A 72,089-nucleotide genomic window follows, 5' to 3' on the forward strand; every position below is an offset into this window, starting at 1 on the left:
GGGACTAGGGCGAACCTTTGGCTTGTAGCATCAGGGATGTCGGACGTGGGTTGAGTTGTTCTTCTGAAGGACCAGGGGATGAACGGATGAGCGAGAAGAAGCTTCCAGGATGACTCAAACCAACCAGTCCAGTCAACTACTTTGGAGATTTGGAGATTTTTCTAATATCATGCAGCCCTAATGAACACTTTTGCTATGGTAAAACAAGGTGTACACTGACATCCAGGTAAGGTCTTTTCAAGCTGCCACCCAGGTCCTTCTGAACTGGAGAGCGGACAAATCGGACCTGTCCACCACGATCAATGACTGTTTTTGGTTGTTGCCAGTAATTGTTGCGTTACGGTGCATTTGTAAAAGCTCTTCCCGTTTGCTGAGATTGGTCCAGAGGAAATGTAACATGAGACATTCACTAACTAAACATTCTTCAATGGTCTTTTCCAGAGGTGGTCTGTAACTAAGTAAGTAGTGCTTTGCAAGAGTAGCATTGGTGTTGAGAACTTAGACTCCACAACAATTCAAAAGATAAATATAATACTTTCTACTCCACTACATTTATATAAAGGCCCCAAAGTAAAAAGTAAAAGTTGGCCACATGTCCTGTCCCATTTTAAGCTTTACAATCAGAACAGTAGGTGGCAGAGTGCAGATTTATTGTCAATGCCAGTGACTCAAAAACAAGAAAGAATTTGTTTCTGCTGTTTTGCCGTACAGGAGATTAACTTTTGTTTGATCTTAAAAATACTATACTTTAAATCAAAGGAACTTTTTAACTCATATATGTATCTACTGTATATTGTCTATAACATTTGACTTGTAGTATCTTTACGTTTACACAAGTAACACTATCGAGTAGTAGTCTTTCCTCATGAAAGAACCCGGTGACAAAGCCACAGAGGCGGGTGTCGGCCCAGCTCTCCTCGGTCGTGGTCTTCATGGTTGATTCGTGCCAAACAGCCACAGGTTCGATCATGATTCACTCCAACGTGCTCTAGAATTCTTCTTTCATTTGACTTTCATTTCACGCTGCTATCTTTCAGTTCGTCCAAAAACAGTCTCTGAGTCTCCAACTCGTCTCCTCGTTGTCTCCTCTGCACGGATGTCCTCACTCTACTCCGTTGCCGTCCGGGCCTCCTCCCTCTTGGCCCCTTCGCTGGTCACTTCGGTGTAGGTGACCCCCGCCTCAGCCTGGGCCTCCGGTTCCGCCTCGGCCCCCTCCTGCCCCTCGGCCACAGCCCGCTCCTTCTTCAGCTTGATCCGGAAGGTCTCCTTGGTGGGGGCCTTCTTGGCAATGTTCTCCTTGAGCCTCTCCCCGGACTGCTTCAGGCGCTCGCCGGCCTGGTGCATCTTCTCCCTGCGCTCCGGAGGCATCACCTTCTCGCCCAGGTTGTGGAACTTGGTGCCCAGGTTGTCCTTGGTCTTGGACATGTTCTCCTTGGAGAAGGCAGCCTTCAGGGTCTCAGTGCTCTTGGCCACGGACTTTTTGATGCGCGTAGCACGGGTTGACTCGGCCTCCTCCACGCTCAGGTAGTCCTCGTCAGAGGAGAGGTCCGCAGGGGCGTCGTAAGTGTCCGGCTCAATGTCCACAGACTCCAGACCACCACCTTTGGGTCCTTTGGTCACAGCCACCGATGGGACCTCGGTCTCACCCTGAATAAGAAGAAAAAACATTTAGGGAAGAGGGAAAGGGCAAGCTTCATTCATCTGATTGTGCCACAACATCTAGGTTTAGTTCACTGTAACCCACGTGATCTAATCAGCCACACTCGGTGAGTTGGTGGACATTCATCCAATCAGAAATGTATACATACTTTATGGCTCCACTCCGAATCTACTTCTGACTTAGTAACTGCGCTCACAGTCGGTCTTCATTGTCTATAAGCGTTACATCTGCACTGAACCTCATACTTGAAAAGTTTACTTTCAGAATCGGCTCTTGGGTATTTGATTGAAATGATACATTTGTGCCACATTATTTTTTGAAAAACCTATTGTTTAACATTTAGATCAAGTAAAATCCTGGATAGCACACTTCAGAGTTCAGAGAGCAACATTAGCATTGCATAGAAAACACAGAGACTCAACTGCTGCACGCTTCTGGCTAATCTGAAGTTATCTTATAGATCAAGGGTGGCTCTCGGCCAATCAGAGTGCAGCTCTTTGCATGACTGGAGATGTTTAATACAATGCGGTTCTTTGCAAAAGAATTGGTACATACTGTATTTCCCATAAACTGTAACAGTCTTTAAGAATCTTGATCAAAATTCCAACCATAGTCCTACAGACCCTGTTTTCATCTCTACACGCATGAATGAGAGTCCGTATCTCCCTCCTTTTCGAGGCGGCGTGTAAAAGGTGCCCGTGCAGCCTCACTCACAGCAGGATGTAGGTTAAACAACAGGCAGGCAGATCGTGGCTCTGGGATCAGCTCCCGTGTGTTTCAGGTTTCTGATTTATTTGATGAAAGTTGGCCTCATATTCGCAGAAAAAGATAAAAAATTCGGAAATAGAAAAAAACGCTCTAATGCTCTAATGAAGAATATGAGGCAAAACGCGACATCGTAACGCGGAAATACACAAAGTCGTTGCCTTTTCTTTCACATGTGACTGAAACTGTAACAAATGCAACTTAAAACCGACTCTCAGATCCTCCAGAGGCTCCTGGTTAAACTTTATGAACTTTGTGCAGCCTAGAGTGCGTTCTCTGCACAGTCCAGTCAGGACCAAACTGCAGGCACTGAGCGCACAGGCCAGGGCCAATCAGAGGGCCCCACACACAAATGCACTCCAGCATAAAAAAAAAAAGTTTATATAATAATAATAATTACATTTATTTCAATCTTGGTTATACAATTATTAAAAGAAAAGAAAAAGGCCAGGCATAAAGTTGTAGTTTATTGTGATTAAATATAATGGTCACATTATATTTAATAAACTACAGCCCCTGGATCTCGTGAATGATCGGTGCCTTTGTGGCTCATCACAAGATCAATTTGGAAAATTTCGGCTCTGACTAGTTGGGCACCCCTGTCATAGATGATTATCCTCTGTCATATCTTTAAACTTGTGATGTCTTAATTTATCAAAGTCTATTGACATCTTTAGTGAGATTTTTCCATGACATGGCGCCTGTTGTGTTCCCTGCTGCCGGCTGGCGGCGCTGCAAGTATAAATGACTGATCAGATTAGCTTCCTGTTCCCTGACCTCAAGCACCTCCTGCTTTGTGCACACCACGGCTCTGGTTCCAGGTACAGTCCATTTATGAAGTTATTATCATACAACTTTATAGATTCATATCAGGCTCTCCTCTATGTTCGCGTGTCCTCAGGGCCGTAGGTGAAGGTATGTTGATGCAGCTACTGTTTTAGTCTTACTGTTAGCCTCGGTATAACTCGGTGTATTATGTGTAGCCTGTGGTGTGGTTGGCTTCTCCCGGCCAACCTAAAAGCTTTCCGCTCTGGCCTACCAAGTCAGGAAACGCTATGTTTTGGCCACTAAGCTTCATGCAGCTAACCTGGCTAGCCTGTTGCTGTTTCTAACAAATCACTTAGCCTTATTCCTAGGTACTTGTGGCATGGAGCCCAGGGACACTGTGTACCAACTGCTGCTCTGAATCATTCTGTGATTATGCTTTGTTCACTTTCTGTTTGACCTCTGATAGAACTTTATGTTCAGTACATAAATCAGTACAAATCAGTGCTGGACTGAAGCCGATCTACATGCATGTATAGACTCTACTCTGCACACCTTTCTTTTTCCACCACACACACACAAGCATTTGTTGTGGGAGGCGCCCCCACAGAGGAGCACACTGTACAGATCGTTATTAAACGATTTTAGAGCCGCGATGAGAACAAATGTGTATAAATGCTGCCACTGTTAGGTAATCTGCTGTTTAAATTATGTTTTGGAGCTGTTTGACTGCCGTTGTGTGTAAAGCTAGTTTACACACAAGCTTTACACGCCGTTGTGTGTAAAGCTAGTTTACACACAACAGAACAGAATCACATATTTGCTGATATGTGATTCTGTTTCATGGATATGTGCTTCTGTTTCATGGATATGTGATTCTGTTTCATGGTCATTTTCCGGGCTGAGTTTTTTTTCTAGCTCCACCCGCCCGCCACACTTGCATTTCACTGCTTTTGGAAAATGTTAGTGCTAGATTGTCTGCAGGAGAGACGGTCAGCTCTGATTTTTGATAGATCTATGTTTAAAACAAAAATAACCTAACCTTTATCCATATCCCTGTTCCTAACCCTAACCTGACCTAAATGCCATGAAATCACATCCCATGTTTCTACAGTAGACCGTCCCTTCCAAGCCGACGACCTAACAATAGCCTTTAGAAAAAAACTGCAAAACTCCAGACCCCCATGAGAGTGACCAACAGGTGGCACTGTGGGTCTAGGATCAAGCTGTACTTCTACTAGTTTAAGCTAGCATTGACCTGTGGAGGTGAGGAGCCAGACCCTTTTCTCTTTTACCATTTGACCTTTGCTCCACTGCACTTCATTTTATTTGAGCCTTTCCTTTTCCTAGTGCTTAATGGATTCAACTAAACCGTTAACAAACAAGAAAGGCATTGTTTATTCTCATGAAGCAATTCCACAACCAGAGACGGCTGTTGCTAATAAGCTAGCTTTGTTTTAACTTTACCTGAGCTGTTAAATACGAGGCGAAGTGCTCGGTTTCCTTGATCCACTCTTATTGAAAGGGTTTTTGTGGAAGCCATCTTGAACAGACTGGACAGGAGCAGCAGGAGTCCGTCTGAACAGGAGGTGTAGCAGGAGGACACAGTGTGAAGCTAATGCTCTCCGCCGTGTGCTCAACACTCGTGTGATCGCACCGGGACAGGGATGATACTGACGGCAGGAGCTGCAGGGAAAGCTCCACAATATTCTACATTTTGGGCCAGTTTGCTCTCTTGGCTGGAGACAGTAAAACGATATACCGGTATATAAAAAAAGGAAAGGTTTAGGTACTACTGGTAGCCTATTGAAAACATAACAGTATCAAAAACAGGTAGCCTACAGAAGAAAATCTGATTTGTTTAGAGATTAAGTTTTCATACAGCATTAAAGGAAGTGACTTGTCAGCTCAGAGGATTGATACAGATTTAAAACAGAATGTCTTTTGTGGGATAAATGAACGTTATTGTTCTTTTTTCTGGTTCTAGACAACACATATTTTAGTGTAGGTACCAAAGGTAACCCAGTCCTAATAACTGTTATTTTTCTTTTCGTAAAGTACTTCGGTAGGCCTAACATTTAAAGTGATAGTCTGTAAGTTTGCAAAGTGAGGAGAGAGGAGAGTGAAATTTGAAAGAAAAAAATCTAACTCCTCCCACTTTAATCAGAAAGCACTTCTTTGTTTGGAAAATGAGGAGAGCAGAAACAAGCTCCTGGTTCACAGGAAAAGCTCGTCTCATTGGTCGATGCAGGAGGAGACTAGACTCTAGAAGATGGGACTTTACAAAAAATAATAAGGAGTAAGGAGTTGCATAATTATCATTTTATTTCAGCAACAATGATTTTGTTGTTTGTTTGTTATTTTTATTTGAATTTTTAAGCTATTGACAGGAAGTGACATAGATCAAGTTAAATTCAATAGCAGTTTGACTCACTCATTTCCCATTGACTTAACATGCTCGGCACAGCAACTGTTTAAAATTGTTTGCCTTTATCTATGTCACTTCCTGTCAGTCCAATAAGGAAGTGAAACTATAAACATCACAAAAATGGTCAAACTAAAGAAATCTGAGTAAAATCTTTAGCAAAACATACATAATATTTGTATAAATGTGTCTATTGTGTCACTTTAATAACGACTAAACAGACAGCTTAACTCATAATGAATTCACACACTTAAAGGGACTATAAAGAGTTTAAAAATGTTAAAATTAAGTATTTTCCTCCCCCTACATGTTCCAGCCATGTCCTAGTGTGTAGAATGAGCTCAGACCTGTTCGCCACAACTGCCTCTAAAATCCTGTACGGTCACTCAAAAATGTGTCACTTCGGCCCGAATTGCCGTCATGCACGAGCTTAATATAGAAGGTGCAGTTACACATATGGCCTGAGGTGGCAGTAGTGAGTATAAAATGGCGAACTTGCTTCCAGCCCCTTTAACTAAAGGATTGTTCATCATGAATTAAGTGTTAACTCATCAATTATTGAGGATAAGTAAGTAAGTAAGTAATATAATGTTTCCAGTTCATTTATTTTGTCACCAAAGGCTTTTGTAAAGTAAAGGCAGGATTTCGTGGAAAACCAGATGCCGTGTGCTGCTGCTTTTAGTGTCTCAGCATCGCACATTTGTATCCACCTCTGAGGCAGAAGTGTCTCCAAAGTGTGGTTCATTTTTATGACTGTCACTCTCTAACGATGAACCTGTCTGTTCCAAGGCGATAAAGCTACTGCGCGCTGTGCCATCTGACGTACAGGGATCAGAGCTAGAAACGAGTTGGAGCAGGGGCCACATGTCTATGCTCAAACACCTCCTCCTCTGGCAGATACCTCAACTCTAAGCAACTCTTGTGCTGTTTGTAGTGCCCTCTTCTGGCAAGAGGAGCAAGTAACCATAATGACCATTTTTAACAACAGCATGCTAACAAATCATTGGTGATGGACGCGGTTTGAGTCCAGACCCAGTGTTAATTTTGTGTCATAAATAGAGTTCAAACTCAAGTAAAAGTTGTTCACGAGACTAAAACTGTGACTAAAAGGCCCAGATATCGACTCAAATCTGACTAAATAAAAATGAAAAGAAGAGACTAAAATCATCCAAACTTCCAATGACAGTTTGAGAGAGCCTCAGATCATTTACATTCACAGCTCTGAGCTTTGTTCATGTGGAGAACAAACATAAAGCAGAGGTCCTTGATTAAATATGATAAATATTATAAAAGCAAAGCTGACTAAATTCATCTTTGATTCAGTCGAATAAATTTAAGGGCAATTTTAGTCGACTAAAACTAAAATTGAAGAGAGTTATTTGACTGAATCTGGACTAAGTGACATTTTTTTTCTAAGGACTAAGACTGTATGTCAAAATTAACATTGTGCAGAACATCACAGAAATGGGTTCATGAGTTTATGGACTTTGAAAAATCTAAATTCTGGATTGCTACCCGCCAAAATCTGGACATTACAGATCAGAGCACTTTCTTTGGGAGAAGAAGAAACCATCCAAGTGAATGGGATCATTCAAACCTTCGAAAGATATAACATTACAGAAAGTTCAAAAAAGATGTCATTGTACAAAGATTTAAAGACCCTAAACCTTATTATTTTTTCCTAACAGTGGAATCAAAGTTTTTGTAAAGACTCTTTTTTTTTTTTAGAAATGTGTTGTGTGAGTTTGAACCAAATAACAACGGTACACAAAAACAAAAAACACTTCCGCATTTTGGCGCTGCCCGCTCATGCCGCTCCTTCTCACCTGGTAGATGACCACTCTGAACTTGTTCCTGGTCAGCAGCTCGTCCTGCGTGGTCTCCACCTTCTTGACCCGGGCGTTCTGCTTCTCCACGCGGCTGCGCACCTCCTTGACGTTGGCGCTGACCTTGCGCGTCTTCTGCAGCAGCTTGTCCACGGTGCCGCTGGTGTCTCCGTGGTCCTTGGCCAGCTTCAGCACGTCCCCCTGGATGCTCTTGATGCTGCCCTCCAGCTCCTGCTGCCGCTCCTCCATGCGCTGCTGACAGGCCTGCACGTTGTCGATGATGCCGGCCACGCGCTCCAGCAGCGACAGGATGGTCAGGGCGCTGATGGGGTTCCCCGCCTCATCCTCCACGCCCACGATCTCCAGCTTCTTCTGGGCTTCCATGGTCTGCACTCTGCGTTCAGGTGAGGAAAGGTGCTGAGGTTCCTCTCCTGTAGAGACCATAGAACAACAGTAATGACACCGCAAGGCTTTGATGCAGTCGTATGAGAAAGGCCTGACAATTCATGGTACAGCAACTCCTAAACAAGGCATTAAATGTCCTTCCGAACTATTCAATTGGATTCAAACTGGCTTTGAATCTAGATCTCTTGGAAAATAATGACAATATTGGTCTATTTTTACAGCATTAGTCTGTCAGTACAGAATGTTTGGTACAAAACACATTCAGCTGCAGTTTCCTATTGTGTCTGGTTTGCTTTTGAGTATTGACTTTCCTTCTCTTTCTTTTGTCTGATGGAATGTTTGCAGATCTCCTTAAACGGAATATGCACGGCTTGATCCAGGCCTCGGAGGAGCTGTGGGACATCATCATGTGGAAGCCTACAACACCAATATGCAGCTGTGATTGATCAGCCGATAGGTCCACATGGATGATCTTGGGGTCTTAATGTAGCTGAGACTTGGGGGCCTGAGCACCCCCTGGAATCGCCAAAGCCCAAAGATTTTAGCCACTATATCAAATGACAACTATAGTCGTCTCTGCAAACATTCCTCAGACATCACAGACGGAGCCAGCCCAGGCCTCCATGACTTGGGGCCCCTCATATAACCAGTGCTGATCAGGCTCAATATTGATGATTGTGCTCTTATGAAGAGTCCTTTGAGAATAGTTTGAAAAAAATCCTCCAGCAGTGAGACAAAGTTTGGACAAGGACATTACACTCAAGGTCATTTAACTGATGAACTTGTTGCAGGTTTTTGAGTGGTGGTCATCAGCTTTAAAGGAACAGGCCACCGGTTTTCCACACTGAGATATGTTCTTACCTGAGCTTAGCGTTTGTGTCAATAAGACGCGGGGTTTGAGCCAGCCCTGCTTTTATCTGTTCATCAACACACAGTTCCTTATATCGATATGGGCTTAAAGTGCGGACTCTCGTCTTCAGTTTGAGGCAATTCACGTCGAAACCAGAGCGAGGCCTCAGGAACAACGGCTCCACTGAATGAAACTGTCTTTTCCAGAAGCTGAAACATAGCAGCCACCACAGATGTTTCCTCTTTCATTCAACACTAGCTACGCTACAGCATTCTGGCTCATCCTTTGGTCGGCTGGAGTGGTTTTAAAGTTTGTGTCAGAACATCTCAGTGAAACATTTGAACTGACATGTCATTTCATTTCATTGTCAGCGTAAAAAGAGATTTGTTTCTGTTTGTCTTTATCTAACAAAGTTATCGGGTGACCTGATACGGTCTCATTCATCACCAGCTCGGTGCCGATCAAAATCCCTCTGCATGCCGACAGTTTTATCCTGCCCTAACCCTGAGCTCACTGGTTTGTGGTGAAACGTCTTCACATTTTGCATGGTTGGATGGCAACGTGTAAACAAGCAGAAACCTCCCATAATGGTCCTGGAGAAAGCAGCTTTTTAAAGTGAACAGCTAGCTTATCAGCTAAACCCAATTGAGACCTACACATTTCTTCTTCTGAGACACTGAAGAGGCACCAAGAGCCCCTAGACCTGCAGCACAGTGGAGGCGTCACAAGAGGAGCTACTGGAAACAAGGACGGGACAAACGAGGAGGTATACGGGTGAGACTCACAGCTAAGCCACACATGCCTTCTGTCGGCCTGTTGTTCTGACTAATGGAGAATAAAACAGATGAACTGCTAAACTCTTCCCAGAAGATGGCGAAAGACTGTTGTGGAGTGGAGGGAGCTGCGCAGGAGGAAGAGGAAGGAGGAGGTGCTGACCAGTGCAGGACACCACGCTCTAAAACAGTGACAAACCCAGGAGGCGCTGCACCGTTACAGAGGATCTGAGGAGACAGAAGGCAGCCAGGTGGAGCCACAGTGCTCAGTTGCAGCGGCTCAGGACTAACACCTGAACACTCTTCCATTATACGCTTGTACAATGACAGATAAAGCACTCACTTACTTAACAAGGTTCCACGTAGAACTTTACAACGCAAAAAGAAGAAATGGGAGGGAGACAAGCTCTAACCCTCTGAGTAAATCTTTAATTGAAAAATGACAATTCAAATTCATAACAAATAAACTGAAATAGTCTGTTTTTGCAGCTGATCAAAAGTTTAGGATCACATGCCTTTAAAAGGCCAAATCTGTGCAAAAAATGTGGATTCAGTGCCATTTTCCTTCAGGTTTTCACAGAGTCATGACTTTGTCCTGATGCAAAGGTTGTGATGGTGGTCGGGTTATTGAGCCTCTCACCGCTGAGGTGAGGACGCAGGAACAGTCACTTTGAATTTCTTATGGAACAAAAAAGTCAAATGGAAGATCCTGAACAATGTCAAAAATAATTAAAAACAAGATTGTTTTTTGCCTTTGCCTTCAGGACGTCATGACAGAGTGAAAACCTGATCAAATTGACTTTGAAAGCACGTTTTTACACAGATTTAGCCTTTTAAAGGCATGTGGTCCTAAACATTTGATCAGCTGCAAAAACCAGACTACTTCAGTTTATTTGTGTTTTCAATAAAAGCTTTACTATTTTTTTTTTTTATCTCACTCCCATTGCTTCTTGTTGCATATTAAACTTGAACCATGCAAAATGTGAATTTTTACCATTTTTTAGCTGGTCTAAAACCTTTGATGGAGAGTGCTATTCCTGTGCTGCAAAGAGCCCCCGAGGAGAACAGGCCTGTATATATTACAGGGTTACAGGGTTTCAACAGCATTACATTACATTTTAGCAGGCGATAAATCCAATTTCTTTGCCTGTAATGAGATTGCTCAAGTTGTTTTACTCCAGTTAATAACACTTCTACTTCATCAAAAACAGCCCTGGGAAAACATTTCAGACACTCCTTTGTGCTCGTTATGTCCAGTTGAAATGTAATAATCCAGTTTATCCTTCATTCTTTTGTTTATTACGATGTTTGAATCTCTTTGGTTTGTGACATATAAAGTATAGTATTATGGCTTTTAAAAACATAGAATTTGAGCCGTGCACCTGTGTAACCCTGTCCCAGCCACTCTGCCAACTCCAAAGTCAACTTACTGTGAGCGATGTTCAAAGGAAGAAAGTCCCTGTGGTTTTCTTCAGTGTTAGGATCCCAGTATGTTCCACCAGTAAAACCTTCCACTGGTTTTGAACTGAAAATGAAGAAAAGCGTGTCTTTTTCTCACAGATGGTTCTGTCAGACCCGGGTCCAGGTCTGGGGTGTGCCGAGGCCGAGGAGGGAAGGGCCGGCTCAGAGAGTTTAAAAAAGACTGCAGCCGGCTTCAGTCCTGATTTGGGGCCGAGGAGTGGCCCCGGAGAGGCTAAAGTTAGCTCTGAAAGGTGATCATCTGACATTTGAGGGAGAGGGCACGGCGGAAACCCCCCTCTCATCTGGGCGAGGGTTCAGAGCTGTGCGTGACAACTCATTAAACACTGACAGCCATTTATTTAGCTTATCTTACCTCGCCCACTGCAGGTGGCAATGGGAATATTTTAAAGATCAGTCATGCTTTGCAAACGGACTGCTAACAAATTGATGGCATTGCTAAGTCGAACTGGGGAAAATGTGCTTGATTCAGGAGGTTAAAGGAACATACTATATTACTGAGATATGTTTTTACCTGAGCTGAAGCGAGTTCATACCTGTCTGGTCTTTGTGCCGCTGGAAAAGCACAGTAGCTTCCACCTTCACCCTCGTTTGGAGCTATAGGAATATACTGGGAGAGGCATCTTTGGTTGTTTTACGTGGCTGAGTGCACGCACAAAGACCAGACAGGTACGCATCAACTCGTCTAAGCTCTGGTAAGAACATATCTCAGTATGGAAAAACGGTGGCCTGTTCCTTTAAGTTATGTCATAAAATGCAACACAATTGTAATAAGGTCAGATGTTATTTCAATATATATACAGTATAGTCCTGAAATACAGCGTTAAATAGTATGAAACAAATGTAAATATATGGTAAGTATAATGGCAAAAAGTCTGTGCTGATGTAAATCCAGAAACTCATTGAGCTCTGTCAGTATTTATGTTTTATTTTTATTTATTTATTTATTTATTTTTTTTTTATTTTTTTGACAATAACAGACATAAAAGACAAACTTATACATTCCACAAACAAAAATGACACAATGACAATGGACAACATAGGGAGGGAAAGGAGGGGTAGGTTGGCAGACAGAGTACAACTTACAAATGCCCTATAAAGACAAAACACACCTTCCCACATATTGATGCCATACCTGTCAACAAGACAAGACAAGACAGACACATCATCATGCAAACATTCATAATTTGTTTAACTCAGACAGTTATTTTCACATTTTCCATAAAGGCCATTGATTCTATATATTAGTTTGTTTTAGTGCAGACCATACTAAGTTAAATATGTTAGGGTGCTCTTCACTCAAGTCTCCGAGTGCTAGAGCTGCTTGTTCCATGGAGAGAAGATCCAAGTATTCTCCCAGCCATTTATCAAGCTGAAAACAATTTTGTTTCCGCACCTTCCAATTAATAAGGATAGTGCGCTTTGCTGAGAGAAACGCTGAAGAAATTATCTTTTGTGTTATTCTGGAGTCCACACCCTCCACATTTTTCCCCAAAATGGCTACTACAGGGCATAACTGGAAATTTACTTTGAGTTTTTGACATAAAACATCTTTAATTTTTCCCCAAAAGTTTTTCACTTCAGGGCATTCCCAAAGTAGATGGATAAGAGTCCCAGTCATGCCACAGCCGTGCCAACATAAACCTGAGGCACTACTATTCATTTTATGTATTTTCTGTGGCGTGATGTATGATCTGAATAGAATCTTGAGTTGTATCAGTTTGTATCTCACGCATTTTGAGCTGTAATTTAACTGTCTTAGTTTGGTCTCCCACTCTTCTTTGGTTATATTTGTCTCTAGATCCTTCTCCCATTGTTCCATAGTAGCCCCGCAACATTCAAAAAAGTCATGACTTAATAACTTATACAGTCAGTATTTATGTTTTAAAAGGGATAATCACAATAAAGCCGCTAGAATTGCCTTTTGTTCCAGTGTGTTGCTATGGCGATGTCCTATAGAGAATCTTTAATTGAGCTCTTCTACCTGACAGAGACTTAGTTTGGCCTAAAACAAGAACACATGGTGACTTAAAAATGAGCCAGGTTTTAGTCTTGACTTCATTCTTTCTTTCTTTTTATTTGATCAGAATCACATTGCTTAAATAGAATAGAACATGTCAAAGAGTCTCGATAGGACATGTTTAGAGTAATACGCTGGAACAAATGGCAGTTCTGGCGGCCATCTTATGACTGGCCCTTCTAACCCAGTGCAATGTCATCACATGGGGAAAAAACACATTTCCTTGATACTGCTTGTTATCTAGCTTTAGTTATTTCACGACTCTTTGATTATTGTGACTGACCTTATGTCAGACCTGGCAAGATATTGACGTTTTTGCCGTTTTCATTTGCACAGACTTTGTTTGTTCATGGATTTTCCTCTTTCAAACACTTCAAATCATTCAACAATTGTTTTCTACTTTAAAACACTATTCCTGTATTTATTGAACATGGGATATAATGAATGCTGCCTTCAATTTCAATGCACTCAACCCTGGGAATGAATGAAGAAAACCATGCTAATATGACTAAACAACACGAGGGAGATACGAGACTTAGAAGTGATAAACCATCACTAACAATGAGTGTGTCTCACATTCTGCTGTTGGATCAATGAAAATGTTGCTCCTGGTTTTAATAATAATAATAATAATAATAATGCATTGGTTTTATATAGCGCTTTTCTGGACACTCAAAGACACTTTACATTGCATTATTCATTCACTCCATACTCGGTGATGGGAAGCTACAATTGTAGCCACAGCTGCCCTGGGGTAGACTGACGGAAGTGAGACAACCAGTCTGCGCCATTGGCCCCTCCCACCATCACCACCACTCACTCACTCACAACATTCGCTAGGTTTCCAAACGGTCTCCCATCCAAGTACTGACCAGGCCCTCCCCTGCTTAGCTTCCAAGGTCTGACGGGGGCAGGGGGGGGTTAGCCTCACCGGCCAGTCACAAGATGGCCGCTACGTTTGCCACATCAACGAGTATCACGTCCAATCTAGTGTCATTAAATATCTTTGAGAACATGTACTGTGTTGACGTGGTTAATGGTCTCAGCTTACGGTATAGCGCTTTTCCACCTACATTACAGCATGAACCACTCACCCATTCACTCTCTCATTCATACACCAGTGTGCACTGACACTGGAGGCAAGGAGGGTGAACCTGTCCAACCCCCGACTATCAGACCACCGGCTCGACCATCTGCGCCGCCGTCGCCCACAACAGAAATGGTTCAGTAAAATCACAATGTCGTGATCAGTTCAATCAAATATTCCACTTTGTTGTGGTCTAGTGCTGCCTCAGTCATGTGCTCGTGATGGTTTCCTTCAAACACGAGATGCAGACTTTGTGACAGTAGTGTTTAAGTGACGCTGGATAATGAGGGTGGGGTTGGTGATGGAGGGGGCTCACAGCTGACTGCAGACACAGGGGACATGATCTCATCCACTCCACACGCCGCAAATATAAACTTACTGTAGAAATGCAGCCAAGGCTGGCCTGCACCGGCAGAGCCAACTGTGGAACTCTCCAGGGCTCATCAAGGACATTAACAGCGCTATTCTTGAGGCTCGTAGTGCTTCTTTTAACTGTCCATATCATAACAAATACTGTATATGTGGTGGAAAAGATCACAGTAAGTAAGGGATAATGTATAGAACTATGGTCATTATTGGGAAACAGGGCAAACCCAGCCTGGTTTTACCATACAGTATATCGTACTCATTGCGTTTTGTAAAAGGGTCTGGACCTTCACAATTGAGCTCCGTTATCAGGTGGGAGGTGAACTCCTTTGAAACCATTGGATCTGATTTTTGCTAGCGTTTGTGACGTAAGTAGTGATGCAACCGAGTGAGTAAAGCAGCGATCATAACTCCATCAAAACTCCATCATAACTCTATCATAACTCTAGCATAACTATCATAACTCTTGGAGGCATTCCTTGCACATTCCAAGGCTTCTGTTTCAAATTTGGGATATTTGGGAGCTGAGCCAGAACGGATTGAAGAGCTCCCATTACTTTCGTATCCGCCGCCATTGCCAAACTACAACCCGCAAATGCTCGACGTCACCTACAAGCCCCGCCTCCCCTGCTCTCTAAATGGTAGGTTGAAATTCAACCGATGTAACGCGGCCACTGAGATCAGACCCAGACGGACATGCAGGGAAATGATAATTGACCGGAGTTTACTATGGCCAGGCTAGGGCTAACCGGACCCTGATGCTGTTTATAGCGGAACCTTTTCCACGGCAAATAGTTCCCAAAGGTTTGCGCATTGCTTGGCAACGTTTGTTGTGACTCTAGGCAGTGTGGCTAGGCTAATAGCAGCAAGGCTAGCTACTTATTGCTAGCCTAGCTACTTAGTTATAATTGACGGTGCAGTTGGAGGAATGGTGGTTGAAATTCGGACTCCCACTATCTTCACGAGTGATTCCCCCAACTTCTCTGTCAGGGACGAGGACAGAGACAGTGTCCTCTACCTCTACATGCGGAGTGATATGAAAGACCTGTATTTAAAAGCACCAACTCCCTTACCATTGGCAGCGGTCATTTTTTTCAGAGGTTCTTTATCAGAAAATAATGACCGGTAGAACATTGGAAAATCCCATTCAAGTCAATGGAGCGTTCTACTTGCATGGCGAAGAGCCGTATAATTAAAAGGTCTAAGTACTGCCTTTATTTTAAAAACTCTCTGGGAAAAAAAAACAGTATCTGGCAGGTCATTTGGAGCATGTCGCCAGTTTATGGTCCAGTGTTTATAACTATTTAGTTGCTTTTCTGACGTAGCGAAATCTAACCTGTAATGTATGTAATATTTTCTATTCATTAACATGGAATAGGTCTGTGTCAATACTACACCCTGCATTTATTTACACTTTTAACTCGGAGTTAAAATCAAAATGTTAAAATTCAACATTTGAACAAGGCCTAATATCTAGGGGGAAATGGAGTTTCCCAGCATCAGCTCCTGAGCCAAAACCAAACAGTAACTACAATGCTAGCATGGAATTTGTTTTTCCTGTCCACAGAAGTCTTCTTATCCCATAAAATAAAGCTTGAAAGCTTCCATAAAACATGAGGTCCAAGAGTGAAATAAAGCAGCTGATGCTAAAAACATGAGCAGGAGCATCAGGAGGAAAAGGATGTATTTAACGTGGATAATATCTGTAAAAGAGGCGGTTGGTGAGGATAATCGTGTAAATGAGGTACAGTCAGATTCTTTATTGAGAGCATACAAATATAACAATATATAACTGCTGTGGGATTTGTCTTTCATCAACTCAACATGTGATTGGTATATGAATACAATTGTGTCTAAGCACTGTATATGAAAATCGCTATAACATAAAGTATTTTATTTTTCCTGCTCAGTGTACAAGTACATATGTGAATAGTATTCTTTCTGCGGTGGAATGCCAGCTCACCAGTGGGGACTCAATAGTGTGAACTAAGTGTATGTCCGTGGGACTTAGAGAGCGAGGGCCTTTGAGGATGTCTCTGTGGGTTTAACACATGTTGGACATTCAGCTGTGAGCTATAGCAGGAGTGAAGCCAGCAGCTGTCCCGTCCCACCCAGTGAGTCCATCAGCTATAAATACTCCACCCTGCAGTATCACTCCTGCTAACAGTCCCTTCTGTTGCCTCTGCTAACTATCCTTCTTACAGCACCCGCTAACTTCCTACTAACCGCCTCACATCGACCAGCGTGCCCACATGATCATCTAGACCAGGGGGAGGCAAGTTCGCATTGTGTCGCGTTGAGGGCCGATTTTAATCATTGTCAAAACACCAAGGGCCAAACCTCACCACTGTAACTTTATTTTTTACATCAGTGGTTCTCAATCTCAAGTGGTGCGGCTTCAGGACCCAAAACCACCCTAAGGTGACAAGCAGCGAACCAAATAAAACACACTTGTTATATATCGTCTTAAATAAAACTAAAACAAAAAACAGCCCAATAACATTCATTTTACCTGACTCCGTGTTTCCATGCCGTTTCAGATGGAAAATTTTGATTTGGTATTTGATCTCTTATTTGCACAATAACATTTCTCAAAATCATCTTGGGGCCCAGAGTTCTGTGCTGGCGTGTTACTGTAGCCTTTACTTGATACGGAAACCTTTGCCTGTTAAAGCAACTTTTACCTGTTACTGTAACCCTTACCTGCTGCTGTAACCCTTACCTGTTACTGTAACCCTTACCTGTTACTGTAACCCCTACCTGTTACTGTAACCCTTACCTTCTACTGTAACCCTTACCTGTTACTGTAACCCCTACCTTTTACTGTAACCCTTACCTGCTGCTGTAACCCTTACCTGTTACTGTAACCCTTACCTTTTACTGTAACCCTTACCTGTTGCTGTAACCCCTACCTTTTACTGTAACCCTTACCTGTTACTGTAACCCCTACCTTTTACTGTAACCCTTACCTGTTACTGTAACCCCTACCTGTTACTGTAACCCTTACCTTTTACTGTAACCCTTACCTGTTACTGTAACCCTTACCTTTTACTGTAACCCTTACCTGTTACAGTAACCCTTACCTGTTACTGTAACCACTACCTGTTACTGTAACCCTTACCTGTTACTGTAACCCCTACCTGTTACTGTAACCCTTATCTGTTACTGTAACCCTTACCTGTTGCTGTAACCCGTACCTGTTACTGTAACCACTACCTGTTACTGTAACCCTTACCTGTTACTGTAACCCCTACCTGTTACTGTAACCCTTACCTGTTGCTGTAACCCTTATCTGTTACTGTAACCACTACCTGTTACTGTAACCCTTACCTGTTACTGTAACCCCTACCTGTTACTGTAACCCTTACCTGTTGCTGTAACCCTTATCTGTTACTGTAACCACTACCTGTTACTGTAACCCTTACCTGTTACTGTAACCCTTACTGTTACTGTAACCCTCACCTGCTGCTGTAACCCTTACCTGTTACTGTAACCCCTACCTTTTACTGTAACCCTTACCTGTTACTGTAACCCTTACCTGTTACTGTAACCCTTACCTGTTGCTGTAACCCTTACCTGTTACTGTAACCCTTACCTGCTGCTGTAACCCTTACTGTTACTGTAACCCTTACCTGTTACTGTAACCCTTACCTGTTACTGTAACCCTTACCTGTTACTGTAACCCTTACCTGTTACTGTAACCCTTACCTGTTACTGTAACCCTTACATGTTACTGTAACCCTTACCTGTTACTGTAACCCTTACCTGTTACTGTAACCCTTGCCTGTTACTGTAACCCTTACCTGTTACTGTAACCCTTACCTGTTACTGTAACCCCTACCTTTTACTGTAACCCTTACCTGTTACTGTAACCCTTACCTGTTACTGTAACCCTTACCTGTTGCTGTAACCCTTACCTGTTACTGTAACCCTTACCTGTTACTGTAACCCTTACCTGTTGCTGTAACCCTTACCTGTTGCTGTAACCCTTACCTGTTGCTGTAACCCTTACCTGTTGCTGTAACCTTTACCTGTTGCTGTAACCCTTACCTGTTGCTGTAACCCTTACCTGTTGCTGTAACCCTTACCTGTTGCTGTAACCCTTACCTGTTGCTGTAACCCTTACCTGTTGCTGTAACCCTTACCTGTTGCTGTAACCTTTACCTGTTGCTGTAACCTTTACCTGTTGCTGTAACCTTTACCTGTTGCTGTAACCCTTACCTGTTGCTGTAACCTTTACCTGTTGCTGTAACCCTTACCTGTTACTGTAACCCTTACCTGTTGCTGTAACCTTTACCTGTTGCTGTAACCTTTACCTGTTGCTGTAACCCTTACCTGTTGCTGTAACCCTTACCTGTTGCTGTAACCTTTACCTGTTGCTGTAACCCTTACCTGTTGCTGTAACCCTTACCTGTTGCTGTAACCCTTACCTGTTGCTGTAACCTTTACCTGTTGCTGTAACCCTTACCTGTTGCTGTAACCCTTACCTGTTGCTGTAACCCTTACCTGTTGCTGTAACCTTTACCTGTTGCTGTAACCCTTACCTGTTGCTGTAACCCTTACCTGTTGCTGTAACCCTTACCTGTTGCTGTAACCCTTACCTGTTGCTGTAACCTTTACCTGTTGCTGTAACCCTTACCTGTTACTGTAACCCTTACCTGTTACTGTAACCCTTACCTGTTACTGTAACCCTTTCCTGTTACAAAGGAATGGGGCAGCTGGTATCTCTGCTGCTGGATACATGATGAACTTGTGGAATCAGTGGAAGGTCTTGTGTTTAGCCACACTATCTGTGGAAGATGTTTGTCTTTTGGGCTTATGATAACAGGAACCTGCTTACAGGACAAGGTGTTGCCCTGGTTTATCGCAAAGTTGGCAAACCAGCAGATCGAAAGGAGACCCCACTGCTGTCGGTTGAAATCAAAGACCACTTTGGAGCATTGAGTGACAGAATGATGGAATTACAACGTGAAGTAGCAAAAAGAGTAGCCTGGTTTTACCAGACCCTCGTACTTACTTCGCTTTTCATACAAGGGTCTGGATCTTCACATTTGAGCTCCGTTATCAGGTGGGAGGTGAACTCCTTTGAAACCATTGGATCTGATTTTCGCTAGTGTTTGGTTGTGACGTATGTAATGCGCCCGAGTGAGTTAAGCGAGCCATCATAACTCTATCATAACTCTATCATAACTCTATCATGACTCTATCATGACTCTATCACAACTCTATCATGACTCTATCATAACTCTATCATGACTCTATCATGACTCTATCACAACTCTATCATGACTCTATCATAACTCTATCATAACTCTATCATAACTCTATCATAACTCTATCATGACTCTATCATGACTCTATCACAACTCTATCATGACTCTATCATAACTCTATCATGACTCTATCATGACTCTATCATGACTCTATCATGACTCTATCATGACTCTATCATGACTCTATCATGACTCTATCATAACTCTATCATGACTCTATCATGACTCTATCATGACTCTATCATGACTCTATCATGACTCTATCATGACTCTATCATGACTCTATCATAGCTCTATCATGACTCTATCATGACTCTATCATGACTCTATCATGACTCTATCATGACTCTATCATGACTCTATCATAGCTCTATCATGACTCTATCATGACTCTATCATGACTCTATCATGACTCTATCATGACTCTATCATGACTCTATCATAACTCTATCATAACTCTATCATGACTCTATCATGACTCTATCATGACTCTATCATGACTCTATCATAACTCTATCATGACTCTATCATAACTCTATCATGACTATCATAACTCTATCATGACTCTATCATATCTCTATCATGACTCTATCATGACTCTATCATGACTCTATCATAGCTCTATCATAACTCTATCATAACTCTATCATGACTCTATCATAACTCTATCATGACTCTATCATAACTATCATAACTCTATCATGACTCTATCATGACTCTATCATAACTCTATCATGACTCTATCATAACTCTATCATGACTCTATCATATCTCTATCATGACTCTATCATGACTCTATCATGACTCTATCATAGCTCTATCATAACTCTATCATAACTCTATCATGACTCTATCATGACTCTATCATGACTCTATCATAACTCTATCATGACTCTATCATGACTCTATCATAACTCTATCATGACTCTATCATGACTCTATCATAACTCTATCATGACTCTATCATGACTCTATCATAACTATCATAACTCTATCATGACTCTATCATGACTCTATCATAACTCTATCATGACTCTATCATGACTCTATCATGACCCTATCATGACTCTATCATGACCCTATCATGACTCTATCATAGCTCTATCATAACTCTATCATAACTCTATCATGACTCTATCATAACTCTATCATGACTCTATCATAACTATCATAACTCTATCATGACTCTATCATGACTCTATCATAACTCTATCATGACTCTATCATAACTCTATCATGACTCTATCATATCTCTATCATGACTCTATCATGACTCTATCATGACTCTATCATAGCTCTATCATAACTCTATCATAACTCTATCATGACTCTATCATGACTCTATCATGACTCTATCATAACTCTATCATGACTCTATCATGACTCTATCATAACTCTATCATGACTCTATCATGACTCTATCATAACTCTATCATGACTCTATCATGACTCTATCATAACTATCATAACTCTATCATGACTCTATCATAACTCTATCATAACTCTATCATGACTCTATCATAACTATCATAACTCTATCATAACTCTATCATGACTCTATCATGACTCTATCATGACTCTATCATGACTCTATCATAACTCTATCATAACTCTATCATGACTCTATCATAACTCTATCATAACTCTATCATAACTCTATCATGACTCTATCATGACTCTATCATAACTCTATCATGACTCTATCATGACTCTATCATAACTCTATCATAACTCTATCATGACTCTATCATGACTCTATCATGACTCTATCATGATTCTATCATGACCCTATCATAACTCTATCATAACTCTATCATAACTCTATCATGACTCTATCATAACTCTATCATAACTCTATCATAACTCTATCATGACTCTATCATAACTCTATCATGACTCTATCATGACTGTATCATAACTCTATCATAACTCTATCATAACTCTATCATGACTCTATCATAACTCTATCATAACTCTATCATAACTCTATCATGACTCTATCATAACTCTATCATGACTCTATCATGACTCTATCATGACCCTATCATGACCCTATCATGACTCTATCATGACTCTATCATGACCCTATCATGACTCTATCATGACTCTATCATAACTCTATCATAACTCTATCATAACTCTATCATGACTCTATCATGACTCTATCATAACTCTATCATAACTCTATCATAACTCTATCATAACTCTATCATGACTCTATCATAACTCTATCATGACTCTATCATGACCCTATCATGACCCTATCATGACTCTATCATAACTCTATCATGACCCTATCATGACTCTATCATGACTCTATCATAACTCTATCATAACTCTATCATAACTCTATCATAACTCTATCATGACTCTATCATAACTCTTAGGATCATTCCTTGCACATTCCAAGGCTTCAATTTTAATTTCTGGATATTTGCGACCTGAGCCAGGACGGATTGAAGATGTAACGCAGCCACTGAGATCAAGCCCAGGCGTACATGTAGGGAAATCATAATTGACGAGTTTATTGGAGTTTATTGATCGCTAAGGCTAGGCCACGAAAAGAGAGGCACTGTTGAAAGACCTTTCTGATGGATTACACATTGGCACGGCCGGGAGAGATGTCTAGAAGTCTCGGGGCGGATCTCGGGGCTGTGCAGAACTATGGATGGACTGAGATGGGTACAGCCTGCTCTGTGTCTGAACTAATATTGAAGTCTAGGGGAAAATCACATTGATCTGGTAATGAAAAAGCTGAAATAACAATCATCTCCTCCGTGGCGCACAGGAGAAAGCAGCTGTGCCGTTATCTTACCTGCGCAATGTCAACATTTCCCCCCCAAGGCCAAGCCACGGGACTGAAAGAGCTGATATGGTCTGACAAGAACATACTAGACAAGACATAACAAAAACATCACCAAGGTCTCTGCGAAGAGCCTCTACATAGCACGACATGACCCACCCCTAACCTCCCCCCTCCCTCTGAGTCTGCTGCCTCGTCCTGCCTTTACCTGTAACAGTGACCAACCCACAGTACCTATGTGGAGGAGAGATAACCCACCTAGTCCTGGAGAGAACATGCAAGATGCGGATAGTCCTGGAAACAGCCTGAGACCTTCTTGCTGCAAATATTGTGACTCTACCAAGTGTCCAGTCATGTGTTTGTTTAAAAAAAACTTTTATTTGTCGGGGCCTAAAATGGCTCCTGAGTCCAATAGGCAACATGCAGAAATGTCATAATAACACAGTTCCAGTTTACAGAGTACGACAAATACAGGACATCAGAAATCATTCCGAGTTCAGTCCGTCAAGGCGGATCGGACTCTCCAAACACAAACATTTCCCAAAATAAATGAATAAATTAAAAATGGGTCAAAGCTGGGTGCGTTGGAGCTAACAGAAACACACACACAAAACAATACGAGACTGTGCTTCTGGAGATGTGATCATTCTGCATGATCCACGCAAACAAACGACGAAAACAGGAAAATAATACTCTAAAATAAACTCTAATATAAAATCTTCATAACAAATAGATCCATAAATTAATGTATATACCTGATCTGTGGGCGTCAGAGGGAACGCTCTGAGAAATTACACAAAATAAAGAAAACCTTTTGGGTTTTTTTTGTTATAATTTTGTTATTTTATTTGCACACAAAAATGCATTGGAATCTATCATTCATCTATCATCATCTCATCGAGTTGCCTTGTGTGCGAAATGTGCCGTATAAATAAAGTTGCCTTGCTTTGCCTTGCTACTGTTGTGAAGTTGGTCAGCTATCAAACCTCCCACACATTCACACTGGGAACTGCTGAGTGTGAGGCATGGGCTTAGCACCGAGCTACTGTGGCTCCTGCAGTCTGAGCGCAGCCAGACACACACATGTTTCCAAGCCCATCTATCAGGTTTGGGACCTGTTTTTTTTTTTTTTTGTGATGTCATATTGTGAGGGACTTTGTGACACTGTTTGGAAACTAATATTGTAATACGTTCATGTCATCAAACATATGATGGAGCTACAGTTCTTCATTGCTTTCACTGTCAATAGATTGAGTTCACGTGACATCTCAACATTCGAAAGAGCCGATAGTTTAACACTGAGGGGGTGGGCAGGTAGGATGGTCACCGTCAAAATGCTGATATTTTTGTCAAAGTTTCTTGCTAATATCTCATTCAGTCAGTCAGTCATTACCGGGACAATCCACATGAAAGGTTACAATGTTCAGTGTCTTTTCTGTCAACGCGTATAAACTAAGGACCAATCATTTTCTCAAAAGAGTGTCCAAAAGTGGTGATAATATTCAAAAACATTTGCATGATGTTGGTCCTGTCTTCCAGCCATAAGAATAATGTGATAAATTTGTCAATTTTCTTTTTGGAACTTTCTTTCAAAAATAGCTGTGGCCCTGCTCTCCATCTGAGCTTATGTCATCATTAAAGTCTAGAACATGAACACAACCTACAGAGATGGAAGCTTCATGTCTCTGGTGCAAAGCAACATTGTCCACAGACTGACTTAAAGCCACACCGCGTAGAATTTTACCCAATAAATGTAATTGAAATACAGGCATTTATTTTATGACAGATATTTTCATCATAGAAAAATGTCTCATAAATGTACAAACAAACACTTATGAGGCTCACCCCTGCTAAGACATGACTGTAAACTTTACTGGGAGTGGGTACGTCTCCAGCTCGTCTCCATGGAGATGTGACGAAAGGCAGTAGAATTTGAGATTTAAACTGGTTAGTTTCTCATCCAAATCCTTTCTTTTATTACACACTGCAGTAACAGCATTTGTGTCATTAGGAGCATGTTTTGTTTTGCCTCAATAGTATAGTTCTAAATGTTACGCAGTGTGCCTTTAAGTTAAAAGTTAGAGAAAAGAGCAGAGTGGAACAACTCCATTAGCCGCTGAGTCACTACTATGGTCACTACCGGTAAATTCATCAAACACAGTGTAGTGAACAATTGACTAAACTAAAATGAAAAATACTGGAGATATTGTTCCCTTCAGGGCATTTGGACTCTTCAGTATGTTAGACGGATTTACCAGTCGTGACTTGGCAGTTAAGGGAGTTCTGTTATTTCTTAGTTTTTAGATCGCGTTAGTCTACCCAGAAACATGGCAGACATCCATGGCAACAGCCAATTCATCAGATTCCATCCCGAACTCGAATCACTTTTGAAAATACTCGTCAGATTGATGCTTTACTTGAAATTGAAATCCAAATCCAGTCAGCCCCAAAAGCTTATCGAGCAAACGATAACTGAACCATCTCATTAGCTGCGCCTCGTCAGTCAAAGCTCATTCAAATTTCCATTTAGAGTCGTTTTTGTATCCATTTAAGTGTGCAAATAAATGACGTTGAACTTTGTAAGAGCTGTCCTCCCTGTTAGTCAACACGACATGGGAGAGATGGCAACGCAACAGAAAACACTCATTTGGTGATCAGCTTTTACAATCTAAGTAATCCATAAAACATTCATCCGTCGATGTCCAAACGCACAAAACAATGTCTGGACGCTTCAACAGTTTGCACTGAAAATGTATAAAAAAGCTGCATTTAAATTACAATCAACCACAATGACACGACCTTCGAAGAAACGGTAAATGTGTTCGGAATATGGCGCATATACAATGGCGGGTGGGGGACGAGAATGGCCAAATGAACACTGGACTGATGGAGCCAGAAACCTCCTCCGCAAAAAAACAAAACAAGACTTTGACACAGAGAGTCAAGGCCATTGTTCCTTCGAGCCAGGCACGGGACGCGCTGTAGGACTGTCTCCAGTAAAGAGAGAACGGTCCACTGGAAAGGCCCGAGAACGAACCCCGCCCTCTTCTGTGGTGTCCAGGAGTCAACGAGCCATCCCAAAACGGCGAGAAAAGGCGTCTCCAGAGCGCGGTGGGAGCTATACCATACGGGAGTTGGACTCTGACGGGAAGTGTCCCAGGTTCTGCTTGTGCCGGCGTCCGCGCTGGTTCTTCGGACATTTCCTGGAAACGAGTAAAACAATTCCGGTTTGGGGGAGAATATTGTGCAGTGGAATTTGAGAATAAAGTGATCAGATGACAATGAAACATCAGAGTTCATTTGGTCTTGTGTTAAACGTGTTAAACTTTTCTTTTCTGTCTGACCAGGCTGGTGTTTCCATGCCTGACCGTTTCATCTGCTCACTTTCTGCAGTTGGTCACATGTTGTTGTCTTGTTGGCTGATTTACACGGGTTTTGGTGCTGTGTTTGTGGGGACAGCAGGCGGCACGGTTGTCCTACCTCCACTGGTAAGGAAACAGAGCTGAAACCTGAGTAAATCAGCCGACAACATTTGCAAGATGACAGTGAATCTGAGCCGGGGCCCATGAGGTTGGCTGTCAGACTGAGAAGGAACGCACTGCTAAAAACAATCGTTTTGCGGAGAAAAGAGAATGATCTGATCACCATCTGTGTTCTTTCAGGCTGACACAGACAACGTTTGAAAAGGAGGCTTTGGGCCAAATTCAGTTGAGTAAATTGTTTCTAAGTATTAAACAATATTTATTTCACAGATCAGTGGTTCCCAAAGTGGGGTGCGAGGCCCCTTGGGTGGCCTTAGAGCAGGGTTTTCAGGCCAGTCCCAAATTCAAGGCTTTTGTCCCAGATCCCAAATGTAGCCAAAACTCTCTAAAAAATGTATATTCTAGTCCCGCATCAGTGCCTCAATTAAAGGTCATATATCATGCAAAATCGACTTTTTTTTAACCATGTTGTTTTGCTATTTCCTTCTCAAAAACACCCCCAGAGTGGTTTGGTCCCTGCGGAGAAAACAAACGCACCCCCTGAGCGTCTGAACAGATGTCATGTTTGCACTGAAGGATGTGAAGAAGGAGCTCTTTCTAACCTACTCTGGACACGCCTGTTCTTTTTTCTTACCTAACGACAATGTCATGGTGAAAAAAAACACGTTTGGCTGAGAGAGTTACACCCCGCCATTCCGACACCCCCCCACTCCGACACCCCCCCATTCCGACATTGAGGTCCAATTGTCGGAGTGGGGGTGTTTCCAGTTGTTATCAAACGTCCCAGCCCTCCCACATTTTTTCCCCCCTTTGTCGGAGTGGTGACACTTTTATCTTTTGTGCAACGTCCCACCATTCCGACATACGTTAGTTGTTAGTTAACGAACCCTAGCCTTACCTTAGCCCTGACCTTAAGGACCAACTGTCGGAACAGCGGTGTCAAAATTGGTGGATTGTCGGAATGGAGGGTTGTCGGGTGAGAGGTACAGAACTTTATTCAACCTTCGTAAAGAAGAGGCCACTCGCTAGAAGTTGACCAACCTTCACCTGAATCAAAGTGGAGTCACTTTTACAACCAACACAAGTCCCATAATGTGATGGAGCGGTGAGTCAATCAAAACACATGTTGTGTGTTAGCATGTGTGTTAGCGTGAGTGTTAGCTTGTGTGTTAGCGTGTGCATTAGCCATTTATGAAGCTGTGTTGCAGATGTCAACTCCTTATAACTGCATCGTGAAGTAACTTCACTTATTGCTGTGATATTTATATTTATTTTACTGCAAATTTTTCATGGGCGGATTAGCTCGGAGAGAGGGGGCGGAGTTAACTGAATCGAAGCGTTGTGTCTTCCAGGTTTGCAAAATACCTCCAGAAAATACTTATATTTCTCACAAAAAATAGTACTCCATTGTGGTAGAGGTAAAATATATCATATAAATGCCTATACTTTACGTTAGGATGGCTAAAATAGCAGGATACAGATCCTTTAAAGGAATAGGCCACCGTTTTTATATACTGAGATATGCTCTTACCTCACTTTAGTCGAGTTAATATATCCCCGTCTGGTCTTTGTCCGTGCGCTCTGTCAGGCAAACGGAGCACATACGCAGCCTCTCCCACATGTCACATAGCTCCAAAAAAGCTCACGATAGAAGCTACCAAGCTCTTCCACGTGTTCCCTATTTAAATAAAGTTACGTGAAGTGTTTTCATGCGAAGTATATTTACACAGAAATGTAGCATGTCGATTTTATAAGCAAATAAAAAGGGGGACTATATTGTGAGGCGTAATGATACGAGGAGTAAAACGTCCGCGCAGTAACTCCTAAAGACTTACCCCGCTCACTTCCGTCAATAACCTTTAGGAGTTACTGCGCGGACGTTTTGCTCCTCGTATCATTACGCCTCACAATATAGTCCCCCTTTTTATTTGCTTATAAAATCGACACGTTACATTTCTGTGTAAATATACTTCGCATGAAAACACTTCACGTAACTTTGTTTAAATAGGGAACACATGGAAGAGCTTGGCAGCTTCTATCGTGAGCTTTTTTGGAGCTATATGACATGTGGGAGAGGCTGCGTATGTGCTCCGTTTGCCTGGCAGAGCGCACGGACAAAGACCAGACGGGGATATATTAACCCGGCTAAAGTGAGGTAAGAGCATATCTCAGTATGTAAAAACGGTGGCCTATTCCTTTAAAGACCAATACGCACCAAACGTCTCTGTTGAGGCTGGTTATTATTGTCTGAGCGAGCGCTAGAACACACGTGTGCACGGTGATGCTCCGCCCTGCAGATAATACAGGGGTCTGAGACAGTGACTGACACAGGGATGACTGTAAACTTTGAGGACAGAGACGAGAGCTGCAGTACAGTAAATGATCAGCTGAAACGACACTTAAAGCACTGGCTAAAGCCGCGTGGGGCGGCGTGGGGCAGTACCTGGTGATGCACAGGACCACGGCGGTGATGATGGCGATCTGCACGGCTCCGATGATGGCGGCGATCAGGACGTAGTGCAGCTTCTGTCCACTAGGGACGACGTAGAGCACGTTAAAGTCCTGTGGCTCGGTGCACTGAGGGCCCTTGTATCCGCTGTCGCACCTGGAGACCACAGACACATTTTTAGACTTCTCTCCATTCTATCAAAGTCAAAGTGCACACAGTCATTCATCTTATAGCGTTAATGCTGTCACTATACTTCCCCCCAAAAGGCATTTAGAACAAATCCAAAACACAGGAGAATGACTGGCATTTTTGATTTGTGAGGTTTATCTCTCTGTCTCGAACTGGCGGACGTGCGCTGGAATCAGTGCAATAAACGGAGAGAATGACTGTTCGAGCCGTAATTCAGTTTCCCACTTTTGTTTTAAATAATGAAACAGAGAGAGTCCATTGCAAATCGGTTTCCGCCTTAGGACATGGCAAACAAACTGTGGAGCTCGTTCTGTTTTCAGGAAGCATTAGGCGGGAAGCATCCTGCGACTGATTGAAGGTTTTTTTTTAAGTGAAATGACTTAAAAGCAATGGTACTTTTAACTGAGTACATATTTGGGCGACTCTCTGCACCTGTTGTGACATTACAATGTTATGGCAGCTTTCACAACTATCCCAGCTCCAATGTGCCACAAGTCATTCGACAATTTACAATTACACAAGATGATGTACATGATTTTTCATTCTCCTAATTAGCCAATTTGGGATTCTTTTTTGGGAGGTGACTCTGTACGGCTGGTCTGTCTATTAAGGAAAGTAGGAAACGATTTTAACATAATTAAAATATAGAGGTGGATGGGCGTGGTCTGAGCTCACAGGGACAATACATTTTCTACTATGTGTGATTGTTTTTGTTCTCTATCAGATCTCTATCAGATGGACTCCATTTAGCTCCATTTGCATCTGTTTTGGTCCTGATTTAATACCTTGCTTGGACATATTTTGACGAGAAACATTTGCTTACGTTTTTTGTTTGAATTCAGTGGAACAATATCCTTATTTATTGTATGTATGGCAGTGGTAAGGGTTATCATCCATGTCATATGTGTCGTGCAGGCTCAGGGGATGACTGGACTCTCTGCAGAAGGCCCAGGCGTTGTGTATTGTGCATATGGAGGGCGGGGTGTGTGTTTAACATTTTATTGTGTATAGTGTCTTTTGTGACGCCTTGATTGTTTTTTGACCTTACAGTCACAGTTATATAAAAAGAAAATGAAACTTCTCTGACAGGCCCCAACCAAATTCTAATTGTGATTTTCTTTAACTTTGCCTTACTGTACGCTCCACATTATTCTACATAGTTCTTCCTCTGTTTTTGTCCCGTTTGATGGTTGTAATGTTTGCTTTGTTCTTGTGTGTGTGGGAAAGTGAGCATTCCATCTTTAGCTTCTCCCACAGCGCGTCGCGTGGAAACCAAGCATGTCAGTATTCGTGAAAGGATATGAAGCGTGGCCATGTTGGAACGATTTCAGACAAAATCTCCACACGTCTCCAAACAAACCTTATAAAAGGAGAGTTTGGAATTGTTTGTACTTGGACATTAAAACTAAGGAAATCTGCCAAAAACCTCTACATTGACAGCTGTGTGTCTAAAACAGGGGTGCCCAAAGTGGAGCCTGCGGGAACAATTCCGTTGGCCCGCCAGAGAGTGACCTACTTTTGCACCGCATAATATGGTAAACACCAACTCTCTCCCATTCATTCTCAGTGGTAAATATGGATGCAGTACAATTTCTGGCCACCAGCGTCAAATTGGGGGCGCTGTTTCAATCCTTTCGAAAAGTTAAGAAAACACTGTTGTGGTGTCTAGGTTTTTATCAGAGCGTTGTAGCATCAACTTGCCCAGTTTTCCGACTTTTATTTCAAAGGTTGTTGACGTCAACAAAGGTGGGTGTTAAAAATTGACTTATAAAATAATTTATGCTGAACTGACACTTTCAAAATGATCTGATAGGGCATTTTCTCTGAGTTACTAAATGAATGAGGCAAAGTCACTGTAGGTGCTGCAGATACAGGTGTTGTTGTTGTTTACATTTTGCACTATATTTCTACAGTTGTTGATTTTGTTTGACGAAAACTAGGCTTTTGCCTTAGTTAACATTGTATTAATGTAACATGTTATTTGCATAGATGAATCAAATGCACATGTAAACCGAAAGTGAAATAATATTATAATACAATAATAATATTATTATTTGCAGTTATATGTGTTTCACGCTTGACATCGCCGTGTTTGGCCCGCCACCCACAGGAACTTTTTCATTTTGGCCCTCGGAGACAAAACGTTTGGACACCCTGCCCTGGTCTAAAAGGACTCTGTAAATGAAAACATGCTGCGTGGACGCGGCTGACCTGCAGGTGGCGGTGTTGTACTGCATCTCGCAGGTGCCGTGGACGCAGTAGCCGGCGTAGCCTCCAGAGCAGGGCACAGGGGCCCCAGAGCGAGGGCCCTCCCCCGGCTCCACTGCTGCATCTGTGGACAGGAGAACAGGTCAGCGCTACAGGCACTCCACAAACTACAAATACAAAAAAAAGTGCATCTTTCTCTTCAAGCAGAAACAGCTTATTATTGATGTGGCAGCCTCATGTGATCAGAAAAATATGATGAACTCGGGCCGTCTGTTTGTTAAACCACAAACTGATGGTGCAGATTCACAACCTAAAACTTCTGGGCTGGAATAAAAGAGCAGTGTTCTCCGTACCCAGGACCTTGAAGGGACTGTTGTCGTCTTTCTTGCCCATCTTGTCCTTGTCAGCTGTGGACAGAAGGAGGCCGTTTTTAGACAAAAGAGGACATTTATCGCTGTATCATTCATCTTACAGTCAGCATCTCTGAACAGCCACAGAATCTCATTGTCCTGCTCCTCGTGAGAGAGAATGTGTCTGAATGGGCCCGGCCGATAATGTCAGAAATGAATATCTCAATGTTTTGGGAACTTTCTGGAGAATGACGATGAAGTGATTGTTTTTTGCAAACCATCAGAAATATGCAAAAATGTACAAACGTCTTAAAGGAACAGGCCACCGTTTTTAAACACTGAGATATGTTCTCACTGTAGCTTAGACGAGTTGATATGTAGCTGTCTGGTCTTTACGACAGGCGGCGTTAGCATATAGCCTCTCCCAGCATAGCTATAGCTCCAAACTGAGATCTTTCCCTATTTAAAGTGGTTACGTTATTGTTCACACCAGGGGTGGCAAACACGCGGCTCTCGGCCAATCAGAGTGCGGCTCTTTGTATGACTGAATATGTTTAATACAATGTGGTTCTTTGCAAAAGAATTGGTACATATTTCCCATAAACTTTAACAGTCTTAAAGAATCTTGACCATAAATCCAACCATAGTCCTACAGACCCTGTTTTCATCTCTACACGCATGAATGAGAGTCTGTGTCTCCCTCCTTTTGGAGGCGGCGTGTAAAAGGTGCCTGTGCAGGCAAGATCGTGGCTCTGGGATCAGCTTCTGTGTGTTTCAGGTTTCTGATCAGCTACTCTTTATTTGATGAAAGTTGGCATCTTGGCCTCATATTTACAGAAAAGATCAAAATTAGGAAAGAGAAAAAAGTGGAGCTCTAATGAATGAAGCGCGACATCGTAGCGTGGAAATACATGTGGTAACTGTAACAAATGCAACATAAAACCGACTCTCAGACGTCCTCCACAGGCTCCTGATGAACGTTTAGGAACTTTGTGCAGCCGAGAGTGCGTTCTCTGCACAGTCCAGTCAGGACCGAGCTGCAGGCACTGAGCCAATCAGAGGGGGGGCTCAGTGGACTCACAGGATCAAGGTTGAACATTTCGGCTCTTGGTCTCTGACTAGTTAACCACCCCTGCCCTAGACCATTTGACGAGACCCCCCCCTCCCCCAAGGCATTTTTCATATCTAATATCGTTAGATATTAGATATGAATGATTTCGTCTTTGTGGATGTGAAAGGCCAGTGTGCCCAGTATGTGGTGAGGGGCTGGCAGTGATCATCTAATCGAGAGGGACATTTTGACACCGTGAAACAAATGCGTTTGGCTCAAACGAATGCTCTTCGTCTGCATTTGGGACGCCTCAACAAAGAGAAACACTTCCATCACATTATGTGAGTCTGACATAGAAATGATGATCCTCTATCAGACCATCAGTCCTAACTCAGAGTTGTATGAACTGTTTGGAGTCCTTTATACAAATGTATGTGGCCCTTGATGTGAAAAAGGCCCCCCACCCCTGCTATAGCTGCATGTCAGTTTAGCAGGACAAACGGTTTCCTTTTCTGAAGTAACATTAGCGAGGCCGTGCGGTCCTGACTGGAGGATGGTGAGGCGCTCCGGCTCTGACCTGCGCAGACGCCCAGGTGGCGGACGTCGATCTGCTCCTGTTTCATGCAGGACGCCTCTCGGACCAGGCAGGGGTTGGAGTACGAGTGTCCGTCTGTGGCACACACCGGGTTCTCATTGTGGCCGCTGCAGTCGATGTTACAGATGCACCTGGACACACACGCACAGTCTTGTACTTGTACCTTAGTGAGGACACTCATAGACATAATGTATTACCCAGACCCCTTACCCTAACCCTAATCCTAACCCTAACCCTAATCTAAACCCGATTCTAACCCTAACCCTGAAACCACATCTTGACCCTCAAACAGTCCTTCAAAGAAGTGAGGACCACCCAAAATGTCCTCACTTTACAAAAATGACCTCATTCTGTTGGATCAAAACTCAAACTGGTCCTCACAATGTTGTAAGTACAAGAACACACACACACAGGCCTGGCCTGGCTCAAGCCCCAGTTTAGTCCAACTCTATCCTCTGGGATGTAGGTAGCGCTGCATACTGTTCAATTTCTTTTGATTCCAGTACTTTAACGGTACTTGGTTTTTGATACCGATACCTGAGCGATACTTTCTTCTGATACCTATGCAAAACTATGTGTCGTCTTGAACCAGGAAATAGAACAATAATGTGTAGAAGAACTACAAATGCACAATATCGGGTTCATCTCCAATGTGTGAAAAGTGTGGAGTAATATGGGGGAAAATTGGGAGAAATAGTGGCAAAAAATAAGGATTCTTTTGGGGGGAAATGGGTCAAGAAAAGGGACAAAAAAGCGGGGAAATAGGGAAGATATCAGTAGTACAAAATGAGCAAATATTAGTGGGTAAAAATTGGGAAAATGAGAAAAAATTGTGGTAAAAATCAGAAAAAAGTGTAAAAAAATGTAGGAAAATAGGGCTGAAAAAAAAAAAAAAATAGGGACAAAAATCTGCATAAAGTTTTGATCAAAACTTGGATCCAAAGATACAATGTGTATTTTTTTGTACCTGCTTTTGATATTTATATATTTTTTTCCCAATACCCCACACTGGTATGGTTTAACGGTAGCCAGCCCCAGATGTAGGTGCAGAATCCTCCTCACCAGACGTCCTCCGAGTCCTCGTCACACTCCGCTCCGTACTTGCAGGTGCTACATTTGGTGAACTTTCGGCTCTGGTCGGACGTGGAGCCCTCGGCGTCTGCGCACAGAGACAGGGACCCTCAAACAAAGTCCTTCAAATCCAGAGCAAAAGCACCATCTACTCACCATCTCCGTCTCCTGAGCCAGAGCCGGGATCTGACGAGGGACAGAAGAGAGGACAGGTCAGGTATTATTTTATTATTAGTATTATCTTTTTTTATTAATATGGCTCCAGAGATCAACGCTTCAAAAGTAAGACTCAAACTTTCTTCCTCAAAGCCCAAACTCCAAACAGTGACCAGTTTCTGCCACAGGAGGCGCTGGTGTCCATTAAAGGAGGGCATTATGAAAAGTCCTTGTTCCAAATGTTCTCTCATTAAAAACAGACCTGCAGTTGTGTTTTTTCATGTCAGTCTTCGCTCACTGCATGCTCTATTTTCATCATTTCTTCTCAAAGGGGGACGAGAGGAGGGGAGTGGGAGGGGTGTGGGAGGGGTGTGGGAGGGGCTTTGGGCGCATTCGCTTAAAGAACCAGGAGGTAAAAGTGCCGGATATTTAGTTTGAGCTGTAGTGTTTTCTAACCTAACAAAGTGTAAGAAAAATGACACAGACCCAGGGCCTCGGACTCACTCACAGGGACCCGGGGCATGAAGGTTTCACAGAGGCCCCCCCATATTAACTATTTGCACATTAAAAAATGCAAATGTGTTTTTCATAAAGTACATGAAAACGTCTGGTTCCCGCTGTAAGTGATATTGAATCATTGATTTTTTTTCTACAGTCCCTCTCTTTGCTGATTTTGGCAACCAATCAGAATCCCCGGTGCCATCACTTTGACCAATGAGAGAGACCAGATTTCTTGTGCGACCCGGCCTGTCAGGTCCAATCAGGAGGGGAGGGGGCCGGACTTGGTTGTTTTACTTTTCAGATCTATCCCTCTCTGAGTATCACTTTAAACTTCGAACAGTTTTTATCACAGGTTACGTTTTTACTTCTATTTGAGTAAATCTGTAAAAGTTTCATGGCGACATATGAAAATTATACTGGTACAAATTTTGATTTTAAAACTTCAATAACTTTCTCTTGTGTTTTTTTTGGGGTGTGTTTTGGATGAATGTGATTTTATGTTGTTTTTTCAGTCGATCAGACTTTAACACTCCAGTAACCGAATACTTACCCCTTGCTTGAGTAAATATTTTGAGACTAAATTGTTATAAACAGTTATATAATTGCAGTGCTCGTCAGAGGGACTGCACGAGGCGGACCAGCCCTCTCTCTCCGATCTTTACTGCTGGCTCCACCGCTCGCTTTAATCCAGTGTTAATTACGAGCTCCAAATTAGTATTGATCGTCAGCTCAATCGGAGGAAAAATCAGTGCAATCTGGAGTAGCGTCAAACTCTCCAGGACCTCGGCCGAGTGTGGGGAGGAGGACCTCGGCCACGTCCAGGGAAGAGGACCACGGCCGAGTGTGGGGAGGAGGACCTCAGCCGAGTGTGGGGAGGAGGACCTCGGCCACGTCCAGGGAGGAGGACCACGGCCGAGTGCGGAGAAGAGGACCACGGCCGAGTGTGGGGAGGAGGACCTCGGCCGAGTGTGGGGAGGAGAACCACGGCCGAGTGTGGGGAGGAGGACCACGGCCGAGTGTGGGGAGGAGGACCTATGCCGAGTGTGGGGAGGAGGACCTAGGCCGAGTGTGGAGAGGAGAACCTAGGCCGAGTGTGGAGAGGAGGACCTAGGCCGAGTGTGGGGAGGAGGACCTCGGCCGAGTGTGGGGAGGAGGACCTCGGCCGAGTGCGGGGAGGAGGACCTCGGCCGAGTGCGGGGAGGAGGACCTCGGCCGAGTGTGGGGAGGAGGACCTCGGCCGAGTGTGGAGAGGAGGACCTAGGCCACGTGTGGGGAGGAGAACCACGGCCGAGTGTGGGGAGGAGGACCTCGGCCGAGTGAGGGGAGGAGGACCTCGGCCGAGTGAGGGGAGGAGGACCTCGGCCACGTGTGGGGAGGAGAACCTCGGCCGAGTGCGGGGAGGAGGACCTAGGCCGAGTGCGGAGAAGAGGACCACGGCCGAGTGTGGGGAGGAGGACCTAGGCCGAGTGCGGAGAAGAGGACCACGGCCGAGTGTGGGGAGGAGGACCTCGGCCGAGTGAGGGGAGGAGGACCTCGGCCGAGTGAGGGGAGGAGGACCTCGGCCGAGTGTGGGAGAGGAGGACCTAGGCCGAGTGTGGGGAGTGAGGGGAGGAGGACCTCGGCCGAGTGTGGAGAGGAGGACCTAGGCCGAGTGTGGGAGAGGAGGACCTCGGCCGAGTGTGGAGAGGAGGACCTAGGCCGAGTGTGGAGAGGAGGACCTAGGCCGAGTGTGGGAGAGGAGGACCTAGGCCGAGTGTGGAGAGGAGGACCTAGGCCGAGTGTGGAGAGGAGAACCTAGGCCGAGTGTGGAGAGGAGGACCTAGGCCGAGTGTGGAGAGGAGGACCTAGGCCGAGTGTGGGGAGGAGGACCTAGGCCGAGTGTGGGGAGGAGAACCTAGGCCGAGTGTGGAGAGGAGGACCTCGGCCGAGTGAGGGGAGGAGGACCTCGGCCGAGTGTGGGAGAGGAGGACCTAGGCCGAGTGTGGGAGAGGAGGACCTCGGCCGAGTGTGGAGAGGAGGACCTAGGCCGAGTGTGGGGAGTGAGGGGAGGAGGACCTCGGCCGAGTGTGGAGAGGAGGACCTAGGCCGAGTGTGGGAGAGGAGGACCTCGGCCGAGTGTGGAGAGGAGGACCTAGGCCGAGTGTGGGAGAGGAGGACCTCGGCCGAGTGTGGAGAGGAGGACCTCGGCCGAGTGTGGAGAGGAGGACCTAGGCCGAGTGTGGGAGAGGAGGACCTCGGCCGAGTGTGGAGAGGAGGACCTAGGCCGAGTGTGGAGAGGAGGACCTAGGCCGAGTGTGGAGAGGAGGACCTAGGCCGAGTGTGGAGAGGAGGACCTAGGCCGAGTGTGGGGAGGAGGACCTAGGCCGAGTGTGGGGAGGAGAACCTAGGCCGAGTGTGGAGAGGAGGACCTAGGCCGAGTGTGGAGAGGAGAACCTAGGCCGAGTGTGGAGAGGAGGACCTAGGCCGAGTGTGGAGAGGAGGACCTAGGCCGAGTGTGGAGAGGAGGACCTAGGCCGAGTGTGGAGAGGAGGACCTAGGCCGAGTGTGGGGAGGAGGACCTAGGCCGAGTGTGGGGAGGAGAACCTAGGCCGAGTGTGGAGAGGAGGACCTAGGCCGAGTGTGGGGAGGAGGACCTAGGCCGAGTGTGGGGAGGAGGACCTAGGCCGAGTGAGGGGAGGAGAACCTAGGCCGAGTGAGGGGAGGAGGACCACGGCCGAGTGCGGAGAGGAGGACCACGGCCGAGTGCGGGGAGGAGGACCACCCGAGCGTGAGGAGGCACAGAGGGGGAGGGTTCCTTCTTCTACAATTTTTCGTCAACACTTTAAACTGATAGTCAGTGAGATTGCCCAATGAGGAGAGTGAGAGAGACAGAAAGTAAACGGTTAAACCCCCTTCTCCTTCTCTCCTGATTGGATGTGACAGTCTGATTCTCCGTCTGAAGCTTGTGATGGCATCGGGGAACTTTAGAAAAAATATTATTATTTAATAGTTGTCACATTACATCAAATTGCAGGCCCAAGCGGTCAATCATACACAATCTCTTACATTTGTAAAACATCTAAACTTGCAGACTATCACTTACGTATTCTTGTGAAACATTTGTGGCGTTCCACTTGTCCTCAGAGGTGGAATCATGAGGTCAGACTTGTAAATTAAAAGAGAATTCACCTTGGTAACGGGGGTAGCAATGTCAACACCGCGTGAGGAAACCTGGTCCGCATGATGATGCTGATTCCTGTCATAATGTGTGTTATTGATACTGAAGTGTGGCTGTGGCCTCACCGTGAGTGCAGGGCCCGTCGGACACTTTGCTGATGAGCCGCTGCTGTTTGCACGAGGCCTGGCGTCGGTAGCACTCGTTCTGGTACGTGTCTCCGTTGGAGCCGCACACCGGGATGTAGTCCTTATGGCACTGCAAAAACAAGGGCGTCTCAGCTTCGAGGGGTCACCAATGAATCAAAACTACAGAATGCAAACACTGCACTTATTCATCTCCATGGAGTCTTATTATTATCAAACCTGCAAACGCTCTCTTTTCTCAACCACTGAGCTTCATTCAGGCTTTTGTAAATACAGCATTGGTGTTTCATGTTTCATTTTCAGCCGTTTCTGGTTCTAAAGAGGAAAACTACGATGGAGCTCGCCCTCGCCTCCCAAACAACAACGCTCGGTCAAACTCTTGGCTTTATGTGGCTGAGGAAAGCTGTACAACTAATCTATCACAAGTTCACTGCACAAGAACTCCTAAAGCAAACGAAGATATGGTTCTATAAGTCGACTGTGGGCCTGTAGTTCAGGCTCAGTATTGTTCCCTTTAGCTGTAATGTGCTATGATTGAATACATTTACTGGAATCGGGCTGTTTGTGAGTTAGCTGCTTTTTTGCTGACTCAGTTTGTGGAATGGAGCATTCCTCATCGGCAAAAATGATGGCTAAATGAAGGCTAATAGATGTTTAATATTGTAACGGATGAGTCTCCAACGCAATACTTTGATAATAAACATTACCCAACACTCATAGTAACATCCAGCAGGCATCATGATTGTTCTTATACTGTAGGTTACATCGGGTGACCAGATGTAACATCGGGTGACCAGACGTAACTGGGACCGAGAAAGAAGTTAACCATGGTATTTCATAGTAGTATTTCACTTCACTGATGCAGCTTTGAGCAATCGCGTTCACTTTGGTCCTTTTAGCCGAAGCTCTGATCTGTGTTTCCTGGGTTTTTTTCCGTCTTGGATGGAACACAAACATTTTTAAAGCCCATAATCCATCCACTGACCCGTTATAGTCACAAATGACATCAGTTTTTCGGCCTCAGGTTAGGTTTTTGTGCTAATCTCTGTATTCCATGAGGCTCATGATTTGGACTTCCTGTCATTCTGTTAAACCAGGCCTAAGGATGTTACACCAGCTCCTGCCGAGGGGCCACTTTTGAGGGAGTGAACTTACGTATCAAATGATAACAGTGCCTATATAGCTTTCAGAAACTGTCACCAACACACACTCATCAGCTACTTTGTACCAAGATGTCTGCACAAATACAAATGATGTTCCAACCAGCCTCAGTCTCCCAAAAACTGTGGACAGAGAGGCACCAGGACAAAGACATCAGAAAGACAATACCCTTCAGCAAACATTTGGCCACTACTGCTCACAAAAGTCCCCTTGGTCTATTGAAATTTCTGTCCGGCCCAGTCTCTCACTTCTGTCCTGTCTTTCCTTTACACAAACATCATTTTCGACTTATCAAACACCATTCCTGAGGTGCCCAGCAGAATGTTTTAAGGCTCAATTCTGCATGATTTTCACTTTAAATGGATCGAAATGTGTACCCCCTGTTCATCCATCTATTCCGCTTCAGCAAACGCATGTGTGCACATAAAAAGCGCTGAGAGAAGGCCGGGCTGTTGGCCTACAGTCACAGTGAATTACGACGGGCTCTTTGTGACGCAGAGGTGTTTATCAGCAGCACACACTCCGCACTCACAGGTTTGAATCCATATTCTATTAAGCCCCAGCCATCAATCTGAGCGCCCTCTGACCTCTGCGCGGCACAAGCCACGGCCCGCTGGAGGACAGGTCACCCCACAGCCGGGTCTACAGTCATCTTTCTGTGGGACAGGCCACTTGAGAGCAGTTTGATTAAGTGGTGGTCTGTGTTTCAGATGTCTTTAGGATAGTCCACTCCGGCCTGCTAGGGAAGTGAGCGCTGTAGGACTTTTAAGAAAGTAAACTTAACAATCTCTATTTTGGTACATGGATTGCCTTTGGACACTTACCTGGAATTGGCAGATGCACTTGAGCTGCGCGCCGTCGTCTCGACACACCCCTCCATATCTACAGCTCCACTCGTCACACACACGCAGGTCACTCTTCCTCTGGGACAGGTCTGCGGGGACAGAGGGGGACATGTTAGACAGGATAGAATCTCTAAGTATATGCAAAATGTATTTCCCACAGACTGGGCTGACTGAAGCATGCAGCAAATGGAAGAGCTTATAAAGTTGTGTTTTCACTGTGTCCAGTGTCCTTCATCTCTGACGTTTCACGGATTGAAACATTGGTACCTTTACGTTAAAGTCTATTCTTCAGATGTCCCTCCTTATCTACAGCAGCTCACTGAGCTGAGGAGCAGCAGCTCCAACCCGAGCTCAGGGCCTCCTCCTGCTCTCTGCGCCCAAAGTGCCTGAGATGGGAAGTCTTCCAGAATGAGTTTCACTTGACAGAACTGACACTTGATTCTTTTGAATCAGGACAGATGTGCAACAGTCATTCACCTGCAGATGTTCAGTGTGTGCATACACTGCGTTCCAAATGATTATTGTATTTCAGTGTCAAAAAGGTAAAAAAAAAAAAAAATTGTTGTCAGATGAGTCCAGTTGAGGAAAAACTACTGAAAAAGGATGTTCCACATTATTAAGCAGACCATAATTTTCAAGCAATATGGTAAAGAAAAATGATCTCTGCTGACGAAAAGCGTGAAATAGTTGAATGCCTTAGACTAGGTGTGAAAACCTTTGTTGTTTCATGAAAGATGAAGCGTATTCATCGTACTGTTAAGAGATTCGTGGCTGATTCAGAGCCTAGCAGGGGTTTGTGCAGATAAAGGCACAATATGAACGGTTTCTGTCAGACAAACACATCAGATTAAGAGAACAGCAGCTACAAAGCAGCAAACAGGTATTTGAAGCTGATGGTGCCTCAGGAGACTCCCGAACATCAAGGTGTAGGACCCTCCAGAGGCTGCAGTTGTGCATCAACCTTCTATCCGGCCTCCCCTAAACGGTTCATTGAAGCTGATGAACAGAAACGGCTGCAGTGGCTCAGAAATACATGAAGACTCATTTTCAAACAGTCTCTCTCTCTCTGTAACTCTGGATGGTCAGATGGATGGAGTAGTGGATAGTTGGTGAATGGCCACCATGTCCTAACAAGGCTCTGATGTCAGTAAGGAGGGGGCGGAGTCATGTTTTGGGCCAGAATCATGGTGAGAGAGCTGGTCAGTCCCTTTTAGGATCCCTGAAGGTGTGAAAATGACCTCTGAAAAATATGTGGAGTTTCTGACTGACCACTGTCTTCTATGCTACTTTTCCCTAACAAGATCCTCTTCATCATGACAACGCACCATGTCCTGCTGTAAAGAAAACCTCTGCATCACTGGCTGCTATGGGCATAAAAGGAGAGAAACTCATGATGTGGACCCCCTCCTCCCCTGACCTCAACCCTATTGAGAACCTTTGGAGCATCAACAAGCAAAACATTTATGAGGGTGGGAGGCAGTTTTCATCCAAACAGCAGCTCTGGGAGGTTATTCTAACATCCTGTAAAGAAATCCAAGCAGAAACTGTCCAAAAACTCACAAGTTTAATGGATTTAAGAATTTTGAAGCTGCTATCACACAAGGGCTCCGATGGTCAAATATAACTCGACCTGTTAATACTTTTTTGATTGAAATATCTTTTGATTTCAGTAAATATGACCTCCTAATGCTACAAATACAACAAATGACCATTTTAAGTTAATTACAAGCTTTAAAATGTATTAAAACGAGGAGTTGCATAATAATTTGGAACAGTAGATTTTGAGTTTTTTATTTATTTTTGAAAAAAAAACTACTGTTTTCACTTTTTTCAACCATATTCAATGATCCTCTAACAGTTTAAGACTTGAAAATCATGCTGACTGTGATTTGAGTTGACAGTTTAGGAAATCAGAGAAAAATGTAATTTGTATAATAATAATGAACGTGGTGTATTTTTCATGTTTGTGTCTGTATTTTTGCCACTCTTGAAAAACAGATTTTTAATCTGTGTAAGTTTTCATCCTGGTTAAATAAAAGTTTAATTAAAAAATGTACTTTGTCATCTGGTCACGATATCGCCTCGAGAACTTAGTTGTCCGCCAATAGCAGAGAATGAACTGCACCAAATGTGCACGTACATACATGTCCTACAGTCACTCATCTGTATTCACACATATCCTCCACATTCTCCTGCCTTTGTAGGAGGCGCATGTGCTACTATGGCTTTGATCAGTTTAAAGGAAACATATTATGCTAAATCAACTTTATTGAGCTTTTAACAAAAAATGTTCCCTCATCAAAAACAGCGGGACATTCTACTTTGAATGTAAGAATTTTTGGATATTCAAGTGGACATTGTCCTGCTGGTGGCACATGTTTGGCTTCAGTTTAGACCAATCCTGTCCACTTTGTTTGTTTCTTCTTCTACAGCTGAAGCTCCAATCTGTATTTGCTTTATGTTGCTATGTAAAAGATTTAACAGGGAAGTGTTGGTCATATTTTTAAAGCCCTGACTGTCATTTCTCTGACAGTTAGTAGTAAGAGCGGTTGTGGATGAAAAGGTGAAAGACAGTAATTACCCAAATTCCCTAAATCAGTTTGACCAATGTGAACCCAAAATGTCAGCGCGGCGGCGGCAGCGGCGGCGGCGCCCGAGAGCAGGTTAATGAGCCGGACTAAAGCCATGAGATGAAATAGCGTTTAAACTAGGCAGGTCTAAACCGTCTGCTGCTGGGCTCTTGTTGCAGAGAGGAATATTGATCCGACATAAATCCCATCGCGCTCTATTATTTATGCCCTTGTCTCATTGTTTTCGTCGTAACCACGGCAACTGGCCCCGATCCATCCCCTTATCCCCACACTTGCATCGTTGCACTCCATTGTTCTGCATAACCAGGAGAAAAGACAAACCAAAAACCAAACAACCACAGACGCCAGCGTTTCTTAAGACAACCCGGCTGAGGCAGGAGTAAAGCAGGTGTAAAGCAGGAGTAAAGCAGGTGTAAAGCAGGAGTAAAGCAGGAGTAAAGCTGGAGTAAAGCAGGAGTAAAGCTGGAGTAAAGCAGGAGTAAAGCAGGAGTAAAGCAGGTGTAAAGCAGGAGTAAAGCAGGTGTAAAGCAGGAGTAAAGCAGGTGTAAAGCAGGAGTAAAGCAGGAGTAAAGCAGGAGTAAAGCAGGTGTAAAGCAGGAGTAAAGCTGGAGTAAAGCAGGAGTAAAGCTGGAGTAAAGCAGGAGTAAAGCAGGAGTAAAGCAGGAGTAAAGCAGGTGTAAAGCAGGTGTAAAGCAGGAGTAAAGCTGGAGTAAAGCAGGAGTAAAGCTGGAGTAAAGCAGGAGTAAAGCTGGAGTAGAGCAGGAGTAAAGCTGGAGTAAAGCTGGAGTAAAGCAGGAGTAAAGCCGGAGTAAAGCAGGAGTAAAGCTGGAGTAAAGCAGGAGTAAAGCTGGAGTAAAGCAGGAGTAAAGCAGGAGTAAAGCAGGTGTAAAGCAGGAGTAAAGCAGGTGTAAAGCAGGAGTAAAGCAGGTGTAAAGCAGGAGTAAAGCAGGTGTAAAGCAGGAGTAAAGCAGGTGTAAAGCAGGAGTAAAGCAGGAGTAAAGCAGGAGTAAAGCAGGAGTAAAGCAGGTGTAAAGCAGGAGTAAAGCTGGAGTAAAGCAGGAGTAAAGCTGGAGTAAAGCAGGAGTAAAGCAGGAGTAAAGCAGGAGTAAAGCAGGTGTAAAGCAGGTGTAAAGCAGGAGTAAAGCTGGAGTAAAGCAGGAGTAAAGCTGGAGTAAAGCAGGAGTAAAGCTGGAGTAGAGCAGGAGTAAAGCTGGAGTAGAGCAGGTGTAAAGCAGGAGTAAAGCTGGAGTAAAGCAGGAGTAAAGCCGGAGTAAAGCAGGAGTAAAGCTGGAGTAAAGCTGGAGTAAAGCAGGAGTAAAGCAGGTGTAAAGCAGAAGTAGAGCAGGTGTAAAGCTGGAGTAAAGCAGGAGTAAAGCAGGAGTAAAGCAGGTGTAAAGCAGGAGTAAAGCTGGAGTAAAGCAGGAGTAAAGCAGGAGTAAAGCAGGAGAAAAGCAGGAGTAAAGTAGGAGAAAAGCAGGAGTAAAGCAGGAGTAAAGCAGGAGAAAAGCAGGAGTAAAGCAGGAGAAAAGCAGGAGTAAAGCAGGAGAAAAGCAGGTGTAAAGCAGGAGTAAAGCAGGAGTAAAGTAGGAGAAAAGCAGGAGTAAAGCAGGAGTAAAGCAGGAGAAAAGCAGGAGTAAAGCAGGAGAAAAGCAGGAGTAAAGCAGGAGTAAAGCAGGAGTAAAGCAGGAGAAAAGCAGGAGTAAAGCAGGAGTAAAGCAGGAGTAAAGCAGGAGTAAAGCAGGAGTAAAGCAGGAGTAAAGCAGGAGAAAAGCAGGAGTAAAGTAGGAGAAAAGCTGGAGTAAAGCAGGAGTAAAGCTGGAGTAAAGCAGGTGTAAAGCAGGAGTAAAGTAGGAGTAAAGCAGGAGTAAAGCAGGAGAAAAGCAGGAGTAAAGCAGGAGTAAAGCAGGAGTAAAGCAGGAGTAAAGCAGGAGTAAAGCAGGAGTAAAGCAGAAGTAAAGCAGGAGTAAAGCTGGAGTAAAGCTGGAGTAAAGCAGGAGTAAAGCTGGAGTAAAGCTGGAGTAAAGCTGGAGTAAAGCTGGAGTAAAGCAGGAGTAAAGCAGGAGTAAAGCAGGAGTAAAGCAGGAGTAAAGCAGGAGTAAAGCAGGAGTAAAGCTGGAGTAAAGCAGGAGTAAAGCTGGAGTAAAGCTGGAGTAAAGCAGGAGTAAAGCAGGAGTAAAGCAGGAGTAAAGCAGAAGTAAAGCTGGAGTAAAGCAGGATTAAAGTAGGAGTAAAGCAGGAGTAAAGCAGGTGTAAAGCAGGAGTAAAGCAGGAGTAAAGCAGGAGTAAAGCAGGTGTAAAGCAGGAGTAAAGCTGGAGTAAAGCAGGAGTAAAGCTGGAGTAAAGCAGGAGTAAAGCAGGAGTAAAGCAGGAGTAAAGCAGGTGTAAAGCAGGTGTAAAGCAGGAGTAAAGCTGGAGTAAAGCAGGAGTAAAGCTGGAGTAAAGCAGGAGTAAAGCTGGAGTAGAGCAGGAGTAAAGCTGGAGTAAAGCTGGAGTAAAGCAGGAGTAAAGCCGGAGTAAAGCAGGAGTAAAGCTGGAGTAAAGCAGGAGTAAAGCTGGAGTAAAGCAGGAGTAAAGCAGGAGTAAAGCAGGTGTAAAGCAGGAGTAAAGCAGGTGTAAAGCAGGAGTAAAGCAGGTGTAAAGCAGGAGTAAAGCAGGTGTAAAGCAGGAGTAAAGCAGGTGTAAAGCAGGAGTAAAGCAGGAGTAAAGCAGGAGTAAAGCAGGAGTAAAGCAGGTGTAAAGCAGGAGTAAAGCTGGAGTAAAGCAGGAGTAAAGCTGGAGTAAAGCAGGAGTAAAGCAGGAGTAAAGCAGGAGTAAAGCAGGTGTAAAGCAGGTGTAAAGCAGGAGTAAAGCTGGAGTAAAGCAGGAGTAAAGCTGGAGTAAAGCAGGAGTAAAGCTGGAGTAGAGCAGGAGTAAAGCTGGAGTAGAGCAGGTGTAAAGCAGGAGTAAAGCTGGAGTAAAGCAGGAGTAAAGCCGGAGTAAAGCAGGAGTAAAGCTGGAGTAAAGCTGGAGTAAAGCAGGAGTAAAGCAGGTGTAAAGCAGAAGTAGAGCAGGTGTAAAGCTGGAGTAAAGCAGGAGTAAAGCAGGAGTAAAGCAGGTGTAAAGCAGGAGTAAAGCTGGAGTAAAGCAGGAGTAAAGCAGGAGTAAAGCAGGAGAAAAGCAGGAGTAAAGTAGGAGAAAAGCAGGAGTAAAGCAGGAGTAAAGCAGGAGAAAAGCAGGAGTAAAGCAGGAGAAAAGCAGGAGTAAAGCAGGAGAAAAGCAGGTGTAAAGCAGGAGTAAAGCAGGAGTAAAGTAGGAGAAAAGCAGGAGTAAAGCAGGAGTAAAGCAGGAGAAAAGCAGGAGTAAAGCAGGAGAAAAGCAGGAGTAAAGCAGGAGTAAAGCAGGAGTAAAGCAGGAGAAAAGCAGGAGTAAAGCAGGAGTAAAGCAGGAGTAAAGCAGGAGTAAAGCAGGAGTAAAGCAGGAGTAAAGCAGGAGAAAAGCAGGAGTAAAGTAGGAGAAAAGCTGGAGTAAAGCAGGAGTAAAGCTGGAGTAAAGCAGGTGTAAAGCAGGAGTAAAGTAGGAGTAAAGCAGGAGTAAAGCAGGAGAAAAGCAGGAGAAAAGCAGGAGTAAAGCAGGAGTAAAGCAGGAGTAAAGCAGGAGTAAAGCAGGAGTAAAGCAGGAGTAAAGCAGGAGTAAAGCAGGAGTAAAGCTGGAGTAAAGCTGGAGTAAAGCAGGAGTAAAGCTGGAGTAAAGCTGGAGTAAAGCTGGAGTAAAGCTGGAGTAAAGCAGGAGTAAAGCAGGAGTAAAGCAGGAGTAAAGCAGGAGTAAAGCAGGAGTAAAGCAGGAGTAAAGCTGGAGTAAAGCAGGAGTAAAGCTGGAGTAAAGCTGGAGTAAAGCAGGAGTAAAGCAGGAGTAAAGCAGGAGTAAAGCAGAAGTAAAGCTGGAGTAAAGCAGGATTAAAGTAGGAGTAAAGCAGGAGTAAAGCAGGTGTAAAGCAGGAGTAAAGCAGGAGTAAAGCAGGTGTAAAGCAGGTGTAAAGCAGGAGTAGAGCAGGAGTAAAGCAGGAGTAAAGCAGGAGTAGAGCAGGTGTAAAGCAGGAGTAAAGCAGGTGTAAAGCAGGAGTAAAGCAGGTGTAAAGTTGGAGTAAAGCAGGAGTAAAGCAGGAGTAAAGCAGTTGTAAAGCAGGAGTAAAGCAGGTGTAAAGCAGGTGTAAAGCAGGAGTAGAGCAGGAGTAAAGCAGGAGTAAAGCAGGAGTAGAGCAGGTGTAAAGCAGGAGTAAAGCAGGTGTAAAGCAGGAGTAAAGCTGGAGTAAAGCAGGAGTAAAGCAGGAGTAAAGCAGGAGTAAAGCAGAAGTAAAGCAGGAGTAAAGCAGGAGTAAAGCAGGAGTAAAGCAGGAGTAAAGCTAGAGTAAAGTAGGAGTAAAGCAGGACAAAAGCAGAAGTAAAGCAGGAGTAAAGCAGGAGTAAAGCAGGAGTAAAGTAGAAGTAAAGCAGGAGTAAAGCAGGAGTAAAGCAGGAGTAAAGTAGGAGTAAAGCAGGAGTAAAGCAGGAGTAAAGCAGGAGTAAAGCAGGAGTAAAGTAGGAGTAAAGCAGGAGTAAAGCAGGAGTAAAGCAGAAGTAAAGCAGGAGTAAAGCAGGAGTAAAGCAGGAGTAAAGCAGAAGTAAAGCAGGAGTAAAGCAGGAGTAAAGCAGGAGTAAAGCAGGAGTAAAGCAGGTGTAAAGCAGGAGTAGAGCAGGAGTAAAGCAGGAGTAAAGCAGGAGTAAAGCTGGAGTAAAGCAGGAGTAAAGCAAGAGTAAAGCAGGTGTAAAGCAGGAGTAAAGCAGGAGTAAAGCAGGAGTAAAGCAGAAGTAAAGCAGGAGTAAAGCAGGAGTAAAGCTGGAGTAAAGCAGGAGTAAAGCAGAAGTAAAGCAGGAGTAAAGCAGGAGTAAAGCAGGAGTAAAGCAGGAGTAGAGCAGAAGTAAAGCAGGAGTAAAGTAGGAGTAAAGCAGGAGTAAAGCAGAAGTAAAGCAGGAGTAAAGCAGGAGTAAAGCAGGAGTAAAGCAGGAGTAAAGTAGGAGTAAAGCTGGAGTAAAGCAGGAGTAAAGCAGGTGTAAAGCAGGAGTAAAGCAGGAGTAAAGCAGGAGTAAAGCAGAAGTAAAGCAGGAGTAAAGCAGGAGTAAAGCAGGAGTAAAGCAGGAGTAAAGCTGGAGTAAAGCAGGAGTAAAGCAAGAGTAAAGCAGGTGTAAAGCAGGAGTAAAGCAGGAGTAGAGCAGGTGTAAAGCAGGAGTAAAGCAGGAGTAAAGCAGAAGTAAAGCAGGAGTAAAGTAGGAGTAAAGCAGGAGTAAAGCTGGAGTAAAGCAGGAGTAAAGCAGGAGTAAAGCTGGAGTAAAGCAGGAGTAAAGCAGGAGTAAAGCAGAAGTAAAGCAGGAGTAAAGCAGGAGCAAAGCTGGAGTAAAGCAGGAGTAAAGCAGGAGTAAAGCAGGAGTAAAGTAGAAGTAAAGCAGGAGTAAAGCAGGAGTAAAGCAGGAGTAAAGTAGGAGTAAAGCAGGAGTAAAGCAGGAGTAAAGCAGGAGTAAAGCAGGAGTAAAGTAGGAGTAAAGCAGGAGTAAAGCAGGAGTAAAGCAGAAGTAAAGCAGGAGTAAAGCAGGAGTAAAGCAGGAGTAAAGCAGAAGTAAAGCAGGAGTAAAGCAGGAGTAAAGCAGGAGTAAAGCAGGAGTAAAGCAGGTGTAAAGCAGGAGTAGAGCAGGAGTAAAGCAGGAGTAAAGCAGGAGTAAAGCTGGAGTAAAGCAGGAGTAAAGCAAGAGTAAAGCAGGTGTAAAGCAGGAGTAAAGCAGGAGTAAAGCAGGAGTAAAGCAGAAGTAAAGCAGGAGTAAAGCAGGAGTAAAGCTGGAGTAAAGCAGGAGTAAAGCAGAAGTAAAGCAGGAGTAAAGCAGGAGTAAAGCAGGAGTAAAGCAGGAGTAGAGCAGAAGTAAAGCAGGAGTAAAGTAGGAGTAAAGCAGGAGTAAAGCAGAAGTAAAGCAGGAGTAAAGCAGGAGTAAAGCAGGAGTAAAGCAGGAGTAAAGTAGGAGTAAAGCTGGAGTAAAGCAGGAGTAAAGCAGGTGTAAAGCAGGAGTAAAGCAGGAGTAAAGCAGGAGTAAAGCAGAAGTAAAGCAGGAGTAAAGCAGGAGTAAAGCAGGAGTAAAGCAGGAGTAAAGCTGGAGTAAAGCAGGAGTAAAGCAAGAGTAAAGCAGGTGTAAAGCAGGAGTAAAGCAGGAGTAAAGCAGGAGTAAAGCAGGAGTAAAGCAGGAGTAAAGCAGAAGTAAAGCAGGAGTAAAGTAGGAGTAAAGCAGGAGTAAAGCTGGAGTAAAGCAGGAGTAAAGCAGGAGTAAAGCTGGAGTAAAGCAGGAGTAAAGCAGGAGCAAAGCTGGAGTAAAGCAGGAGTAAAGCAGGAGTAAAGCAGGAGTAAAGCAGGAGTAAAGCAGGAGTAGAGCAGGTGTAAAGCAGGAGTAAAGCAGGAGTAGAGCAGGAGTAAAGCAGGAGTAAAGTAGGAGTAAAGCGGGGCCATGTGTGGGGGAATGCAGGATGTGGACGGTCTCTTCTCTGAGCTTTATTGATTAAGTCTCTGGGTTTTCGATTACAAAAAGGACCAAAAATAACCAATATCTGGGGCAAAGACTAGAGATCGGGAAGAGCTCTTCATGTGGACGAGGAGACGCACATTTCTCTCTCCAAATGTTCAGGTTTTGGGTCCAACAAACAAAAATCCCTAAACTTACCCATGTTTGTCTATCACAGTGACTCCATTCATCCTCACACTAGTGTATACTGTATATATGATGTAAATATATCTCCACACAAGCAGCACCTACAGACTCCAAACTTGGCCTCATCAGTAGCCTACATTCTTTTCCCTCATATTTACATCAGTAATGTTCAGCAATAGTTTCAAATGCATTTGTCTAAAAGTATCATTTTCACTCATTCACCGACAGCGTCTCGCCTTCATCCATAATAAATGAACACAAGTGATGAATTATTTATGAAACACTGACAAAGCTTTCCCCATCATTCGTTGAGCATTCAAAAGCAAGAGAATAATGAATAGCTTGTTCCACTGTTCTAGACCACCCCGGAAGTGGCCAACGGGTGGCGCTGTGGAGTCTTGCTAATGGGGAAAGGAGGCTACTCCCTGTTAACCTGTCACCTCAGCCTCCAAAGATCTTTAATAAAGCTGGAGACAGGACGTGGCCTCAGTAACACGATGGCCCAGTGCAGAATAATCAAACAGAAACACCACGGATTCACACGGTTCTATTTTCAGTTATTTCATGACTTTGTTTTCGTGTAGTAACTGATTTTATCTGGACTTCTCCAGTCCCATGTTAACAGATAGGAGAAAAGGGGCGGGCACAATAGGAATAGGAATATGCTGGGAGAGACCAAACGGTAACAACATCTTTGGTCATTTGGTGTGACTGAGGGCACGCACAAAGACCAGACAGGTACGCATCAACTCGTCTAAGATCAGGTAAGAACATATCACAGTATGTAAAAACGGAGGCCTGTTCCTTTAAGCTCCATTTGTTCATGGGTTTTTCTTTGTCAAACACTTCAAATCATTCACTTCCGTTCATAACAAGAGTTTGTTTCCTACTTTAAAACAGTGCTTCTGTACTTTTAAAAAAAGGAATGGACTTTATTTGTTTAGCGCCTTTCAGAGACTCGATCACATAGTATAGCTCTGCATGTAGCTTCAGTTTCCCTGGGGTAGATCAATATCTATTGATTATGGGACAGTGATACAATGAATGCTAACCAGCGGAATACTAACCATGGAAGGAGAAAACAAAGCTAGCACAACGTTTCAGAGAAATGAGCTGATCCTGACTGAGATACGAGACTTAGAAGTGAGAAACCAATCACTAACAATGACTGTGTCTCATGAGTGTGTTTTAGGGGGTTAGCCTCGCCGGCCAGTCACAAGATGGCCGCTTCGTTTGCCACATCAACGAGCATCACGTCTGACCTAGAGTTTAATCAAATATCTTTTTAACAACTTTAACAACTCAACTGGAATGGATTTATCCCATTAGACTTTCCAAAATAACACTTTTTTTTTTCGCTTAACATTCTCTTTTCCCCACAGAATACGAGCCTGGTCGTGTGTAAGTTCCTTGTTTGGCTTGTTTAGATTTGGTGTATTCTCCCTCATCCACTCATTCCAAAGTGACCCCCTCCACGACCTGAGGGGGTTTTCACATGGTCTTTATCTCTTCAGCAGGCTGTCTTCTGTCATTGCTGTGGTTTTGGATGGAGCCAGCAACGTGACCCACAGCTGGTGGACAGTTGTTTTTGGACACTATGAAGGGGGGGTTGTTTATGACTGGGTCAGTTCATAGTGGGACACAGTGTGGGAGCCTGTGTGCCGTTCACATGTCTGTTCTCCAAAGAAACACGCAGACACGGAACATGAGCAAAACCATGTGTGCTGCGGTTAGCCTTCAGCTAGCCTGCATTGGCTAGTGCTTTGTTAGTGTTTTTCAGTTATTGATCACTCATTGATTATTGACCAGTCCCCCTCAAGGATGATTTAAGATGGGACTGTATTGATCTCACAATGGAAGAATTCACTTGTTACAAACGCTGTAAGAACAACAGGGTGATGTGTCATAGTAGATGAAGACGATGCAGAATATGAAAGAGTTTACAGTCCTCATGCAGGTGATCGATAAAGTCACACCGAGGAAGATCCAACACTATAAAATGCACTGCCCCCGCACCTTCACCTCTTAACCCCCACCTTAGTCGAGCTCTTTTTCTCCAGCTCGGCTTTACTCAAATCTAAAAGCTTCTTGACTGGAGCTTACAGCTTATCCAATGACATCATCGGCCATTTTGAATACCGAAGTAGAATTATGCAGCACTCCATCCATCCATTTTACTTTTCTGTTGCCGGGTCGTGGAAATCACATTGCACCAGCCCCCTTATGGCTCCTCCTGCAGGCGGTGGGTCCACGATTAGGCCTGTTAGTCTCTCATCTGAACCGCTCTTTGTCTGACCCGTCACGTAGGACCTGTTTGCCCTGGGAGACCCTACCAGGGGCACCAAGCCCCCGACAGCAGAGCCCCAGGATCATTCAGGTGCTCAAACCCCTCCACCACGTTAAGGTGGCGGTTCCAGGAGGGGGATTATGCAGTACTACAACATGTAACAATATGTCTCCTCAATGAAAAACAACAGTGGCATTTTGATGTAATCGTAATCATTGCTCATGAAGATAATGAGACATGGCGGCCCCGGAGACGCACGTTTATGTGATGTAACAACAAATGTGACACAGACGTCGAGCTACGAAAGATCTGCTTCACTCACATTTATTAACACATCAAAGAGGAAACACAAAACCTTCACAGTCTGAGTCAGTGTATCAGCTGCTCAAGACGTTAGCATGCTTGCTACTGGTTAGCAATTAGCTTCAATCATTGACATTCACATCTATGAACACTGAGGAAATACTACAGAACCAGCTCAGCTCTGACCTCGGTCACATGTCGTAGCCAAGGCTAGCTGTTTGGAGCGTGGTTCTTGGAGAGGTCGGAGCTGAGCTGCTGACGCTAAATGCTAACCGGTAGCATGCTAACGTCTTGAGCAGCTTGAACACTGACTCACTGGTTTCTTCACATAAACGTGCGTCTCTGGGGACATGTTTTTACAGTTATCTTCTTGAACAATGATTATGAGTAAATACAATGTCGTGTTTCATGTTGCATGTTGTAGTACTGTATTATTCTACTTCGGTATTCAAAATGGCCACCATAACAACAAAAGTCACATGACTGAAAAGCATGTATACAGTAACTAAGGAACATATAACACATTACTTACACAATACAGTAAAATATTAGTCTTTACAATGAAAGTAACTCGAGAGAGGGGATTTGAACTCCCCCCAAATAAAACGCAGCACCAAATCAAAGTTGTGTGAAGCTAATGTCGTCCAAACTAAATATGAGAGCATTAGTTAGGGTTAGTATAGGAAAAGGAAACTCTGCTCGGTATATTAATACTACTTTCAGTTTATATCTTGCCAAAAGTAACTCAGAAGTAACTCATAGTAATGTAACTGCACTACATTTTTGAAACAGTAATATGTAATACAAACATATTACATTTTAAAAGATGGAACGACTAAAATATAAAGCCACGAAATGTGACCAAAACATGTAAAAAAAACCACACAACAAACACGTGACAAAAATGAGGAAAGAGTTTAAATCAGTTTTGTAGGTCTTAGCTTTCAAATGAGGTGTTATACTATGGCCTCTAGGCTGTAAGAGTCTCTTTGTACTTTTAAATGGTGCCTTTACTGGAGATGTGGACTTTTAAACGCACACTTTGTTGTTGTGTTTAAATGTCATTCCCTCTGTTGTGTTCAGCACCGTGGTTAACTTTGCTCTTTACAAATGAAGATTGGATGAGTGACCTTACAGTAGTGTTGTACTGCCTGACAGCGTAGTGTCTCAGTCTGCCATTCAGTCCATGGTCACACACTATCACCAAGAACACATGACCTTTAACCCTCATTCAAAACGTATGGAGGACGTTAGATACCGTAATGGTGAAGTAGATTGTGGAAGGCCTTTAACCTCTCACCCCCCGCTTTAACGTAAAAGCTTCTCGACTGGAGAACTTGGCCAGTGCAACGCCTCATTTGAAAGTGAAACCTGCAAAACTGATAGGAACGGTTTTGTCGGTTTCATCGCTATTTTGTCAAGAAGCTTTTAGATTTGGGCAAAGCCAAACTGGACAAAAATGTGCTTGGTTCAGGCGGGTATTAAGAGACTGACTGTCTTAAGACGACACAGCAGTAGCCTATAGCCTATGGAGCACTCGCCGACTTCACCACAACGGGACACTATGGGGGGCTAGCTTCACACAGGTGCTGTACATGATTCAATACGTCAAATCAGCATTTTCAGGACGCATGCGCGGCAGTGTTCAGGTCAAAGTTCACACCTACAACAAAGCCCAACAAAGCCCATTAAAACCAGACTATCATAGTAGAACAACCGGCTATTTAGTGACAATTACATCGATTAAAGTGGTTTTCCGGCGATATGCAGGTTCACATTCATTCTCCTTTGCAGTGTGACTGTCCACGTGGGCTTAATCATCTATGACGAGTTTAGTGCAATAAAGGATCCTCACAGTGTTGTATGTGGAGCCAGCATACGGACTCATCACATTTCCTACTGAAAGAAAAGAGTAGGAACGTTGTGACGAATGGATTAAATGAGTAAGTTTGACATAAAGCTAAGTAATGCTATTTGTAGCCAATGTGTCTGTTTACTTAATACAACAACTGTTTTTATTTCTTTATTGCTTTAGCACTAAGGGCCACGAGTTCTTTTTCTCTTCCCAGTAACACTGTGTCCCCGTTTCTTACAGAATTCTTTTAAAACATCGATTTTCAACGCTAAAGACATTGAATATCTGTGTCACACTCGGTCATGTTAACAGTTTGGGATACGATCTAGGCCTGACCTTTAACCTGGACCAGCACGCAATGCCGAATCCGCCTATTCACTGCTAAATTCTCCAAAATTGAAATGCTTGGCAATAATAAACTGCGAAGGGGAAGTTGACCCACCCTTATATTTTGAAAATAAAACATTTTTATTTCAATGTGAGATTATCGATTTGATCATATGCATATGAAAAGAAAAAAAAATTACAATATTTTTTTTTTCGAAATACAATTGCTAATGGGAAACATTAAGACTTTATGATGTTTAGTGTCAATTTCACCTTTAACTCTGGTGGTTCAATTTACCCCAAAACCTTTTGAGACCAACATCTTTAAAAGCAAATATTCCAGACGTGTTTTGAAGATGCCGACAACTAGAAAACATCCCAAAATGTCTGTTCATAGTCAAATGTATAGCATCTATTTTATATTTTTTACACAACAACCACCAAAGTACCGACCCCCAGGCAGCAGGGACCCCCCACTCTCCATACAGTAACATGAAATGACCAGGACCCCCCTCCCAGTGAAGGTTCTACAACCTCGGGGACCTTCCTGGTGAAATAAAGGTCAATAACCAGTGAATACAGTAGTTTGTATAGATCCCAGTCTGAAAGGAGAATCATGTGGCCTTTGGAACGTGCGTGTAGCTGATGCAGAGCTGATCATGATCAGAATCAGACCGTCCGCGAGAGCCGCGTGGCCTTGAAGAAGCTCCAGTGAGCACTAACCCTCCTCACCTGTGCAGTCGCGGCCTTTGCCTCGGCACTCTCCGCTCTGGGGCGAGTAGGACGCGCACGCCTGGTCCACCCACAGCAGCAGCGGCAGCAGCAGCAGCAGCAGCAGCGGCGGCGGCGGCATGAGCACCGACCCCCGGCAGCAGCAGCTCCCAGGGGCCCTGTCCGAACCAATCCCAGCGGGGCCCCGGCGCGTCATGGCGGCGTCGAACCCAACCGAACCCGAGCCGAGACGCGGCGTAAACACAACACACGCACACGGGCCGAGTCAGGAACGGGACTGATGCACGGATCTGGGAGAGGAGGAGGTGCCCGCCTAAGACGCGTCCTTTTGGGCCAGGCTGGTCGGAGAGAGGCGCGGGAGAGCGGCGCGGCTGGAGGGCAGCATCCTAGCCGTGAGAGCATAAAAGATTCATCAGAAATCCCGGCGCGCTTCTTCACAGAAAAGAGTCTAGTGGATTTTTTTGTTTGTTTTATAGCGGAGGAGAAGCGCACGGCAGCCGCGTGCGCGGAGAGGAGGCGCGGCGGAGCGGTGCGGCAGACGTGACGCGTAGAAGGAAAACAGCGCGGCTAAAAACACAATAAAGACACATGCGGAGAGAGAGAGGGAGAGAGAGAGAGAGGGAGGGAGGGAGGGAGAGAGAGAGGGAGAGAGAGAGAGAGAGGGAGAGAGAGGGAGGGAGGGAGGGAGAGAGAGAGAGGGAGAGAGAGAGAGGGAGGGAGGGAGAGAGAGAGAGGGAGAGAGAGAGAGGGAGGGAGTGAGAGAGAGGGGGAAGGAGGGAGGGAGAGGGAGAGAGATGGGGCTGTCACATGATCACCGCGCGGCGGATGCTGGGAAAGCGGATCAGGAATGCGAATGAATGAATGAATGAATGAATGAATGAATGAATGAATGATCCTCAGTACACTAATGGACCTTATTACCCTATAGACCAGGGGTAGGCAAGGTCAGGCCCGGGGGCCAAAGCCGGCCCTCTAGCACAGAACCTTTGGCCCTCAAGATGAATAAGAGAAATATTATTATACAAAGAAGAGATGAAATACCTGTTAAAGTACTCTAATATGAAAGAAATATTGTCAGTATTTTGAAAATGTCCTGGCAGAGCATCCCACATGGTCTGCCAGTGATTCTCTACTGGTGGGTCGAGGTTAATGTATATTGTATACGCTGTCCCTGTTCAAATAAATAAATGAACTAAACTAAACTCAACTCAACTCAACTCAACTCAACTCAACTCAACTAAACTAAACTAATAAAAAACTATGAAACTTTAAAATGATCAAACTGTAAGGGCATGCAAAGTGGATAAAAACATGATAAAAAAACCACAGTAGGGGTGAGAGACGTGGACAAACGAGCGGAGCGTCTGGATTTCCAGTTTATACTGTATATTATATATATATGTATATATATATTAAGTCATGTTGTAAAGATTTGGGGGGGTGCTCGAGCCCCACAGCACCCACACGATCGGCCATTGCTCCACAGTCAGAGTGTCTACAATTTGGCGACTTTCAGTAATATTTCATTGAGCTAAATGGGCCCAAGTTTGGATTTGGTGAGCTCAGTTCAGGACTGTCCCACTGGTGGCTCTTTTTGAGGCGGCTCTCTGGGTCATCTGCAAACACACACTTTACCGATTTACTGTAGCCTACTCAATGATCAAGGTTTCTACTGGGAGCAGCAAGTCAAATTTAGTTTGTAAGCAATTTGGATACAGCCTATGAAATTGTCCAAATAATTATGAATAAATGTCAATCGGAAACAACAGACAGCTCTTGAGGAAGAATTTTGTGTAAAACTGAAAGAAAAAAAATAAAATAATTTCGGCAAAGCGTACAGCTGAAGGCATTTTGAACCATACATTTTGCCAAGCGGTGCCAGTATTTTCAGAGACGAGAATTTTTAGTTTTAATTTAAATTTAAAGTTTAATTACATTTAAAGCCTTCTTAGTGGCACAATTCCTTTAAAGGAACAGTCCACCGGTTTCCCATACTGAGATATGTTCTTACCTGAGCTTAGACGAGTTGATTTGTACCTGTCTGGTCTTTGTGTGTGCGCTCAGTCACGCAAACGACCAAAGATGTTGTTAGCATTTGGCCTCTCCCAGTGTATTCCTATAGCTCCAAACGGGGTGAAGTTAGAGCATACTCTCATGGGCATAAAGACCAGACAGGTATGCATCAACTCGTAAGAACAATGTCAGTATGGACGGTGGCCTGTTCCTTTAGTAACTTTATGTTTAGTACTGTTTTGAAGTTATGACATAATGTAAGTCCAGTTTAGACCCTTTTCTAGACACAGTTTAGTGCTGAAAGGTCAATGTTTGGTGTGTGAAATGTTCCAGAGCCACTAAACAGAATGTGCCTTTAAACCTTTACTGTTCTCCCGTGGAAAAAGTCCAAACCTTAAGCACCACGGACAGCGCTTCGACCTTCTTTGTGGCACACCTGCGGGTACTTTCATATCGCTGACACAAGCAGCTCATGCTTTTGTAAGAATAGTCCAGCTGTGATCTGGGCTGAATGTATATGTACTGCAGCGACATAAAGGGAGACGCTGCAGGTGAGGACGGTGACATTTTGATGGAGGATTTCATATTGTAAGGATAGGACTGGGACTTGGTCACGGTCCTGATGTACAGTATGGTTTCATGGCATTCATTTTGGAATCTTTATGTCGCAATGTCGGTTCCTGCACCTTTTTTTTTAATGCAGAAGTAAAAACAAGACTGAAAACTAGTTACACATGCAGGCTCGTAAGTTCTAGTGAAATGTATTGTTTTTGTTGAGGTCTCAGGAAAGGCCACACACCTGCTCTGCCTCAGGTCCAGACCGTGCCAGGTCCAGATGTGCTGAGGAGCAGGGGAATCTTACCCACCTGACCTGACCGTGTGGGGTCAAGGCTTATTTGTTTATTTGTTATTAGGATCCCCACCAGGGTAGCAACTAGTCTTCCTGGTGTCCATCACAATAATACAAAGCATACAAAAAAATACAAAGAACAAATACAAAAACAATGAAAATGAATAAACACTACAATATAACTTACCAGGACTCAAGACATGAACAGCCTGATGTGCTTATGTTGGAATGTCAACAGGTTAACCGGGCAGTCGAGCGTCTCCCAGCAAGTATAAAGGACACCTGAAAACATTACTATTAACTGATATTATGGTAGAAACACTCACTGGATGAAGACAGAGACGTGTCGAGTTTGGGGCAACAGCAGAAAGTTTTCTTCTTGAGTCTACATCCTGGACTAATTCTCGTCTGAGTGGATTCTGCCCCAAAAACTCTAAAACTTACAACTAATGACACCAACTCACAAGATGACAAAAATCCCCCCAAAACTCCATGACCAGTTTTAGAATGACATGACTCCAACTACTCCGAGCACACATCATAACATTATTCAAGATTACAATTTGTTTATTCATTGGTCCAACTTTGATTTAAAATGTTGAACCAGAATCATTACTTGGCTGTGACTTGTCTCACAAACCTGCACGTTAAGGTTCAAGGCTCATTCACACTCGAAGACCTAAAGTATGACTGAGCTTCTGAACGCTGTCACCGCCGTTATGAGAAAATAGTGTTACCCAGGTTTGTTTCATGTGGATTGTGTTGACAGCTAGAAGACAGAAACAAAACCGATCAGCATTTTTACAGTTACCATAGTTACCACCACAGATGCCAAACACCACAGATTGAAACAAACAGAATCTTCATAGAAATCACAGAAACAGCGTCAGCTCTGAGCCTGCTCCGACACATTATGCTTTAGCTGAGCGTTCTTTCCCCAGACATAGTAGTACAAATATTTCAGTTCTTGGATTGACGTCAAGTCAAGTTTGATGCAAATACTGACTCCATTTTTAAAGGCGGTCAGCAGAGAATCTATCTTTGAATGTAAATGAAAGCATTCTCCTGACTGCTGTTTAGAGAGCATCTTAACCTTTTCATTTGATTGCTGGTTCAAGGGTTTGTCTGTGAAAGATTAAAACAAAAATGGTCAAATCTGCTGAGTTTAACATAGACCTACAGTTTCTATGGGAAGAGCAGGCGCTAAAGAAGATAAGATAAGATGGTACTTTATTGATCTCACAGATGGAGAAATTGCATTCGATGAGAGAGCATCCGGCAGCAGCACCCATTCAGTGCGCACCACTCTTTTTTTTCTTTGGTGAAAGATGGTTGTGTCGCGGCCGCCATCTTCACTGTTTTGGTCACAGGAGGAGCACTGGTTGATGGGAAATCCGTAGACGATGACCACGGCGGTGGAGCTCTTGCGCTTGGCCACGATGTTCTTGGCCACACAGGTGTAGTTGGCCGTGTCGGACAGACGCGCCTGCTTGATGATCAGGTTGTGGTCCACGGTGATGTAGAAGTTCCTGTCCTCGGCCGGGTCCATGATCTCTTGTCCTTCAGCCACTCCACCCGCATGACCTTGGAGGATGGAGAAACTGTAGCTGCCCTCTGTCTCCTCTGATCATCTGAAACGGTGCACCGCCTCCTGGGCTTGTCCCCGTCTCAGAGCGTGGTGTCCTGCACTGGTCAGCTCCACAGTCTATCACCATCTCCTCGTTGGTCCCTTTTGTTGTTTCCTGTAGCTCCTCCTGTGACGCCTCCTCCGTGCTGCAGGTGTGGGGGCTCTTGGTGCCTCTTCACTGTTCAGTGTCTCAGAAGAAGATGTTTGTAGATCTCAAATGGGTTTAGTTGATAAGCTAGCAGTTTGTTTACCTTCAAAAAGCTGCTTTCTTCAGGACCATTTTGGACTCTCAAAGTAAACAAATCCACCAAACCTCCACAAAAACACGGTAAAGACGTACAAAAGTATCCAGAAAAACAACGTGGTTCGCTGAAAAAGGCAAACAATTCACTGGAAAAGGCAAACAATTCAGCTGCACCAGGAGAGAGGGAGGTCACTTCCTGTTTTCACGTCGCCAAGGAAGAAGGATAAAAGTATCTTAGGTCTCCATGCTCCGTCCTCAGAGTTTTCTCTCTGCCATGTCGTGTGTTTATAACATGACAAAATTTACTGAATCTGAATGATGTCATTTATGTGCTTTCCCCATCACTAACATATTATAGTATAGTATAGTATAGTATAGTATAGTATAGTATAGTATAGTATAGTATAGTATAGTATAGTATAGTATATAATATAGTTTAGTGGCTACTGAATGTGTATCCAACCCCACAAAAGCAGTGTGAGCTCGTGTTTAGCCAGAGGACACTTTTACACGTTCATTCATAAAGTATACAAACAAACAAAACAAACATTCTGATTTAAAGTATAGTCTCCAAAGGTCCGTACATTCATTCATGTGGCACCACCTAAATGTAGTCGATAGTTGACAACAGCGGAAAAACATCTGGACGAGCTGGCCTAGCTTTAACCTCTGCACTTACGTCAGTTTCTCATTCATGCATTATTGTCTAGAATGTATTTAGATAGTGTAGTAGTGGTAGTGGTAGAAGTAGCAGCAGAAGTAGCAGCAGCAGTAGGAGTAGCAGTTGTAGGAGTAGTAATACTAGTAGTAGCAGCAGCTGCAAGAGTAGTAGTACTAGCAGCAGTACTAGCAGTAGTAGTATCAGCAGCAGCAGCAGCAGCAGTAGTAGGAGTAGTAGTAGGGCAGTTGTAGTGGTAGTAGGGCATTTGTAGTAGTAGTAGGGCAGTTGTAGTAGTAGTAGGGCAGTTGTAGTAGTAGTAGGGCAGTTGTAGTGGTAGTAGGGCATTTGTAGTAGTAGTAGGGCAGTTGTAGTAGTAGTAGGGCAGTTGTAGTAGTAGTAGGGCAGTTGTAGTGGTAGTAGGGCATTTGTAGTAGTAGTAGGCAGTTGTAGTAGTAGTAGCAGTAGTAGTTGTAGCAGTTGATCCTGTTTGAGGTGATCAGCTGGTCAGTGCAGTTTGAGCCTAATCCGGCGCTGAATAAGTCGTCTGATCCGAGGCGTCTGTGAGAGCTTACCCCTCGTCATCCATATGTCTCCCCCAAAACGCTGAGTGGGCACCAGGGTCCCCACCCGCCTGCCCGCCCGCCGCCCCACTCTGATCCCAGCACAGGCCTTCCCTTAGTATGGCTCTCTCCTCACATACAGGCCCAGATGCCCACACTATAGTCTACAACATGCAAGGCAGATCTTGGACAGGACCACCTCACTTTACCCTGCATGTTTCAGGCTCATGAGGTCAAAGTGCTTTTGCTAACTAACAGAGCCGGTGCTGGCCCTTCTGGGGCCCTAAACAAAACTCCACTCTGCGGCCCCACAGCACGCATCCCAAGGCTGTTTGATGAAGAGTGAACCCATTTATGATCAAAAACAGTTACACTGTGCAGCTGTGCAGGGCAGAAGTGGAACATTACCTTCATTTAACTAACCACCAAACCATTAGTTTTAGACCAAGCACATTCTGAGAACCAGAGTTACTGAAAGTAGGCTAACTCATGAGAACCATGTGGATTCAACTCCCATTTGAGTCAAATACAACGGCTTTTTCTGTCTTCTATTCACCGAACTACAGGCCTGACACTCTACTCGAAACATCAAGAAGATAGTTTAAATGAGTGTGTGGCCGATAAGGCGAGCAGCGCCCGGGCCGGGAGACGGGAGAAAGCAGCGCAGGATGCGAGTATGAGGCGAGGCGAACACCGGGAGACAGACCGGGTGAAGACGCTCACTCGTTGGGAGTGACAGAGGAAGGCGATCGGTCTCTCACACTGCTCCATGTCGGTGTTGTATGTGGCAAAGTAGGCATTCATCAGCGAAACAACACTGTCATTTGACTGAGATGCGGGGCCCTTGTGGCTGGGGGGGCCCTACGCAACTTGTGTAATCTGCGTATAGGAAAAAACGGCACTGCTAACTAAAATGGGACTAAAATGAACTAAAGTGTAGTTAATGAGACTAACACAATGAGTAACATATTCAGATATTCACTCACTCATGAAAACAAAATGAAAATCATCAAATTTCCCACTGACACAGTTTGAAAGAGCCTCATCTTTAAATCACTGCTGAAGAAACAGGTCAGTGCTTTGTCAATCCTCTCTTTATAACCCTTTGAAAAGGAGAAACTGTAGAGCCGCAATTGTAACAACAAAATGTACTGACCCCATTTAGTGATTAACTCCCTCAAAGCATTTTGTAATAAATCCAGGAACTACACACTGATGTTACACTTCATCCACCGCTGATAACACATTTGTTCACTTTTAACAAAAATATCTGACAAACATCTTCAATAAAACTCTAGATCTGCCATGGCCATAGTAATACACTGAATGGCGATTCTGGCGGCCATCTTGTGACTGGCAATTCAAACCCAGTGCGATGTCACCAAATGGAAACAACCACTGATTTCCTTGATACTGTTTTGATGTGTTTTTTAGTTAGTTATTTATGTCGTATCTTTCAAGAAAATAAAGTTTTTGCAGTTTTTCAAATGTGATTCCAGTTTTATAGGAGGCACAGACTTAGCTCCATTTGCTGAAACACTTCAAATCATCTACTTCTCTTTATATCAAATAGTGCATGTGTTTCCTACTTTAAAACAGTGTTTCTGTCATTTTTAACACGACGTGACCAATGTTTATTGAACATGGGACAGTGAGTGATACAATGAACGCCAACCACTGAACCCTGGGAATTTATGTCAGATGGAACGGTACCATGGAAATGCCAAATTCACCATGTTTGTGGCTGCTAGCAAACATGAGAAGTGGCGTTCAATCCAAATGTATGTGGACCGTTAGCCAGTCGGCTAGTCAAGGCAACTTTTCAGAGACTAAGCATTTTTCCTATAGCCGTTAGCATCAACATTTTCAGCTATTATCCACCCATCCACCACGTTCAAAGCTAAGCTAGAAATCATTAATGAATGTAAGACCTTTGAGATTTTACTTAGCGCCTAAAAGCGTCTCTGAGCTAAATGCTAACGCTAATGAAGTCAGGTTTCTGCTTTTTGTGGGTCTGATACACATTCAATGGCTACGAGACATCATCTTATAATATGTTAATGATGAAGAAACACATACATTATTTGTTTGTATGAGGATAGAAGTGGTTTGACGGCTAACAAAATGTAGGCTACACATTTGTAGGAAGAGGCTCAGACAGCTAAAAGGTATTTCTTAAAGGAATAAGCCACCGTTTTTCCATACTGAGATATGTTCTTACCTGAGCTTAGATGAGTTCATTTGTACCTGTCTGGTGTCCACGCGTGCCCTCAGTCATGTAAACACAGCACAGACGGCGTTAGCATTTAGCCTCTCCTCCTCTCCTCTATACAGGGTTGCCAGGTCCGCGGTTAAACTGCGGAATTGGGCGGTTTTGCCTTGTTGATTTCAAAGTAAAATTGGCTATTTCTGTCTTATTTTTGATAAAGATCGCTATTTTGAATAACAAAATCTCAAATCCAGGGCTCCGTGAGCTGCTTTTACAATACGGGAGGAAGATGGGAGCGGTTTCTCATCATCGCAGGAGCACAAACAACGTATGTCCGCGGGTTTTCCGCTGTTTTTCAGATGTTTTTGGGCGGGTTTGGCTGTGCAGACCTGGCAACCCTGCCTCTATAGCTCCAAACGAGGTGAAGTTAGAAGCTACCAAGCTCTTCCACGTTTTCCCTGTTTAAATATGGTTAAGTGAAGATATTACTGCGCAGATGTCAAACTACTCCTGGTATTATTACACCGTACAATATAGTTCCCCCTTTTATCCACTTAGAAAATCCACATTGTTTAATTTTGTGTAATTATCCTTTTGTAGTGGAACACTTCACGTAACCATATTTAAACAGGGAAAACATGGAAGAGCTTGGTAGCTTCTATTTTCACCTGGTTTGGAGCTATAGAGGAGGAGAGGCTATGCTAACAGCGTCTGTGCTGCGTTTACGTGACTGAGGGCACACGTGAAGACCAGACAGGTTCACATGAACTCATCTAAGCTCAGGTAAGAACATATCTCAGTATGTAAAAACGGTGGCCTGTTCCTTTAAAGCCAGTTTCTAATGTAAATGTTGGAAATCACAGAATTCCACCAGCACTTCCCTACACACACATCTTTAGACCTGTACGCTAGTCACAGTTGCTAATCATTCGTTAGCATTTTAGCATTAATACTTTGTAATAAAGACAATTTCGATGCTTTTATGATGCGGCTGAATTTTGTGCAGTAATAGTTCCTGTTGCCTCCTTGTGATCGTAAAAAAAAAAACACATTATTACACAGTGAGGTCAAACTTTCATTAAACTGTTTAGGAGGTTTTCCCGTGTGGACTGTGATGAAGTGAGAGTATAACTTTGATGACACAAGCAAGTAATCGGCTTAATTTTACAGAGCAACTTTTGAACTGAAGTTTGGTGAGACAGGAGAGCGCTGCCCCCTGCTGTGAGGAGGAGGAGGAGGCAGCGGGAGCGGTCAGATTAACAACAGAGCCGGGATTTACGGAGGGCCTTAAATCTCTCATCAGCGTCTCACTCATTAACTCATTACATTTGGGTGCATAGTTCCTTTATCTCCACAAGGTCTTACTGTGTCTTAATGCTGCTGACCCCGAGACTTTAAAGCTTCACAAACAAATTGGTCAAAAGAAAAGAAGGAGTTGATGGAAGTGCTCCTGAGGGTAAAAGTCTGACTCCTGTTTTAGTGTTGATGTTATAGACCAGACAAATAATACAATAACAAGAAAATCATCATTTGAAAACAAGATACAACTTTATTAATCTCACAAGGGAGTTTCACTTGTTACTGCATCAGCTCACAGGGGGAGGGGCAAAGAGTCAGGAAAATGTGCAATCAAGTAATAGTAAATAGAGGTATACTTATGTACAATTAATAAAACACTTTAAAAAGGGGCAAAAACAATAGAAATATTCAAATTAGAACGGAATATAAGAGTCATAGAAAGAGTCAGCATTGGAAGTGCAAAGTTTAGAAGAAGAACGTTATTTATATAGCGCCTTTCACAAAGCGCTTTACATGAGACAATTCACTCCATGTCACAATGTGTCATGTGATAGTGTTTCAACCAAGGAGCATCCAGATTGACAAATCAAGTAATAAATGTTCTTATTGTCACAGCATACATTTATATTTGACCTTTATTGAACCAGGAAAGTATTACTGAGATTAAGAATCTCTTTTACAGGGGAGTCCTGGTCCCAGAGGGGAACCTATTAACCTAATAATCATGACCTTATAATGATAATAATACATTTTATTTGAGGCGCCTCAAGACACTCAAGTCACCGTACAACAAAATACAACAAAATACAATGGAATTTCAACATTAAAAAACCACACAATCACAGCGCAGTATAAGAGATAAAAGCCTAAAATACAGTGTGGGGCCATCGGTCTGTCTGAACAGGGAGGTTTTGAGCCGAGTTATGGTCTGTGTGGTTCGCATGTGTTGGGGTCGGGAGTTCCAGAGTCGTCTGTGGTCCATGGTGGACAGATGAGCTGACGGAGTGTGGAGAAGGTCCTGAGGGGAGGAGCGGAGACTGGACACCACCGAGAAAACACTAAAATTGCCCAGTGGCTGTTTTGACTTCTTCATGCCTTTCGTAGCTCATTCTACAGAAAAGGGCATTGTTGGAACATGTAGGGGAAGGAAAATACTAAATTTTAACATTTTTAAACTCCCTATAGTTCCTTTAATCAAATCAAATCAAATCAAGCTTGTTGTTTTTTTGACCATTTGTAAACATTCAAGAATAAGAAGGTTCTGTATTTTATATATTGAAAACTGAATATAAAATACAAAAATATCTGTTAATACTGTAAATATATATATATATAAGGACAACAGTGTGAAGTGTAAAATGTGAAGTAACAAAAGGGGCAGATATTATAAGACTTGTTCTTCTCCTCTGCTCCGTTTCATTCATACTGTGTTGCTTGGCGGTTTTATTGTGTTTGCATAAGATCACTTTGAATGAAATAAATAAATACATGAAAAAAATGAAAAAATGAAACTTTATTTATAAAGCACTTTTCATACCGAAAGGTATCACAAAGTGCTTTACAGATTACAACATTTAAAACAATTCGCCTGCACAACCTCTCATATATATATATATATATTAGGATTAAATAAATAGATTAGTCAGTTAAAGGCTAAGCTAAAAAGGTGGGTCTTGAGCTGCTCTTATAAACATTTTCGTTCTCAGCCCTGAGCTCCTCCTCAGGTCGTTCCAAAGGGGGGGGGGGGCGTAATATTGGAAAGACGCCTCACCATGAGTCTTTTTGTTGCCTTTAGGAATAACTAGGAGGCCCCTGCCGGAGGAGCGAAGGGGCCGTGAAGGTTCATAAGGTAAAAGCAGTTCTGAAAGATAAGAAGGACCAAGACCATTAAGACATTTAAAAAACATTAAAACTTTAACTATAGTTAAAGATTGTTTTTCATGTGTGTACTATTAGTTTGCAGTCGGAAGAAAATAAACGGCACTGGAGGTATAACCTTGTTTGGCACATATTTTATTTGGGTAGAATGAAATTCACTGTGGTAATAACTGATTGCATGTTTGGTTGGCATTTGGTTGGTAGATATACAGTATGTCCAACCTATCAAACAACCATTCTAGTAAGGTAGTAGTTTATTGGTTATAAACACTACCATTCGGACACAAATCTACTAACCAGATTTGCTAAAAGGAACCATTTTTTTGGTTAAATTAACCAATGTGTTTTTAGGGTGTGGTGTCCAGTCTCCTGAGAAGGACCTCAGTCTCCTCAGAAGGACCTCAGTCTCCTGAGAAGGACCTCAGTCTCCTCAGAAGGACCTCAGTCTCCTGAGAAGGACCTCAGTCTCCTGAGTAGGACCTCAGTCTCCTGAGTAGGACCTCAGTCTCCTGAGAAGGACCTCAGTCTCCTCAGAAGGACCTCAGTCTCCTGAGAAGGACCTCAGTCTCCTCAGAAGGACCTCAGTCTCCTCAGAAGGTGGTGTTGTAGGACCAATTCAGTTTATTGTTGAGGTGAACAACTCAATGTCCTCTCCCTGGATGTTCACTGGGGTGTGCAGCAATGTCCTCCTCCTGAAGTCCTGACCAATATAGAAGTAAAAAGTACTATGTATGCATTGTATGTGCTCAAAACACAACTCCAACAGCATTTAACAACAGCTCTAAAAAGTCGATTTTACATAATACCACCCCTAATAATACCACACATAACTGTTTTATTTTGAAATGCCATCAAAGCTTCTTCTCGCTAATGTTTGATAAGCTAAACACAGATGACTTTTTAAAGAAGCCTCCTCAACTCTTATCTGGTCCAGGGACTACAAGACAAGTTTAAATGTAGCTGAACACTGCCCCCAAGTGGACATCGGGGCAGTTGCAGCAAACAACAGAGAAGTCCTGAGTGGAGGCCCAGGAGGATTAGAGATTTCTAAGGTACAAAATCAAGTATGAAACATTTATCCCGACCCTCGCAATCTCACAGCAGCCACAGTTAGAATATGGACTGAGCCAAACCTTTATATACAGTTTGACTGAGTGTTCAAACAGATCACTGCAGAACTCAAGAGGAGAGCTTCACTGGACAACAGAAAACATACGCTGGGTTTTTTTTATGATTGTCATTTTCTACTTAAAGTGAATGTGACAGGTTTTAATGGTTTAGAAAATATGACTTACAGTGCCTCTCGAAAGTGCTAATACACTTTGAACTTTTGCACATTTTGTCATGTTCACAACCATAAACATAAAGATTACATAAGAACGTTCACACACAAGTAACAGACAACTGTGAAGTGAAAGCAAAATGATACATGATTCTGTTATTTTTCCAAAAATAGAAAAGTGAAAAGTGGGGCGTGCATAAGTATACATACAGCATTTTTCTGAGTGCATTAAATTGCCTTTATAAGTGTCCAATACGGGGGGGAGCATCATGCTGTGGGGCTGCTTTTCCTCAGCGGGGACTGGGGAGATTGTAAGAATAGTTGTGAAGATGGATGGAGCCAAATACAGAGACATTTTGGAGGAAAACCTGCTGGAGTCACAAGAGAACTGAGGCTGGGGCGGAGATTCACCTTCAGCAGGACAATGACCCTAAACACAAAGATAAATCTACAATGGAACAGTTCAATAAAAACATATTAATGTGTTAGAATGGCCCAGTCAAAGTCCTGACCTAAATCCTATTGAAAATCTGTGGAAAGACCTGAAAACTGCTGTTCACAAACGCTCTCCTTCTAATGTGACAGAGCTTGAGTCAGACCCCAAAAGACTTGCTGCTGTTATTGCAGTAAAAGGGGGTTCCACAAAGTATTAACACAGGCTGTATGCACATCCCACTTTTCGGTTTTCTATTAACAGAATCATGTATCTTTATGTTTATGGTTGTAAACATGTTCATAAATTACTTCAAAGATCATTTCTTTTTTTTCTTTTTTGACCCACAATGCACACACTGTAGAAGGATAACATCAGTTGCATAATTATTATTTTATTTCAGTGAAGCAGCAATTTTCATGAAGACATGTTGGGCAGAAAAGTCATTTCACATTGACATAACATAGTCGGCATGGCAACAGTTAAAAGGGGGGGTATTATGCTAAATCGACTTTTTCAAGCTTTCCATCATGTTATTCTGTCACTCCCTCATTAAAAACATGGCTGAAGTGTTGCCTTGGCACATTCACGTATTTCTGAGTAATCTGTAAAAACTCTGATGGCGGCCATTTTAGGGATAGGTTTGCCTGAGTCCTCCTAGGAACGCCCCCACCTCCTGGGGAGGCCTCCGAGCTTTCGTCACCAGCCGAGTAACCAACCACTGCTCCTCAGCAGAACCCCCTCCCCACTGATGCCACAGACAGCGTGTGGAGGGGGCGTGTCGGAAAGGCTCAGAGGTTCTTAAAGAGACAGAGGCCTATTTCAAGACATTCACTACAGCCATTTTGAGAGAGACATTTTATACAAGGCAGTTATTCTAATTTACTGCATTTACAGACCAACAGAAGGTTTGCTCATCATTGTAGTGTGATATAGACTGGTGCTATGTGACTGAAAAAAAGCATAAAACCCCCTCTTTAAAAATGGTTTGCCTTTATCTATGTCACTTCCTGTCGGTGTCCAAGAAAGCTGGGGACAATCTTTAGCAACATCTTAATTATAATCGTGTTAACCATGTTTTAGCAAAAAATGTGCTTAATGTGCACTTTAATGTTGCCATGCTATTTATTTATTTTTATCTTTATTTTATTTTATTTCTCTTCTACTGTAAATGCAATAACGGCATTACACTAATAAAAACAAGTCGATCAAAAAAAAAAGTTAATACTTCACTCAAGTCAGTATAAAGTAGTGAATGAATAAAAAGTACTTACTGACTAAAGCAGATGAATAATAAATTCCAGAGAGTCATTGACACAAAAGGAATCACATCTGACGTTAATCTTCTAATCGCAATCACTTCAAAGCTGAGTATACTGGCCGCTCCGGTGTGACCAGGGGAAGTATTTGGTCCAGGTGTTGAGTGCGCTTGTGTTGACAGGAGGTGTGTGTTATCTCCTGGTATTGACGGAGATGTGGCCATATCCCCGTAAAAGCAAGCGCCACTCCTGAAAAATAAAGAGGACACGCCAAAGCAGACGCCCAATCACACTACCACTGTTTGCTCTCAGTGTTTGCTTACAATACTGTGAAACGGCACTTTTACATGGATTATTTGAGGAACTCACGATGTTTTTAAATCTTCCAATTTAAAAACATCGTCTCCATTGCCCCAATAACAGGGATGGTGAGATCAAATGGACTCTAACCAATGCCAAATGGATTAACATTTAATTAAAACATTAATAATAATACAAATAATCTGAAAATAAAAGTATATTTTTTTTGCTTATGTATTAACGTGCTTGAAAATAGTTATTATTTAAATAGGAAAGGTGGCTTCCCCTCTTCAGGTCGGTGGGGAGTCGTTGCCTCAAGTAAAGGAGTTCAAGTATCTTGTTCTCAGTGAGGGACGGATGGAGTGTGAGATGGACAGACGGATCGGTGCGGCGTCAGCAGTGATGCGGTCGCTGTATCGGTCTGTCGTGGTGAAGAGGGAGCTGAGTCGGGGCAAAGCTCTTGATTTAGCAATTGGTAATGGTCATGAGATTTGGGTAATGACCGAAAGGACAAGATCGCGAATACAAGCGGCTGAAATGAGTTTCCTTCGCAGGGTGGCTGGGCGCACCCTTCGAGATCGGGTGAGGAGCTCAGTTACCGGGTGGAGCTCGGAGTAGAGTCGCTGCTCCTTCACGTTGAAAGGAGCCAGCTGCGGTGGTTAGGGCATCTGTTTCGGATGCCTCCTGGCCTAGTGGGACAAGGCCTTGTGGAAGACCCAGGACACGCTGGTGGGACTATGTCTCCGAGCTGGCCTGGTGTGGCCTCGGGGTCCCCCCAGAACAGCTGGAGGAGGTGTGTGTGGACCGGGAAGTCTGGACATCTCTGCTGAGACTGCTGCCCCCGCGAAGCGGAAGAAAATGTATGGATGGACTTTATTTGTATAGCTCCTTTTCACAGACTAATTTGAGCTGAGGCTCAACATGATCCACAACCTGGGGTAGGGCAGAAATTACAGGGGGTCCCTAAAGTCTAATCATAAAAATATCCCAAAACAACACACTCCAATTATTTGTCTGTCGTTTTTATTTCGCACAGGTGCTGGGGCCATGCTTTCACAGTTGGGTCCCATGGAGAGCTTCAAGCGGGAAAAAAAAGGTTTGGAATGCTGTCTTAGTGCCTATTCGCACTGGATCAGTATTATTACAGGACCTCGGGGTTCAGAAGAATATAGCAGGTAATTCGCAGGGAAATTTTTACTTGGCAGATCACTGACATGGGATTAACATCACAGACTTTCTCCCTGATTATTACAAAGTGCATGTGGTTCCTATAAAACTAATCCCTGTATTATCTACCTTTTTATGTGGCACATTCACACAGGATAACTGAAGCCTGAGATTCTTGTTGGAATTTACAGACATGTCCTGGACATAAGGTTCTTCCTTTCTGAGTTCATTTGTAAAATTAACTTTCACCTGAATGAATTTGTGAAGCTTTAGTCTTTTACCATGAACAGTTGTCTGTAAAGGTGTGTAACCGTTGTTGGTTGTAAATGTGTAGTTGTGAGAGTGACATAAACTGAGCGCAGCCTGGCTCTCTCTAAAGCGCACCTACATGCAGAACACCGTGTGGTTTCTCTTTGCATTTCACCTTAAAACAGCCTTTTACTGAGGCTGAAAGGCCAACATGATGCAGCTAATGTCGTAGCTGAGAGCGCATGGACTTTGGAGAGTGGGGGGAGAGAGAGGCGAAGGTAAGCACCGAGTCAGGAGCATCAATGACGCTGGAACTGCTGAATATCACCTGTTCACATCTGGGTTTCTTGAGCATTAAGTTGAAAATGATGAAATGCAAATAATAAGCTCTATTATTTCTACTATTGAAACCTGAGGCTTAATATTGACGAGCAGAGAATTCTCTGAATATGCCGTCCTCCTTTGAGACATTTACGAACGAGTTTTAAAACGCATGAGTTCCAAAATTCGTGTTCTATATAATTGTGTTCTGAAATTATGTTTAGTTTAGCTCAATGTATTCTGCGATCTCTGATTACTCCTAATTCAAATAACTGGCATAAATCTCAACAAAAACGAGCGTAATGAGAGGTGAATTAATGACAGATCAAAATAGCTCGGGGCATTTTTTCCCGACACTGTTCATCAAAATGACAGAGTAAAATGATATAATGAAACCACTGGTTTAAATAAAAATGTGCACAGGAAACAAAAAAAGCCCAATCACGTGTCGGATCTTGCCCATTTCTGTCCAATTCACAACTGTTGACTGGGTGTGGGCACACTAGAAGAGTGGTGCTCACAAGTGAGGGTCGGGACCATAGACTGTAGGTCAGGACCCCTAAGCTGTTTTGAATAAAATCAACCTTTTATTTAACAGAGGGTTCAATTTTAGGCCCAGTGCTTTTTAATCTGTATACTGTATACCTCAGGAGACACGGGGTCACAGTTCTGCCGATGATACACAGTTATACATCTCCATGTCTCCTGATGACACCAGGCCAATGGATGCACTTTTTAACTGCATTTTAGAATCAAATCCTGGATGGCAGAAAACTTTCTCCAGCTTAACCAGGACAAAACTGAAATGTTAATCATCGGCCCAGAGAGAGAGACTTTTACCCAAACTACAGTCACTGTCTTTAATCCTTCCTCACAGGTGAAGAACCTGGTGTGATCTTTGACTCTGAGCTGGCGTTTATTCCACACATTAAGAACATCACAAAGATCGTTTTTTACCATCTAAAGAACATAGCCAGAGTCCGCCCCATTCTCTCTCGGGCCAACACGGAGACGCTCATGCATGCTTTTATCACCAGTCGTATCCACTACTGTAACGTCCTGCTCTCTGGTCTTCCCAAAAAGAGGATC

The 72,089-nt window shown here is 43.5% G+C and overlaps 2 protein-coding genes across 2 annotated transcripts; both read right to left on the reverse strand.

The window, feature by feature from the left end:
* Nucleotides 1–787: 787 nt before the first annotated feature.
* cavin4a (caveolae associated protein 4a) lies at nt 788–7,825 on the reverse strand (the record flags this gene model as incomplete). Its single annotated transcript, XM_079570175.1, has 2 exons — nt 788–1,647; nt 7,442–7,825. 2 exons carry the CDS (start codon nt 7,823–7,825, stop codon nt 1,108–1,110), a joined length of 924 nt encoding a protein of 307 aa, XP_079426301.1. The 3' UTR covers nt 788–1,107.
* Nucleotides 7,826–24,902: 17,077 nt separating this feature from the next.
* Nucleotides 24,903–55,252, reverse strand: tmeff1a (transmembrane protein with EGF-like and two follistatin-like domains 1a). Its single transcript, XM_079570168.1, has 10 exons — nt 54,649–55,252; nt 39,835–39,944; nt 37,832–37,961; nt 34,049–34,078; nt 33,884–33,980; nt 32,804–32,952; nt 31,179–31,232; nt 30,829–30,949; nt 28,423–28,584; nt 24,903–25,700 (listed from the first exon to the last, which is right to left on the reverse strand). The coding sequence occupies exons 1-10, from the start codon at nt 54,842–54,844 to the stop codon at nt 25,616–25,618; spliced, it is 1,134 nt and encodes a 377-aa protein (XP_079426294.1). The 5' UTR covers nt 54,845–55,252; the 3' UTR covers nt 24,903–25,615.
* Nucleotides 55,253–72,089: the final 16,837 nt, after the last annotated feature.

The sequence above is a fragment of the Gobius niger genome, assembly GCF_951799975.1.
Source record: "Gobius niger genome assembly, chromosome: 13".
NCBI lineage: Eukaryota > Metazoa > Chordata > Actinopteri > Gobiiformes > Gobiidae > Gobius > Gobius niger.

Bases quoted from the DNA above. Each gene is read 5' to 3' on its own strand.
- tmeff1a (XM_079570168.1), bottom strand. From the start codon at position 54,844: ATGACGCGCCGGGGCCCCGCTGGGATTGGTTCGGACAGGGCCCCTGGG. The intron at 33,981-34,048 runs GTGAGTAGATGG...CTCTGTGCGCAG, and splicing joins TGGCTCAGGAGACGGAGATG to ACGCCGAGGGCTCCACGTCC. The intron at 25,701-28,422 runs GTACTGCCCCAC...ACTCGTTTCCAG, and splicing joins GTGGTCCTGTGCATCACCAG to GAAATGTCCGAAGAACCAGC.